The sequence below is a fragment of the Schistocerca piceifrons genome, chromosome X (genome assembly GCF_021461385.2).
Source record: "Schistocerca piceifrons isolate TAMUIC-IGC-003096 chromosome X, iqSchPice1.1, whole genome shotgun sequence".
Classification (NCBI taxonomy): Eukaryota; Metazoa; Arthropoda; class Insecta; order Orthoptera; family Acrididae; genus Schistocerca; species Schistocerca piceifrons.
Window position 1 is genome coordinate 542461485 of NC_060149.1, and position 72089 is coordinate 542533573.

Here is a 72089-nt window from a genome sequence, read left to right on the forward strand (position 1 = left end):
GCGCAGCCGTCCATGGCACAAGAGTCGGCTTGGCTGCACATCCCTGTCGGTACCTTCCAGAACCTCACAGACTCTTCCTGAATTTCTCGCAGCGGTCTGTGCTGCAAAACTTGGTTATCCAGGTTTTTGACAGGAGGACCCCATTAATATGATAGTGTAGTTTCCCATATTAGAACATGGAAGATAAACACAACTTACATATAATGTAATTTCTTCATCATCATATGTTGTCTTTGTGATGAAGAAGTGCCTGTTGCAATTGGTCAGATTGTGGAAAATGACTGCCACTGTGTAATGACGCCTTTAGTTCACACTGCAACAAGGACGAGCTGCATGTCGGTATGCACCAATGAAATGGTTGTGATCTCTCTGTTTTACATCATCTTCCTCAAATGCTTCGCTGAAAATATGGTAGACCTCTGCCGAGTAAAATACCAACTCTTACTCTCCTTCCGGGATTATTTCCATCTTTTTATTTTGCAATAAAATGTCATCGACATTATCTGCATTTGTATAGAGTGATTCGGTGCCACATTCCACGCAGTCGATACCTCGGTACAATTTGACCTCGGACTATCCCTGACCATGTCCATCGTGTATGCAATAGGCGCCGGCATTTAGTGGCCGAGCGGTTCTAGGCGCTACAGTCCGGAACCGCGCAACCGCTACGGTCGCAGGTTCGAATCCTGCCTCGGGCGTGGATGTGTGTGATGTCCTTAGGTTAGTTAGGTTTAAGTAGTTCTAAGTTCTAGGGGACTGATGACCTCAGAAGGTAGGTCCCATAGTGCTCAGAGCCATTTGAAGCGTTTTGCAATAGGCAATATTAAATAGTTTCTGCAAATATACCTAATCGGAGTATGAGCCAGACTCAGTGCTATGACTGCAGCTAGCAAATGATTTCAACATACATTCTGTATCAGCATAAATTACAAAACGTGAAATAAATTTATTGTTGAATTTTGTAAATTTTACAAAGCCGGTTTCGCCACAAGGCAAGGCAAAGGCTGACCGGTTTAAACTGTGTACAGCAAAAGAAATATGTACGGAATTTTTATGGGAATAAAAATAACACAGGTAGCGTTCACACACCATAAATGAATACTGACAGGCAGTATTATCACTCTGTGGTGATTTCGACAAGTTTTTTTTATGTATTATCAACCTGCAACATTCATATTCTTACATGTTTCTCTGAATGGTAATATGCAGTGGCATAATTCAAAATTTTTCGTTCTCTGTCTTGTCTTTTGTCTCAGTCAATTCATATTCAGAATTTTGGAAACTATAGGCGTTTACAGAATAATCTTCATTTTGTTTCCAGTAAATGTGAATATGTTTCAGCTTTGCGAGGAACAGTGTGTAGCCAATAGCGACTTTCTCTGCATATGGAAAGTAGTTAAGCACATGTCCTGTATGCTTATTTACAGGTCAGAAATCTACCTGAATTGGGCTCTTAAGACAAGCATTGTTTTATGACTGACGTTTTCTACTGTGTAGTTATTTGCAGTTTCACGTATTCGGTTGCATAAAATTTCTTATTTACATTTACATAAACATCTAGTTGAACTGTTTCTTTCAATTCCCAGCAAGAATCTCTTCTTGAAATTGACTTAAGATTCCTTAACAGCTTATCACTGCATTATTCAAGCACCAATCATTACTAAATTTACACAGGATTAAATTCATTTTCTTTGTATTGAGGTATTTCTGTTTTCCTTACATGACTGGAACAAGACAAACTACTAGTGAAGCAATTTTAACAGACTGGTTAATTACTCTGACATTATTGTTCATCCAGCATCTAACGGTTCCCAAGATTATGGGATGGCTTCAATAAATCTGGTTTTGGCGGAAAACTTGGACTATTAGGTCGTCTCAGTGAATGGGGGCTTGTCTGTACCTTAGGCGTTATTTGATTTCTGACCACGACGAGTTGCATGTGAATGTTATGGAGAAGTAAGGTCGTCCATATTTTCTCATATAGGTCATGGTCTCTTGAGTGTATTCGTGGATGTATCTCGCATTTCCTATGGATGATGTGGGTAAGACCACCGTTGTTCTAATGTCGTAAATGTTTCAGTCATTTATGACTGCGTTTCGCCGTGTACGTATTTTTCTGTACGTAGCTTCTTCTGATTCAATCTTAAGTTTAGCATCCGTAAAGGATCCGTTCGGATTATGTTTTTGCACAGACATCTACGAGGAATTGTAGGAATAATCGGAGAGTGTTGAGAATGTGATACACTAGACTCTCGCTAATCCACACTCAGCAGTCAGGTCTCTCAGTAATCCGGCGCACACCCAAAAACACGAGCACAATGAATTATCGTGCGCAACAATGCTTAATTAAACAATGCTTTATATACTGTACTTGAAATTGTAGATTTCTTTACAGTTCTGAAACATGTCTTCTAAAAGGAAACACGTTACGCTAGACCTCAAGAGAAAACTCGAAACTTTAGGTAAGTTAAATCGAGGTTCTTCGCAGAAAGTCATTGCTGCTGAGTTCAGTGTTGGACGAGTGACTATTTGTGTCATCAAAAAGAAAGAAGATGTTATTCAACAGTACTCAACACAAATGGATAGTGAGTTGGTAAAACGGAAGATTATGCGAAATAATGAGAATGAAGAATTGGACGTAGCTGTTTATAGATGGTTCATACAACAACGTACTTAAGGAAGTCCAGTCAGTGGCCCGATTATAAAGGAAAAAGCAGTTGCATTTAACAAACAACTTGGCGGTAGTAACTTGTTTGCAGCGACCGAATTTTGGCTATCAAAGTGGAAAATCGACATGGCATTCGACAGCTGACAGTCACCGGGGAAAGTCGCTCAGCTAACGATTAGGATTCTGATGAGTTTGTAGGGAAGATACGGAAGTGCCGCATCACGACGTGGCATGGACTCGACTAATGTCTGAAGTAGTGCTGGAGGGAATTGACACCATGAATCCTGCAGGGCTGTCCATAAATCCGTAAGAGTACGACGGGTGGAGATCTCTTTTGAACAGCACGTTACAAGGCATCCAAGATAAGCTCAATAATTTTCAAGTCTCGGGAGTTTGGTGGCCAGTGGAAAAGTTTGAACTCAGAAGAGTGTTCCTGGAGCCATTCGGTAGTAATTTTGGACGTGTGTGGTGTCGCATTGTTCTGCTGAAATTTTCCAAGTCCGTCGGAATGCACAATGGACATTTCACCCGGCAGAGTCGTATCTAGACGTCTCATGAGTCCCATATCACTCCAACTGCACACGCCCCTCACCATTACAGAGCCTCCACCAGCTTGAACAGTCCCCTGCTATCATGCAGGTTCCACTGATTCATGAGGTTGTCTCCGCACCCGTGCATGTCCATCCGCTCGATAGAGTTTCAAACGAGACTCGTCCGACAAGGCAACATGTTTCCAGTCATCAACAGACCAATGTCGGTGGTGTAAGTTGAATTTAATCTGTATTAGTACAGTGAATATTTTAATTGTGTTTCCCATTAGTTTATTGAACACAACAGTAATCATCAAAGAGAAATTAATCAGCAACAGTATATTCTTTCACAGTATCTAAACATTCTGACAACGCTAAAGTAATTTACAAATTCTACGCCTGTAGAAAGCTACAGGTTCTAACGATGTCATTAATGCGGTGTAATTTGATGAACATTTTCGTCTAGAAATGAATTGCCTTGACGGTTGATCGATCAAGACTGGGAAAGGTAAAATTTTACGAGTATACGAGCAGATGGACAAGTGGCCGAGAGATGACATCCCCATCAATCTACTGAATAGTTTTGTTTCCCATGTCAGTAGAGTGCGTTATCATGCAGTATCACACTTGATGTAGTTTTGCGGGCGATTTGCTTGCACCGCGACCGAAAGGTGCCTAAATTGTTGGCAATAAATTCCAGTTGTAATAGTCACACCCTTGTGGAAGAATTCCTAGTGAAAAACACACTTTTGGCGTTATCAGATGGAAAATATTATGTTCACACTACTCTTTGCTCGAGTTTACGTCTTTTGATAGGACTCAGCCTTTCATTTCTTCTTAGGAAGTTAGCGATAATGGCATCATAACTCATCACCAGTAACACTATTGTATAGGAATGCTCAATGAGCGACCTGATGACGTTAAACAAAAACTGCAATAACAGTCACTCAATTGTTTTTTGTTGTTTCGAATTAGAGGATGAAGTACTCCTACACCAGACCTCTGAACCTAGCCCGTTCAATGAAAATGTCACATGATGGTTAAATGGTAATCCATCACTTATATCAGTAGTCGATGCTTCCCTAATGTGGAAAATCATACATGCTAGAAAGATCTTTGGTGAAACAAGAATATCTTATTTTTCCCAAAAGCACTCACTCCACACAGTTCAAATCTTTCGAACTGCCTACTCTCCATTCACCCCTCTATTATACCAAAAGTAAATACAGTGTTACCGAGCGAGATGGCGCAGTGGCTAGCACTCTGGACTCGTATTCGGGAGGACGGCGGTTCAATCCCGCGTCCGGCCATCCTGATTTAGGTTTCTCGTCATTTCCCTAAATGGCTCCAGAAAAATGCAGGGATGGTTCCTTTGAAAAGGCACCGCTGACTTCCTTCCCTAATCCGATGAGATCGTTGACCTTAGTGTCTGGTCTCCTCCCCCAAACAACCCAAATACAGTGTTGCAGATGTTACATCTTTTTCCACTTACGTCCCCAATTTTACAACGCTTAACCGTAGTTCATGATTTTCAAGTATTGAAAAGCCAGTGCTTAACTGCAGGATAATAACTAGAACTTAAAATTTGAAAATGACAGTTGATGCATACACTGGCAGCTCAAAAAAATTATGCATTAAGGTACTTGCTTCGTAGATTGGTGTGGCTTGTATTGTTCTCCTGTTGTAGGCAAGTGTTCACTTCCCAAATCATCTACGGTAATTTATATTTAAGATTCGGTATCTTTCACTCTAAATATCTGTATAAAACGCGACAAGCACTCATTCTTGCACTAAGGCCTCGATGTGCTTCAAAAATTTCAGCTACTTTTCAACACCACTGCTATTTATTAATTCATATTCGCGTTGATAAAACAATAAGATATGTATCCCTAATTTTTCCATTGTGGACAACTGTGGCGGCAGAATTCTGGAGTTCAGCTTTCGTTCTGTTATTGTTATTTCTGTTTCTGTGTCATCACCGTGAGTTTTAGCACTAGTTTTTATACCACTGATAACTCTGTCCCCCGACCAAAATTTAGAGTGGTTTGGGCTATATTAGTTTTTATGATTGTGCTATAATATCAATTGAAGACCAACACTTTGCTATGATTGACGTTGCACCTAATCTGAAGCAGGTGTGTATCGTTTGATATTTACTGCTGTTTTAGGTATACTAAAGTGATCTTACCATGGTTCAAAATTCTGCTTGATAAATGTTCATGTTGCCCTTTATTAAGTGTGTCCGTCCATCTGAGCAATATTTCGATTTTATTGCCACTATCCCATTAAATAATCAGAACTCTTCCTTGAGAGACGACCCAACTTGCTATATCATTCAGCAGTTGAATAAAATTTTTTCGTGTTTGTGTTACTCTTTGACGTGTTGTGATATCTATAGATACTTTTACACGACGATCCCTCATGCCAACTATCAAGTGGAGCAGGTCGGATATCAGGTACTGCAGAGTTCGTGAAATTTTCCACGTGCATTAAAGTGGATGGTGTACGGTAGCGGTGGGATGTCATGACCAGGTGGCGGGGGTATACCGGCCGCTAACAATATCGCGACGCTGGTACAAATTGGTGGACGAGGTTCGTTCGCATACCGGCCTCATTAGGGCCGTGGAGTGGGCGAAAGCTAACCAGGGCCTAATGAGGAAAATTTCATATCAGCAGCGGCAGCATTCCGTAACCACAGCCACGTCCACGCTGCACGTGCGTGCATGTCGCCCACGTCAAAAATGCGATCGGCCCTCGACTGTGACAAACATCGTCAACTATTCGAAGTGTCACTTCCTGCTTTTGATGTGATACTTGAACGAAGAACTGAATCACCCACTAAATACTCACTTACCACGAGTATTCAGTGAACACGATCGTTTGTGAAATCTGAGCGCTGATTAGGATAACTGTGACTGAAATTTATGGTGTACCAAGGACGTGATATATCGAAATACATCTCGTGAATAAATACAGATGTTGTTAGTTAACTATTTTTCCGATAGAATTTGTTACGATTACACGAGGAGATTAATGTATGTAAGTAAGAAAGAAAGATCTTGCAGAATTTTTTACCGCTGCTGTAACGGTCTAAATAAAACATGTAAAATGTCTTACGAATGTTTGTAAATTACGTTAAAATACAGTCATAATTATATTTGAAGTACTTTAATTTTTTTACAACAAGGGGAAAGCAACTATCTTTGATGTTATGATTCAGTCATAATATGTAAATTATTTGATAATCAGTTGTTAATGTGTGTTGTAATACGAGTAAACTGCCGGTCATAAAAATTCCAACAGTGAAGAGGATAGCAAATAACGAAATTTTATTTATGGTGTATATACAGTGTAGTAGGATGAACACGCGTTTAAATTTGTAGCTAATGTGGGAGTATACAGGGCGTAAAATTTATTACAGCCACATTTGGTAGCAACTGTGGCTCTAAACTGAGCTTGGATCACAGATACGGGCATGTCATTCCATGGTCTTTCAACTGCATTTCAGATTGTCGGCATCGTAGTGGCTGGCACTGATGCCGCTCAAGTCTCTCGGCGACCTATGGGTAGATGTTTTCCGCGGTTTGCAGATTTGAACATGTAGGCCTGCGAAATAGTAGAACATCCTCTGCATCAAGCAGGACAAGACATGGCTACCAGAATGCGATTCTGTGTTAACTTGTTGAAAAATAATGTCAGGTTAAAGTGAAAATATGGCACAGCTATCGGCTGTAATGCGTCACCATTACGACGGCTGCTGTATAAATAACAGGCTATGCAAAACAGAAGTGTTAGTGTCGTGAATGCCAGGAGCTGCGCGCATATGACAATGAGAAATGCAGTTTGTGTCACCAGAACCTCCACACAGATGCATCCATTGTGATGCTGTATGCAGAACCGGGACACTTCTAAAACACGACATGATATGACTCTTGTGTCCAGTGTGGTCGTTGTGCGTAGTACTGTCCGTGTCCTACAATCTGCTGCCTCTAACAAGGGAAGTCGCATTAAATGGTCAGCCTGCAGGCATCCATGTTGCTCCACACGTTGTCGCTCTGTCCGTGTGGAGGCACGTCTTGCTGCAAACAAGCCCACTTTCTGGCATAACGTACATGACGTGGCTGTACTGCACGGCCGAGTGAAAAACATGTCTCCTCTCTTGAGTGCTAATTGCCTGGGACTCTTAAGATACAGCATAGCGTTAGGTATGACTCTCATGAACACATCGATTCTATGGTCATATGACAATTGTTAGATTCTGAGCAACACTCACAGCAATGTTACGAAACAGTAAACTACAGTTCTGGTAGGTCACAATCCTGTCGCTATCGAATTCCGACCGATGCTTGTAGATGTTTTTACTTCTCATCTGAGGCATAAATCGTTCTTCTCTGAAACAACTATTATTTAGCTGATATTTTTTAATGAAAAATCAATTCCATAATCTTTCCTTATATACGGCACTGGTATGGCATTACTCCTACCTACTTTGCCGCTTTGCTCTGAAATTCTCATCGCTTGCATAATCGACCATGTAATAGTATAGTTAATTTGTCGTTTGTTGCCTGCCTTCTCCATGTTGTTGTAGTTTCCATGGTCAACAGTTTAATTAGTAAAAGTATTTTGCTGATTTAAATTTTTGGCCTGAAGTGAGACAGGATTGAGAGTAGATTGTGTCGTCATGATTAGTCCACTGCTGTTCCTTAACTATATAGACCATTTAGGAGACAATCTGACCAGCCGTCTCAGGTTGTTTGCAACTGATGCTGTCGTTTATCGGCTAGTAAACTCTTCAGAAGATCAAAACAATGTACAAAAAAAGTTAGGAAAGATTTCTAACTGGAGCGAAAATTGGCAATTGACCCTAAATAACAAAAAGTCTGAGGTCATCCTCATAAGTACTAAAACGAATCCGTTAAACCTCGATTTCACGATAAATCAGTGTAATCTTAAGACCGTAAATTCAACTAAATACCTAGGAATTGCAATTACGAACAATTTAAATAGGAAAGAAGACGTAGAAAATATTCTGGGAAAGGCAAACCAAAGACTGCGTTTCATAGGCAGAGTCGGCCGCGGTGGTCGAGCGGTTCTCGGCACTCAGTCCAGAATCTCGCTGCTGCTACGGTCTCAGGTTGGAATCCTGCCTCGGGCATCGATGTGCGTGATATCCTTAGGTGAGTTGGGTTTAAGTAGTTTTAAGTCTAGGGGACTGATGACCTCAGCTGTTAAGTCCAATAGTGCTCAGAGGCATTTGAACCATAATTGGCGGAACACTCAGAAAATGTAACAGAACAACTAAAGAGACTGCCTACACTACGCTCGTCCGTCCTCTTTTGGAGTGCTGCTGCGCGATCTGGGACTCTTTTCGGATAGGATTACTGGATTACATCGAGAAAGTTTAAAGAAGAGCAGCAGAATTTGTATTATCGCTAAACAGGGGAAAGTGTGCCACGTACATGATACAGGATTGGGGATGGACACCATTAATACAAAGGCGTTTTTCGTTGCGTAAGAATCTTCTCACGAAATTTCCAACACCAACTCTCTTCACCAGATGAGAAAGTATTTTATTGACGCTGACCTACGTAGGGAGAAACGATTATCATAATAAAATAAGGGAAATCAGAGCTTTCACGGAAATATATATGTGTTCGTATTTTCCGCACGCTGTTCGAGAGTGGAATATTAGAGTATTATTGTAAAGGTGGCTCGATGATCCCTCTGCCTGGCACTTAAAAGTTATTTGTAGAGTAACCATGTAAACGTAGATGTAGAGGTTCGGCCACACACTGTTGCTATGAGCCCTTATAGAAGCATAGATCTGTCATAAGAGACATTAAATTAGCAAAGAGCAATCGATGCAGTTGTAACAATACGAGTTAATTAATGGGTTAATAACATAAAAGAGATGTTAAAAGTATGATCACTTAGGAAAATGAAGTAGCCTAGAACCATGGCATAAATGTTCGTTATTAGTTTATTCAACTCAGACACAAAGTTCCTCCGTGTAGTGGCACCATGCGCGCTGTTCCCATTGTTATCTACTGTTTCCACACAGTAAAGAAACAAGAAATGAAATGATCAACTGAGCAGGGCAAGCAGAGCGTTCTCTGGCATTAACGAAATGTGAATCAAAAGCAGTGAACTGTGCACCAAATCACATGACCTGAATTAAATCCCTAAAGTTCAGTAGTTCACTCAAGACTATATATAATAAAAATTAACATTCGCAAAAGATCCGTCATTCATAGGTATACTAGCACGCAGAGTCCCACTGGTTCACACCCAATTAAGTGCGCATCGAAATAATTCTAACGTTCACACCTTACGATCCAGTCTTTGCAACAAAGACACATACATCCAAAACACTATGTACTCTGGTCTGCACGCCTATTTGAAACTTGTTCATATGAGGGACTGCTAGATTCAGTGGAGCAGCGTACAACTAGACAACCGTTCTCACGATTATACATATGTACATTACACATACACTATGTGATCAAAAGTATCCGGAGACCTGGCTGAAAATGACTTACAAATTCGTGGCGCCCTCCATCAGAAATGCTGGAATTCAGTATGGTGTTGGCCCATCCTTAGCCTCGACGACAGCTTCCATCCTCGCAGCCATACGTTCAATCAGGTACTGGAAGGTTTCTTGGGGAATGGCAGCCCATTCTCTACGGAGTACTGCGCTGAGGAGAGGTATCAATGTCGGTCGGTGAGGCCTGGGACGAAGTCGGCGTTGCAAAACATCCCAAAGGTATTCTGTAGGATTAAGGTCAGGACTCTGTGCATGCCAGTCCACTAGGGGGGGTGTTACTGTCGTGTAACCTCTCCGCCACTGGCCGTGCATTATAACAGGTGCTCGATTTTGTTGAAAGATGCTGTCACCTTCCCCGAATTGCTCTTCAACAGTGGGAAGCAAGAAGGTGCTTAAAACATCAAGGTAGGCCTGTGCAGTGGTGGTGCCACGCAAAGTAACAAGGGGTGCAAGCCCCTTCCAGGAAAAACACGACCACACCGTAACATCAACGCCTCCGAATTTTACTGATGGCACTACATATGCTGGCAGATGACGTTCACCGGGCATTCGCCATACCAGCACCCTGCCATCGGATCGCCACATTATGTACCGTGATTCGTCACTCCACACAACGTTTTATCACTGTACAATCGTCCACTGCTTACGGTCTTTACACCAAGCTGGGCGTCGTTTGACATTTACCGACGTGATGTGTGGCTTATGAGCAGCCACTCGACCATGAAATGCAAGTTTTCTCACCTCCCGCCTAACTGTCATAGTACTAGCAGTGGATCCAGATGCAGTTTCGATTTCCTGTCTGATGGTCTGGATAGATGTCTGCCTATTACACATTACGACCTTCTTCAACTGTTGGCGGTCTCTGTCAGTCAGCAGACGAGGCGAGCCTGTACGCTTTCGTGCTGTACGTGTCCCTTCGCGTTTCCACTTCACTGTCACATTAGAAACAGTGGACCTAGAGATGTTTAGGAGTCTGGAAATCTCGATTAAAGACGTATGACACAAGTGACACCCAATCACGTGACCACATTAGAAGTTCGTGAATTCCGCGGAGCGTCTCATTCTGCTCACGATGTGTAAGGACTACTGAGGTGGCTTCCATGGAGTACCTGGCAGTAGATGGCAGCAGAATGCACCTAATACGAAAAACGTACGTTTTTTGGGGTTTCCGGCTACCTTCGATCACAAAGTGTACTTTTATATAGTTAGGAATCTCATACGACATTATTAAATGCTGAATGTTCAATATTTGTTTAGATTTTGTGCGCTGTAAACGGAACACTGAAAAGCAAGTGAAGTTCATTTCTTTATTTATTTTGCTACTACAGGACCACGTTATGCATTAGATGATACTACAAATATTAACTCAGTAAATTTCATTAAATAAGCAAAAAAATTTGTTAATGTGACAAATTAATCATGCTGACACTAATTGTCAGTACACATGTTGAGAAATCTTGTCTTTGACAGCATTTCACGAAATTATCAGTAAATCATTTATACGAATTATGTTCTTGTTCAACAACAATAAAACCACGATCATTCTTTAGCTAGCACCAAGCCATATCCAATGTGTACCATAAGCATTTTTTACTTTCAGGGTATCATATATTATTCATTTTATGAACAACTTTCAGTCGTAATGTTAATAACTTCGTTTATAATTACTTTATGTACAAGCCTGTAAGTTGAGTTAGTTCGTCTTTTTATCGCAATATCAGGGCTGTCTTTTGCTTTTATGTTGCCTGTCTGGAACTCGTTTTCATGTTTTCAGTGAATATTCGAAACTTCCATTTTACCACAGTCAGAAACTAGCCAGTTCAGTTTGGGTCCATAAGCAGGAGACGCCATCGCTTACCGAACCGCCACGGTGTTTCCAAGTGGCAAGCGCATTGCCGCCAGCCGGACAGCTACCTCACCTCCTTTCACAGCTCACGGCAGTGACTCGGAACGCTGCTCAGCGCCCACTCACTTACCTTAGCCACCCACCAGAAGGGAACTTGCCAACCACAGGTCGCTCAAACAAACAATGTTTTGTACACAGTTGCATAGCAGAGCCACCGCTAGTACCCGCACAACGGAACGAATGTGGTTGTACAATATGTAAACATCATACTCTGATAAACTAAGTGATGTGCGAATATCTTTCTAAGTGCACATCTGAAGTTAGAATAACAGTTAATGAGAGACTGAATGAGTTTTGTGAGATAATGGATTTTGGTTATTTTGATACAATACAAGCAACGCTGTAAGCGTTATTATTATCTTCAGAGTAACTGCTATGTATCATAATTTCATTCTTGAATGAGAATGAGAATCAGAGGAGTCATGCAAAAGGTAGTGTCTTACGAGGATCTTCCGAAACATGTTATTTGTTGTTAATAGTTTTTTTCACTTTAAAGTTGATGACAATCGTAGATTTCAGCCAAGTTAATATACTTCATTTGTTGCCAAGTAGATTGGGAAACAATAATTGAGTTACAATTCCATGTAAATTTTTTGTACTGTTAGTATATTACAGGCCTACAAAGCTTAAGTGCTAGAAGCAGTGACGTGACCATGTGGTGTCTGTAGCCTAGCCTCGATCGCCTTTAATTTCAGTCTCCACAGCCATTAATGGATTTACTACTAATAACTCGATTAACACTGATTCCACAGTAATAATTAATTCAAGTGGATTTGCACCAATTGATAATTATTTAAATAAGTTCAGTTTTAAGTAATTTGATGGAAGCCAATTTTGGTTACTTTTATAATTAAGACTGGTAGTAAATGAAAATTTCATTAGTGTACTGATAGAATACGGTAGCTTTACGAATCGCAGAGACGCAAATGCTTAGAACTGAGCATAATGTGAGCCACTAAACGTTGCAGTCGGACCCTGGTAACGTCCTGGAGAATCTGAGTTGCATTTTAGGAAATTCTCTCTAAATGGTTTACATGGAAGCTCACAAACCGTTAATCTGAGCAGCTGGAGGGTAGTGAAGAATACCTTGCAATCAACTACATAGAAGATAGCGAAGGTCCGGCGTTTTCCACACGATCTTCGGGGTTGATTTGTACACACACCGCCATTTCAATGACGTGGCTATGTTCTTCGGACTGCCTTCAACACGACGGATCCAAGTTGCTGAGATTCCTCAAATCAAGCCCGAGCGGTTCTAGGCGCTTCAGTCTGGAGCCGCGCGACCGCTACGGTCGCAGGTTCTATTCCTGTCTCGGACATAGATGTGTATGATGTCCTTAGGTTAGTTAGGTTTACGTAGTTCTAAGTTCTAGGGGACTGATGACCTCAGATGTTAAGTCCCATAGTGCTCAGAGCCATTTGAACCATACCCAAATCAACATCCTTGGTGGTTGAGATTATGCAGAGTGGGACCTAAATAAATATGCAGTAGTTTCTCTAGGATTCGAAATAACTTTATATTGTCACACAAAATGCGAACTACAACCCCACTTTTCTGTTCCCGTTTGCAGCGGTTGTTGTATCGGAACAGTGCAGGCCAACATAATGGCGTTTTTCATCTTATCCATTCATCTTTTTCAGCACGGCTCTTTAACCTGCCACTGTGCCTAAATGTGAAATGCTTTGTACCGGTACTGTTACCAGTCACTTTCTAACGGCAGTTTTAATTTCTCTTCCTCTATTAGATGGTTTTCAGCCTCTACAGGTTCACCGCCACACAGCGAGTGTTCAACATCCCCACGTTCCCATAAACTGTCTGCATCTGGTATAAAATACTCTATGAAGCGCCTGTGAACATCCGCCGCCTGGTAATAAGCCTGCTGCGACTCGAAAGCTGGCTAATAGAAAAGTGAAAGTGTCTCTAACAAAATTGTCATCTAGTGATTGGTCACAGGAACAATATGAAGAATCCGCTACGACGATGACATAAAGGACCCCAGTCTGGGATGCAGGAGACGGGGTCGAATTGTTAAAGCTGTGCGTTCCATTACGGACTTATGAACTAACCTGAGGTCGCCCATATTATTACCACATTGATTGCTGTTGTAACCTCTCATCGCTGCACTCTGCCCTCCTGTATCTACCGCACTTCTGCCGTATCAGAATGTTCTGTAGAATACTTCATATTAATCCTTTCCGAACTGACAGAGAAAAACTGACGCTTACTTTCAAGTTTCGCCTCTATTTCAAGGCTCTTGTAACTCTGAAAAATGGCTCTGAGCACTATGGGACTTAACTTCTGAGGTCATCAGTCCTCTACAACATAGAACTACTTAAACCTAAGTAACCTAAGGACATCACACACCTCCATGCCCAAGGCAGGAATCGAACCTGCGACTGTGGTGGTCGCGCGGTTCCAAACTATAGCGCCTAGAACTGCTCGGCCACTCAGGCCGGCTGCATCTCTGAGTTTGGCTTCATTTTGGCTGTTTTGCCGACAGCAAGAAGCTCAGCGATGGTTACTGGAGTATGGCAATTGTATGAAGGAAATATATGGCTGATATACTGTTCCACACGTCCTAAAATTTTAGTTTCGTTTAGGCCATCCTGTGTGTTGCGATTTTCACTTAACGTTCGTGTAGTTGTCAGCCATACGGCTATGAACGAGGTGCTTCTTGTAGGGGTCATAACAAGCCTCCTGCTGTGGGCAACGATGTCAGAGAAAATAATTGTTACTTCATAACTGGAATGAATATTATAATATATTATGGGTGGTCATAAAGTTTTAATTACCATACCGAAAAACGCCTTACATATATATATATATATATATATATATATATATATATATATATATATATTTTGCTTCTTTCCAGTTACATCACTGCGTTCGTGATACAAATTGAAATTTCCGCGCTACAGTACCGCAGAGTGCCATTACAAGAACGAGAACAAAAAGGCACAGTCCACTGATAAATTGTACGCCTCAGTGGCTGAGTTGAGCTGAGCAACTGACTGCCATGTGGGGGACCCGGGTTCGTTTCCCGCCAGGGACTTTTCCTTTGTGAGAGGACTGGAAGGGAACATGGTGCCAGCTGCGGACCTACTTGACACAACATTAGTGGCGATAGGTCTGATAACCGACATTGGCCAGGAGAGCGGTATACTGACGGCACGTCCCGACATATCACATCTCGATGGAGTCATTGGCTGACGATGACATGGTAGGCGGTGTGGTCTGATTGGTTCGCCTGTGGTTAAAACCCCGAGCCTTTTCATTCCATTCATAAAGTGAACTATCGTGCGGTAGCTCGCTTGCTGCATTTGCAGGGGAACAACGTATCATCATTGCATGGAGATTTGGTGGATGTGTACCTTAAGTATGCACCATTACATGACATGGTGGTTAGGTATCGCAGGCCCTTCCATTTCGGGGAAATAAGTTTCAATAACGAAGAACGAAGTGGTAGATCGGGGATCGCAAGAGATACTGGGGATCTGGTGTTGGAAGACCAGCGTATCACAATCGAGGCGATAAAGGAAGAAGTGAAATTCAGTCAAGAATCAGTTTTCAACGTATTATAAGATATTCTGCATCTGACAAAGGTCGTAGCCCACAGGGTTCCACAACAGTTGTCATATATTCAAAAACCGTGCCGAACTGAGGCACCTTCGGAAATTTTGCAGTTATAACAGACCAATTCAGTTGACGTTTTTGGCTGATTAGTCACCATGGAACAGTCTGAGCGTACCACATGACTCAGAGACAAAGGAGCAATATGAGAAATGGAAGAATATGGACTTATCAATCCTGAACAAGGAAAAGATCCAACCACCATTGAGAAAAATGATTCTGAGTCTTTACTCGGACACCTATGCATTGTTGCTGAGATATTAAGCTTGCAAGGCGCAAACAATCACGGAAGAGTACTATCGAAACCTCCTCACGAGGAGACGGGAGTCTGCAAAGCGGAAGTGTCGCAGCAAGCTGTCCAACTGTTGTTATTGCTCGACGACAACGCCTCATCTCCTTCTCCACAGGACACAGTTACACATCACACATGTGGCTTCTTTGGGCTTTCGCATTCCTCCCCTCCCACCCACCCCTCTTTCCCCTGAGTGACTTCTTCTTCTTTTCTCAGATAAAGTAACCATTTCGTAATAGGCATTTCCAGAACGACAAGGCGATTTTCGAGCTTGAAGGTATTCCAAACAGCCAAATGCTACAAATGTAAGCTGCAACAAGAAAGTGTAAGTAGGCTGTTTAGGTTTTTTTATTGGTAACGCCACCTCTGAATGAAAATCACTGGCTGTGCTGTGTGCAGTCTGTGGCTGCTTTGCATTGTTGTAATAGTCGCCATTGTAGTGTTGGGCAGCGGCAGCTGGATGTGAACAGCGCGTAGCGTTGCGCAGTTGGAGGTGAGCCGCCAGCAGTGGTGGATGTGGGGAGAGAGATGGTGGAGATTTGTAATTTGTCATGAACTGCTATATTTATATATGATGATATCAAGGTAAATACATTGTTTGTTCTCTACTAATATCTTTCATTTGCTAACTATCCCTATCAGTAGTTAGTGCCTTCAGTAGTTTGAATCTTTTATTTAGCTGGCAATAGTGGCGCTCGCTGTATTGCAGTAGCTTGAGCAGCGAAGATTTTTGTGAGGTAAGTGATTTGTGAAACGTATAGTTTAATGTTAGTCAGGGCCATTCTTTTGTAGGGAATTCTGAAAGTCAGATTGCGTTGCGCTAACAAAATATTGTGTGTCAGGTTAAGTACAGTCATGTATAATTTTTTGAAAGGGGACGTTTCATATGTCGACCCTTAGCCTAGGATACCTCACTGGAATCTTCTGATTTTTTCTTGTAGTTTGTGTATTTAGTGTAGCTTTTGTTTATTGGTAGCGCGTAATTGTAGAGAGAATCTCCTTTGTAGTTGTAGCCTTTCATTGTTGTACAGTAAAACAGTTGTGGCATGCATGTAGATTTGCACCAAGTATTTCGCAGCTACGCTTGCAATTAACTAGATATTATTTTCAGTGCTATGTTAATGTGTTCTCTTATTTTTGATCTTCAAATTGTGTTTTTCTGTGTTGTCGTGTGAAATACTGTGACAATAATGGCGTGTGAAAAACGTAATACTAGGCTCCAAAGTAAACTGAGAAATGACAGTGAAAATGAAAGCAGTGTGTTAGCGCCACCGAGTAATGAATTAACTGATGTTCAAAGTAGTAATTTGGTAATTGTGCATAGGGAAATGGAGCGGGCGGCAAACAATGGCGTGGACAGTGAAACAATTAGTGAAGAGGGAAGCATCATCGATCGATCGGTCGGCAACAGCTCGCCTCAGGAATCCGAAATGACAGGACACAATTTTGCAAATACTGTAGATTCAGGTTTTGCTTCCTCACCGTTTTCTCAAATGAGTCAAGACACATTTTCCGCTTGTCAAAATGTGAATGTTGCCGGTGCAAATTCACTGCCGAAAAGCAGTGAGGAACATGTTTCAGACACCAGTGCATTGTTATTACAATTAATGCAACAAATGGGACAAAAGCTTGAAAAGTTAGACACAATGGAACAAAATCTTCAAAAGTTAGACACAATGGAACAACACCAGAGACAAACACAGCAACAGTTAGACGCAATGGGACAAAATCTTCAAAAGTTAGACACCACTACTTCTGTGTGCATTCTCTTTTACTAATGAGACTTTGTAAAAAAAACTGTAATTACTATTATGATGAATGATCAGGACTGTCTTTATGGACTGTGAGAAAATTTGAGCTTTTGACCAACATTGTATCAATAAGTGTGTGCATTTGATTTCTTTGTTATTGTAATTATGAAAAATTTTTTTTTCAAATCTGTATTGGCCTCTGCCCAATCCAATTTGTAAAAAATTTTTGTGGGGAGCATGGGGGCTATGTATGTAGGCTGTTTAGGTTTTTTTATTGGTAACGCCACCTCTGAATGAAAATCACTGGCTGTGCTGTGTGCAGTCTGTGGCTGCTTTGCATTGTTGTAATAGTCGCCATTGTAGTGTTGGGCAGCGGCAGCTGGATGTGAACAGCGCGTAGCGTTGCGCAGTTGGAGGTGAGCCGCCAGCAGTGGTGGATGTGGGGAGAGAGATGGCGGAGATTTGTAATTTGTCATGAACTGCTATATTTATATATGATGATATCAAGGTAAATACATTGTTTGTTCTCTACTAATATCTTTCATTTGCTAACTATCCCTATCAGTAGTTAGTGCCTTCAGTAGTTTGAATCTTTTATTTAGCTGGCAATAGTGGCGCTCGCTGTATTGCAGTAGCTTGAGCAGCGAAGATTTTTGTGAGGTAAGTGATTTGTGAAACGTATAGTTTAATGTTAGTCAGGGCCATTCTTTTGTAGGGAATTTTGAAAGTCAGATTGCGTTGCGCTAACAAAATATTGTGTGTCAGGTTAAGTACAGTCATGTATAATTTTTTGAAAGGGGACGTTTCATATGTCGACCCTTAGCCTAGGATACCTCACTGGAATCTTCTGATTTTTTCTTGTAGTTTGTGTATTTAGTGTAGCTTTTGTTTATTGGTAGCGCGTAATTGTAGAGAGAATCTCCTTTGTAGTTGTAGCCTTTCATTGTTGTACAGTAAAACAGTTGTGGCATGCATGTAGATTTGCACCAAGTATTTCGCAGCTACGCTTGCAATTAACTAGATATTATTTTCAGTGCTATGTTAATGTGTTCTCTTATTTTTGATCTTCAAATTGTGTTTTTCTGTGTTGTCGTGTGAAATACTGTGACAATAATGGCGTGTGAAAAACGTAATACTAGGCTCCAAAGTAAACTGAGAAATGACAGTGAAAATGAAAGCAGTGTGTTAGCGCCACCGAGTAATGAATTAACTGATGTTCAAAGTAGTAATTTGGTAATTGTGCATAGGGAAATGGAGCGGGCGGCAAACAATGGCGTGGACAGTGAAACAATTAGTGAAGAGGGAAGCATTATCGATCGATCGGTCGGCAACAGCTCGCCTCAGGAATCCGAAATGACAGGACACAATTTTGCAAATACTGTAGATTCAGGTTTTGCGTCCTCACCGTTTTCTCAAATGAGTCAAGACACATTTTCCGCTTGTCAAAATGTGAATGTTGCCGGTGCAAATTCACTGCCGAAAAGCACTGAGGAACATGTTTCAGACACCAGTGCATTGTTATTACAATTAATGCAACAAATGGGACAAAAGCTTGAAAAGTTAGACACAATGGAACAAAATCTTCAAAAGTTAGACACAATGGAACAACACCAGAGACAAACACAGCAACAGTTAGACGCAATGGGACAAAATCTTCAAAAGTTAGACACCACTACTTCTGTGTGCATTCTCTTTTACTAATGAGACTTTGTAAAAAAAAAACTGTAATTACTATTATGATGAATGATCAGGACTGTCTTTATGGACTGTGAGAAAATTTGAGCTTTTGACCAACATTGTATCAATAAGTGTGTGCATTTGATTTCTTTGTTATTGTAATTATGAAAATTTTTTTTTTCAAATCTGTATTGGCCACTGCCCAATCCAATTTGTAAAAAATTTTTGTGGGGAGCATGGGGGCTATGTAAGTAGGCTGTTTAGGTTTTTTTATTGGTAACGCCACCTCTGAATGAAAATCGCTGGCTGTGCTGTGTGCAGTCTGTGGCTGCTTTGCATTGTTGTAATAGTCGCCATTGTAGTGTTGGGCAGCGGCAGCTGGATGTGAACAGCGCGTAGCGTTGCGCAGTTGGAGGTGAGCCGCCAGCAGTGGTGGATGTGGGGAGAGAGATGGCGGAGATTTGTAATTTGTCATGAACTGCTATATTTATATATGATGATATCAAGGTAAATACATTGTTTGTTCTCTACTAATATCTTTCATTTGCTAACTATCCCTATCAGTAGTTAGTGCCTTCAGTAGTTTGAATCTTTTATTTAGCTGGCAATAGTGGCGCTCGCTGTATTGCAGTAGCTTGAGCAGCGAAGATTTTTGTGAGGTAAGTGATTTGTGAAACGTATAGTTTAATGTTAGTCAGGGCCATTCTTTTGTAGGGAATTTTGAAAGTCAGATTGCGTTGCGCTAACAAAATATTGTGTGTCAGTTTAAGCACAGTCATGTATAATTGTTCAAAGGGGACGTTTCAAAAGTTGTCCGTCAAGACATCCATTGTAGGGAAAAATGTATCACGTTGTAGGGTGAGTATGTAGACTAGGTCTAACACTATCACCAATTTTATTCTTTTGAGTGGATAATTCGAATGTTACCCCTTGTTCGCCACAGGGATGCACAAGAGTAATAAACGGAAATCTGCCTTTCTAATGAAGAATATTTATTTAACACTATACTTAAAGCACTAACATCTGTGAAGCAAAACTACTAGAAAGCTCAGTACTCCGAAATTTGATTCAAGAAATAGTAGCGAAATCCGTAAAATGTGCGGGTTGACTGACATCTACCAATGACACTGAATTTTCTTTGAAAGAAGATCATAAAACACAGTTTCGTTACGTATTGATGAATGATTTTTGCTTGGTTGAGCTATCTAAAAAGGCTTAATGGATCGAGCCTGACTTTGTATTTTTGAATACCGTTCCACCACTTCGCTAATTTCCACACCAATGGAGGTGGCACAGTTGTTAACCCACACTGCAAAAAGAAGGAAATTGTCTGCCTCAATACGTGTATATGCTAAACCCATATGTTGTTCCCTACTTCAATTTCTACGTGAACTACTACCGTAGATAAACTGCGAGAGTAAATCCTAACAGTCAGCACTCGGTGGTTCACTGTTTGTGGGAAGAGAGGTATATTTCTCTCATGTATTCTAAAGATGCAACATGGTCTCCACTGGAATTTTCTCTCCGTAGGTCACAGCTTCTAACATCGCTATTTTCAACAGAAAAAGTTAGCGCGGGCGCGGGAATTGCTGCTACTGTCACTAAAAGAATGCTCACAATGTTTTGATTTAAGGACATGGGTCCCAGATTATTTATTTGTCAGTTGTGTTAATTAAGGAAAACGCGTCTAGCTAGAAGATAAAATCAATAACACTAGAGCCAGTGAAAGTCTATATGTCAATATTACGTACGTGATATGTTATCATAATCCCGAGCGCAGTTTTTTTTTAACTGATGTAACTGTCTTTTTTTATTGAAAATCACTTGATATCGCATCTAATATTACCAAAAGCCCTTTTAACATATTTGTTGCTCTTAACTTCAAAACTGTGACGTTACTGACACATTTAGCTATGCGATATTAATTAATTTTCTGCGGCTACTTTGCGGTTATTTTAGTATGGATACTGGAACAGTGTGTTTTGGAAAGGCGGCCTTGCGCTCACCCTGCCGGCGTGGCATGACACTGCAAACAACTCTATGGTGCTTTTTGTAGGCAGAAGGCGGTCTGTGAATTTCATTAGGTCAAGAGGGCCTCCTCGGGGGATACAGGTAGTTTTCCAGAAGTCAAGAAGCGATCCGCTCCACGGCTATTGAATTCCAGGCACGCGCCTGTACCCCTTGTGGTCAGTGAGTGCCGCAGCCATCCCACAGGTCCCAGTGAATAGTCGAGCATGACATTTTCGCCTTTCTGCATGTACTTCAAACATCCAGACGATGCAGCACCGTCGGACGAGCATGGGAGAGTCATTTGCGTTCGTTCTACAATGGTATTCCGTCGCTCTGGTCAGCGTTCTTGGCATGTAAGGTTGACAGATTATGAAGACACTGCTTCAGCCCAGTACCAACTTAGTGTTAAAAATGAGCGTGCTGTACGCCAAAGTAGGGTACTTACGTATGCTTTCCCTCGTGTTTTCATGAGTTTAGCAGCAGTTCTATCCCTTCGTGTTGGCAACAGCATGAAGTTGTCCCTTGCACGTCGAGAGTACTGAAAGTAGCGAGATGAGTTCTGTGAACTTGGTTTCCGGGCATTTCTGCTCCAGACCGTCGCAGACAGGACGTTATCTCCGGCAACCGCTTGATGTTGACTGGCGCACACTAGCTGTTTAGGGGAATGTAAGTGCCACAACTGAGGTAGCACGATCCATGCTCTCCGCATCTCTTTACTTGCTTACTTTGCCATGACACTTGCGTCCGTTACTTTGATTAAATCTGTAGCTTCTTTGTATAACGTGAACTTTGATATCATGGGCTGCTCTGATAAATATATTTTGCTGTGCTTACTTCATGCAGCCTTCCACACTTTTTGGTACCACTTCACTGAGTAAGCATAATTTACTAATTTGATTTGAGTTGGATCGATCTTTCCTCTCGGTTAATTTCATTTTGGCTTATGTCAATCATCATAGCAAATAAATAACTGTTAACATCAGTCTTGAGTTAGATTTCATGATCCTTTAACTCGTCGTAAAACTTGTCCTGCTGAAGTGACCTATTATAAATAAATGTACCTTGCTGTATGCGCAATTGGTTAACTTCACTGTGTCAGAAAATGGTTCCAATGGCTCTGAGCACTATGGGACTCAACTGCTGAGGTCATTAGTCCCCTAGAACTTAGAACTAGTTAAACCTAACTAACCTAAGGACATCACAAACATCCATGCCCGAGGCAGGATTCGAACCTGCGACCGTAGCGGCCTTGCGGTTCCAGACTGCAGCGCCTTTAACCGCACGGCCACTTCGGCCGGCCTCACTGTGTCAGCATTTTCCTTGTGGACACTAGACAAATACAAATATAAATAACTCATTATTTTGAGAAAGCCACGAGCATTGCACTGGCTCTTCTTGTATCAGTACTATTTAATGTTACTTGTTTTCCCGTGTCAAGAAGACCCTTGCACTTAGTCGTTTGGTTTATTAATCAGGGACAAAACTATATGTTATTCATTCGATAGCAACTTACATATTAAAATCATCAAAGACTGAGATAAACTGCTGAATGAGTACTCCCGATAGTTTCTTGCTTGCACACGCAGAGTGCAGTCTGTTACACACAGGTCATCCCCACCAACATTCGTTGACTTACATGTATTCATTTGTTAACCTTAATAGGGCATTTTTAGTAAATAATGTTGTGGAAATGACACGTCAGTATGAGTAAGGAGCCGACCGATGTGGCCGAGCGGTTCCATTCGCTTCAGTCTGGAACCGCGCGACCGCTACGGTCGCAGGTTCGAATCCTGCCTTGGGCATGGGTGTGTATGACGTCCTTAGGTTAGTTAGGTTTAAGTAGTTCTAAGTTCTAGGGGACTGATGACCTCAGCTGTTAAGTCCCATAGTGCTCAGAGCCATTTGAACCATATGAGTAAGGACTGCAGTATGAGCTTGACTTTGTTATTGGTTATTAATTAATTATTATCATTTGGACCTATGTATATTATCGCAAGGTTCATACAAAAAATTTCTACGGTATGCCTAAGCGCAAGGACAAGATCTCCTATCGATGGAAACTCTCCCACACTCTGTGTCCAGGAGTCTTGAGCATCTCTCGTAGTAGGATGGGTAATCTGCCTGTATTGTATGCCACGTGAAGCTACAGGAGTGAATGCAACTCCGTATTGTAGTGAAATTATGACTCACTATGTAACATAATTGCCAACATCTCCTGATCCAAATGTTTCCTGATATTTCCTAGTTTCAATCAAAAATCGAAAACTGAAAACGTATAATGGTGACCATGCCAGTCGCCTCGCCACTTGCGTCACCACAGCATAGACCCGTGGCCGTTTGTGTTGCCGTACTCCTAGCATCATAATACGAAGCCAGCCACATGTGGTCGAACATACTGTGTGCTGACTAATATTGGAGGACCACATCAGCAACCCACCGATATGTGTAAGAGTACACAGCAGCACGTCACACTCCATACATCCCAAATTCCAGCTGGCTCTAGTAGAGACATTGACATCAGCCATCAGCACTACACACTTCCAAAAGCGGTGGTGCGAGCATGTCACGATCGTGCGTCCGCAAGTCACGTATCATTTCATGGAAATCCTTGCGCCCGATTGTTAAAGATGCTACGTGACCATTAGCCGACAGCATTCTCTTACGCTCCAGGCATGACATGCCACCCCCCCCCCCCCCCCAAGCAGCCCATCTGTCGGTAGCGTTCATCAGCAGCAGTTCCACTGCCACCCAGAATTGCAACTGGACATCAACTCAGTCAGTCCAAGGACTCGATTCCAGCCTTAACACCACCCGGTCATCGCCTTGGACGTCGTCACCTGGCCGAGCCCATCATAACCTTCCATTCGCCGCAGCAGCAAATTATTTGAGCACTTGTCTCTAATCCACTGCCGGCGCTCTGCCTACGTCCCATCGGCTAACCTGCACGTCGACCAGACGCCGACCAAGCACCTCGAACGGGACTAAAGCTGCGAGACTTTCTCACTGTAAGCGTATTGGAAATTTGTGGTAAGGTCTTATGGGACCAAACTGCTGAGGTCATCGGGCCCTAAGCCTAGACATTACTTAATCTAACTTAAACTAACATACGCTAAGGACAATACACACACCCATGCCCAAGGGACGACTGGAACCTCCGATGGGGAGCCGCACGGTCCGTGACAAGGCGCTGCAGACTGTGCGACTAAGCATATTCCCTATTATTTTCTATTTTCTATTTTACGTGAAAAATGTGAACTGTTCGTTCATATGTTTATCAATAAACGTGTTTCTTTAGTTGTACCCTAAGAGCCGACTTAACTGCGTGCTGTCCATGTTGCTACGTAAGGATGGTAGATGTAAGATATACAGTATAACTGACAATCGTACTGGATGTCTACCCATACTAGAGCAATCTTATGTTTTATTATTCTTGTCTGAATGAATTTCGAAATGCCATTTAGTAACATACAGCTGCTTGTAAACAGTGAGACACCAGTATTGAGAAATGTGATCACAATGAAATTTATTCCAACGATTACAGACAAGACAATGCACAGATTATCAGCATTACAGACCTGTACATGCACTGCGACTGTGGAAATTCAGTACGGAGTAGTGACACCACATGCTCCAATCAGAGCCACGAGAAGTTGTGGCATAGCATCAAAAAGCACCTGAATACGTTACTCGGGAGGAGTAGGGCAATGTCCGTTGTGGCGCATTTTGTTAGTGTGGGTTGCCTACGTCAGGGCAGGTATGCACTCAGTGGGAAACCTATTGATCTCCTTTTATTGACAGGTACTTAACCTATTGTTCTCCTTTGATTGACAGGTACTTAACCAATTGTTCTGTTAAAAGGATCCTTCCTTTTGATTGACAGGCACTTATCCTATTGTTCCTCCACCCCCTCCCCCTCGCACCCCCCCCCCTCAGGAGACCTCAAACTTACCCCCTCCCCCTCACGGCTACAAGCACACTTTCAGATATGAGTTATTGGAATAATCCCTCTCATTCTTATCAGTTTGATTGACTACTTAATTAAATTGATCAATTAATTAACCTCTCATCCTCTGGTAACCCCCCCTCCTCTCCCAACCTCCCTCCCAGAAATTGGCGGAAAAAAGACTCACTTAATCAGTCACTTGGAGGGAAATCGTCGCTGTGTATGGAATATTGTTTAAACAATTTGGACAATGTGTGGAATGTTTTTTATGTCAACAATTCAGGGGATTCAAGGCAGTGTATGGAATATATGGAAATTGATGGAGAGGAAGAATCTCATAACAGGAAATTGAAGAGTATATTCCTTATTTATAAAAAATTCAGTTTGTGGGGGCTGGATTTCTCTTCCACATCATTCTCTGCTGTTTGGAAACATGTAGGTCTTGTAAGAAGTAATTACATGGGGCAAACACGTTGCATAACCTAATGTTCAGCACTTTACTATGGGTGTCGTAACCTAATGTTTGGCCCTTTGTCAGCACTTATCCGATTGTTCTGTTAAGTGGTTTTCCATGTCACACTCATTTCCTTAAACTATTGTACAGCTGTTGATACCAAATTAAGTAATTATTTATGTACTTCCACCATTTTCTGCTACACTTTTCGAATTTCACATGCTTTTGAACGCCATTTGTGGGGCATTCTTCTTTCTCACCCATCCCCTTAAAGTATTATACTGCGTTTTACATAAAAATTATGCAACTTAACCTATTGGTCTGCATTTAACCTGTTGTTCTGCTCCTTGTCACCCACTCAGACACACCCTCCCACTAACAACATGTTGATATATAAATTTATGCAAATTAATTAAATAGTTATTCTTCACATGTATGGAGTAGTTATTTATTTTTTACTTTGCAGCATCCTGTTGGTCGGTGAAATCGATGGAATAAAGTTTAAACGAAAGATCGATAGTATAAAACACATCCCTCCACTCGACGCCCAACGCCGACGTCTTGTTACAGCAAGAATTATAGAGCGGCTAGACCTCCTAGACCGGCACCTGGGGCTATTTGCCTACTGCGGGAGCAGTCTCTGGCACCCAGTGAGACAGTAGAGCAGTTATGAAAGTGGAAAAAAGGAATTGTTTGTGTCTGTAGTATAGAGGGTTTCTCTTCTTCTTCTTTAAGAAATCTATCTTTCGTTCTAGACAGTGTCGATGAAATATTCACGCCGTGGACCCAAATAATCAGCAACCTTACTGTCCTTGCAGTAGCAGCAGCAAGCAGTAACTAGAACAGTGTACTTAATTTTTTTTCGTCATTCTACAGTGGATGCGTCAGGGGGCAATACGCGCAATACGGCGTGGCTCGCGTACTAGTGTCGGCGAAGCCTATTACATCGACATGTGGTCCTGCGCAGCGTGCTTCGCCAGCAAGGGTGCCGCTAGTCGCCGCGCAGGAAGCCGCCGCCGCCCCCGCCCCCACCCTCGCCCTCACCCCTGCCACAGCCGCCACAGCACCGCGTCTCTGGGTCGAGGAAGGAGCTACCATCTCTCGGCAGGAGGGTACCGCGACCCTGTCGTGTTTCTAAGGGCGTGCCATCCTGTCCTGGAAACGGTGCTCCTCAAAGTAGTAGTAGCAAAGCAGTTCGGTGCTCTGCGACGAACTATCGCATCCACCTCCCTCCAAAGTTGCCTTTGGCATTGAAGAGACTAGTCTACAAATCTTCATAACCCTTGGGGAAAGGGGGGGGGGGGAGGGATAGCGTGGCAACTTGGAGCACATCAATCGCTGAGTGGTTTCGTAAATCCACCTTGAGTGCTGTACTGGCCCAGTTTTCGGAGATGGAAGTGACAGGGTCAGCTAAAGCATTTATCCATACACATGTCTATGACCAGGTAAATGGAGGGTCTAGTTACATTAAGCTCCCTAAGGATATAACTTATAAGGGGGCATACATTAACGTCGAAAATAGAAAGTTCAAATGGCTCTGAGCACTATGGGACATAACTTCTGAGGTCATCAGTCCCCTAGAGATTACAACTACTTAAGCCTAATTAACCGAAGGACATCACACACACCCATGCCCGAGGCAGGATTCGAACCTGTGACCGTAGCAGTCGCGTGGTTCCAGACTTTAGCGCCTAGAAAATAGAAAGGATCAGCCTTTTTTTGCATCGTCAATCCTATCTTTGGAGAGAAATTATGATCGAAAGGGTCCGATTACATACCATGTAGGTAATATTTGTGGGTATTATAACTTTGATGATATCTAGTTTCCTGTCAAGATCCAGGGCCTACCTAAATTTGAAACGCAGAATACCAGAATACAGGTTCATGTTTATGGTCTGGAGAAGAAAAGCAAGTCAGGTGAGCAGGACAAGCATATTGTTGTCGACCCCTCCATTTCTGAAAATTTGCAGGTGAAAGTGAGATGCATGTAATCGTGTTACTGTTCTCTGAAGGTGATAATTATCACTATGTTTGGATGAAAAACATGTCCCGACTCCTTTTCGCCAAGCTGAGCAAACGGCATATTTGCTTAAGATTCCTCATTGCCTTTTCCATCAACCGAGCGAGGTGGCGCAGTGGTTAGACACTGGACTCGCATTCGGGAGGACGACGGTTCAATCCCGCGTCCGGCCATCGTGATTTAGGTTTTCCGTGATTTCCCTAAATCGCCCCAGGCGAATGCCGGGATGGTTCCTTTGAAAGGGCACGGCCGACTTCCTTCCCCATCCTTCTCTAATCCGATGAGACCGATGGCCTCGCTGTCTGGTCTCCTTCCCCAAAACCAACCAACCAACCTTTTCCATCGACAAGTTATTGGCGGCACATCTAGTACAGTAGATTGCGCTTCCAAGGAGGCGGTACGTGTTATTATTCCTACTGAGGAAAACAAATTCATCAAGTTTAAAAATGCTCACTACCAGGAGCGATGCCCGTTTGTGGTGTATGCCGACTTTGAGGGCCTCATCGGCCATATTACACGCTCTGAAAGTGAGCCCATGACCTAACCCACCACCTTTACGGGAAAACACGTACCATATGCGGCAGCGAACCAAACTGTATCGTCCTACTATTCGAGTCTCAGCCGCCATATATCTTATGTCGGAGATAGTCCATCAATTTGCCTGCACACTGAGCACGTAAAGCCTTCATGGGAGTTTGATAAGCTTTACACCGACAGTGTTCCCATGGCAAAATCGGAGGAGAATGAATATTTGTAGAATAACGCAGGTAACTGTCATATTTGCGGGCTGCCGTTAGATAGAAAAGCTGAAACTCCTCATACGGACCACTGTCATCTGTCGGGGAAGTTCCGTGGCGCAGCTCACAGTACATGCAATTGGGTGTACAAATATCACACTGGATGTACGTGCAATATCTTAGTTATAAGAATTTACTGAAAGATTAGTGCCTGACGATACGAAACAACCAAAATGTAGCTTACTACTGTTTACATCCTATGTCTTCAATTGTGTTAGTTAAATCGTCTTTGACGTTGATACTATCAGGTTATACATGTTATCGACTGAAATTTTGGGGAAACGTTTCCAAACCGCAATTTTTATTGCTCATGTCTACCTACAACTCCTACCGTTGCAAACTGTCTTTACAGAACACGAGGGACCACTTGTAAGGATGGTGTCACTAAAAAAGCAAATAGGAAATTGGAAAGATCATAGCCTGCGAACCGAAACATACCTGGTTCCGGTTCCAATCGCACGTTAAGTTTCACTTTGCCAGGAGGTTTCAAAAGAGCATCCAGAGGAATGAAAACTCGTTCTGGATGCAATCCCTTAGGGTGCAGTAAAGCTAATCCGACAAGGTACGCATGAGAAACTCTGTGAAATTAGGAAAGTAGGAGAGAGGTACTGGAAAAAGCAGTGCTGCGAGACCGAATCGTAAGTGGTGTCCGGATAGCTCAGTCGGTATGTAAAACGCAATGCTCCAGCTTCGACAGCCAGGCGGAAACACATTTTAATGAGCCATGATGTTTCAAAACAGCACACACTTTTCTTCATATTGAGAGGTTCATTCATTTTTAGTCAATGTTGACTACAAGGCACTATGTAATTCTGAATGTAGCTCGTATAAAATAGAGGAAGTGAAAGATTGTCTACAACTTGTCCAGAAACCAAACTGCATTTGCTGAAATTGATGGACATGAAATGGAGGCAGTACTTCAGTAGAGAGCGAGAAAGGATTGTAGTCTATCCTGAATAAATCAGTACATCGAGAAAGCAGTAAAGGGAACGGTAGAGACTACTAATGTTGATAAAAATTGAAGTTCAAGTTGAGCAACAAAATCTTTCATACTTACACTGTAAGGTGGCTATAATTTCGCACCTTACAAGCACTCGTCTACATACTTTGCCGTTATTTACAACCAGAATTGGTTATCATATGATAGGTTGTACATCATATATATGAATATTTAAAGAAGACTGACACTGTGACGTACACCTTGTAAATAGTTATAAACGCTTATTGCATGAAAGGGGACGGAGTGTCTTTATTATCAAAATGGCGTAATGAGTGATTGCCTGTACTAGTAGAGGTAGGAACGCCAGGGGAAACGAAATGGTGTAACTCAAGCCCTGGGTAGAAAAGCGCGCACAGGTGTGCTGGTCCTTTTGACACAAGAAGTAGCCAAGACGGACGGTCGGGGCACCTGAATGCTGAAACACAATACAGCGGCGGCCGGCCGGTTTGTAGCGGGGCTGGAAGAATAACCAGATAATACTTCCGAAACTCTGAAAATCTTGGACAGAGCAGAGAGTAACGAGGAAGCATTACCTCGGAAATCACGCAGGCAGGGTTATTTCAGAGGATTTTTACTCTGAGAAGCACACCATTGTATGGATTCATAATTAACGGGTATAGATATTTCTTCGCAAACTTTCCGCGCTCGACGACAAAAGACTAAAATATGATTGGTCAGCGTTCGGAAAAATCTGTAGAGAGGGAGAATATTCCGTGGTTTCGAGAATATGATTCGCTTCCTGCATTTCCGAGGGAGGGGAGCCTAGCCTTGCTGGGAAGTCAGTGGTGGATAGAAATAGTCTTCCGATTTGAGCTCCCGTGTTTGATGGTCGTTCAGTATCAGCTTTTGTTGGTGCAGACGGACTTACTGTCTTTGCTCTCAGGAGATTTTATAGTTAGAACGGTCAGGCACTGTACTGTTGCGAACTTATACGATTCTGGACTTCGTCTCTGGGTAGGGAGTCGTTGCTGAGTACGGAGCGTTCAGTGACTAAGAGCACTTCTTCTGTCTGTATTCACGCAGAGACGTTTTCTGAATTCCGTCCTTGTGGCTGGAAGTTCGCGTTTCTTGTCTGTAGAACAAAGAGAGGAGAATAGAGTATTAGATTATACTAGTCAGAGGACCACCTTCTGCTGTCCTAGTGTTTGAAAGAGATTCTATTTGTGGCTGGAGTTCTCCCATAGTCGCAGACGTGTATGAGAACCATCACTCCGACGCACCAGACGCAGTAAATCCGGTAAAATTGCTAATTACTTTGGCATATTAGGGTTATAAAGCTGAACAGCAGTGATCACGTAACTTTTATTTGCACTGAGGTGGCACACCACTGTAGATCACCTTTGAAAGTAGTGTCTTCTAGTGTTTGGTACGTAGATTACGTCGGTCATTTCGCGTTATTTACATTAGATCGCATAGCCATAAAAAGGGGTAGATTCGGGCAACTGATCAGTAATATTAGTTAGGAAATAAAAAAAATTTGAAATATATATAAGTGGTTTTTTAATCTACAATGAATGTATAATCAGAAACAACGATGATCATTTAGTAGTTACTAGTCCCCTCAATCATTCATTTATGTTTAGGTTGTAATGTATACGTTAAAGAGCAAGAAGGAGGAAGTAATATCACAACTAAGTGATCCTATGATCTGCTTTAGGGGGCAGTCAAACAGGGTCAAATCTTGATTTTAGCGTTCAGTATTTTCCGTTGTGCACATTCATTTTACACTCACCTGGAGTAGCATCTTGGTACATGTAACACTGCAATTCGGACGGGGACGACAAAGGACCTAGAAGATAAATTGAATCTAATGGACATCTTCTTGAAAAGATGTTATAAAATGAATACAAGAAACTAAAACAAATCTGATGGAATATACGTAATTAAATAAAATGATGCTGAAGGAATCAGATTAGCAAATGAGACACTAAAGACAGTAGACGAATTTTGCCATTTCGGGAGAAAAATACCTGGTGATGGTAAATTTAAAGGTAATATAATACATATGCATGCGCTATCAAGGAGAATTTTCTGAAACAGAGAGATCTGTTAATAAAAGTCATTAATCTTAATTTACTAGTCAGATAGTCTTATCTGAAAATATTTGTCTGTAGTGTAGACAGACAATAAATTTGTATGTGGACGATAAACACTGTAGACATGAAGAAAGTAGAAACTTTGGAATTGTAGTGCTGCAGAAGAACTATGAAGGTTAAATAGGCAGATAGGATAATTATGTACTAAATCTCAACGGAGTGAAAAGAAATTTCTTTCAAAATCTGACGAAAAGAAGTGAGGGCAGAACTGAGCTAGACGTATTAAATTCGTAATCGATGGATGTGAGGGGATTTAAGCTATTGAGAGAGAACAAGACATCTACACAGGTAACGCATTCATGTGGATGAAGGTTTCAGAGGTGAAGTTTAGCGCCTAGTATGGAATGCTGCATCAGACCACAACATCAGTTGGTTAAAGATTTTATGGTGGTGTCACATGCTCACACACACACACACATACACACACACACACACACACACACACAACAGGCTGTTAAGACGCAGCATTTCTCTTCCCCACTGAAACTAAAACTGAGCCAGAATGACATAGTTCACTAGTTGGGATGCCAGGTGGGTCCCATCAGAGGGAAGTAAGGGCAAAATTTTATTGGTGTGTAAATAATCTGAAGTTTGAATGTGCAGTGAATAATAGTGTCACATAGGGAAGTGACTGTAAGAGACGAGAACGATCACCTTATGAGTTCAATGTGTTTGCCTGGGAGCCTCATTCGCCATTATGAAGAGGCTGCCCTGGCAGTCAATGGGGGAACGGTGTGTAACGAGTTGCAGATTGCAGCATACGTTGTAATTAACGATGCCCGCCATCTGGGCTCCTAGGTCGTCCATCTACTGGTAGAGAAGGTTCAGAAGACCAGCCTTGCTCATAGAATTTCAACGAAGTTGACAATGTACAACAGGATCTCGAGGTCTTATCGAGACACCTCAGCCCCGAAGTAATGTCGCGTTTTCGTATTTAGTTGTATTTGTTTACCAGTCGCGCCGGAACTAGCACATGTATGCCACTTGTAAACCAGTATGGGTATACTTAAAAGTAGAAGGGACCGTTCACTGTATCTACTTGCTCTGTGTAATCGATTTACGTTAGAATTTTGTTTCATGATTTGATTGTTTCGTTTATCATGTGTGCGACTACTCGCCATTATGTGCAATGTGTCAGTAGGAGCAGAATAAGACTAATTTTCTTTTTGAAAACAACATCTTGGTTATTTATATAACTGAAGTTGTGGTTCTAATCTTAACCTACAACAAAATATGGTAAACGTAATCCAATCACGTACATACTACCTACCTACTCTGGTACTTGTCTACACAGTAAGAGTTGTTACGTACAGATGACAGATTAATTTTAAAACTTTCGTTACCGGCCAACACATTTCATTTACAAGGGAGTTTAATTTTAAAACTTTCAGTACCAGCCAACACATTTCATTTACAAAGGAGGGTCGAAATTATTTTTATGGCTGCATACTTCGTTTTTGTGCAAGATTGTGGTTCAGTCATGGTTAGTGGAGGCTATTTTTGTTCATAGTGCCATACTTACGGACGCTACTATTATCTACAATTTATGCCTTATTCTTCAGAACGAAGTACATGTGAGATTATATATATTGTGAGACCGTTGATAGTATGCCTAATTTTATAAACAATTTCCCACAAGAAGGTCCTGTATGCACAACAGATATCGTAGTCACCACACCCAATAATTTCTATGTATCTGCGGAATTGTCGTAGGAAAATTATTCCATACCCCATCAGAAAGTGGTGTTTCACAAGAAAGCTAATTTTCTTGTGTTCTCGTAGCCAAAACCATTAATTACACATAGAACAAATATTTTTGCATCGTTTGTGAAAGCCTATGTTCTTTCCAATTAATGCTGCATTCAGTATACACACCCTAGAATTTTGAACGGTTAAGTTTTAGTCACTTCCTTTTCCCCACGTTGAATGTTTATTGTTGGTAACATGTCTAACCTCATATGAAATTGAATGAATTGTACGGCACAATAGCTCAGTCACAGACTATTCACAAAGAATCAGTTAGTTAAACTTCTGAATGTTTCATTTGTTGCTTGTTGTGATATTGTAGCTCTGTTGGTGTTGATCATAATGCCTGCATGATCCGCAATGAGTGCTATTTCATTTTTATCGGAGTGAGGTGGGAGGTCATTCACACGTAGGAAGAATAGGAGTGATTCTAGAAATAACACTGTGGAACACGAACGTTAATTTGTTCCATTTCTGAAGAAGAGTCACAAAGACAGCTGCATGAGTTGCTCAGTATAGCTCAAAAGCCATTAACTTAATGTTTCTCCAAAAGAATGTATTGCTTTGCAATGTTAAATGCCTTAGGCAGATCACAAAATCAACTCATTGGTGAAATCATGCAGTTCAGATATTTTAATAAATGGTCGGTGAAGCGGTTGATGGCACTTCAGTGAAGAATCCCTCCTGGAATCTAAACTGCAACTGACTCAGAGTCTTTTATTTGCAGATATGCACGTTAACTTTTTAAAAACGTTTAAGGAGCTAGTTAATTATGAAAAACGTATGTAGTTAAAAATATACGTCCGACTATCGTTCTTAAAGGAGGGGGTAACGATGGCGTACTTTAATCTGTTTTGAAAGATACCTTATGAATGTGATGCCTGAAATACAGTATATGGGTGAGTACAGCGGCTGTACCAAGGAAAAAAAAGGTTCAAATGACTCTGAGCACTATGGGACTTAACATCTGAGGTTATCAGTCCCCTAGAACTTAGAACTACTTAAACCTAACTAACCTAAGGACATCACACAAATCCATGCCCGAGGTAGGATTCGAACCTGCGACCGTAGTGGTCGCGCGGTTCCAGACTGAAGCGCCTAGATCTGCTCGGCCACACCGGCCGGCCCTGTACCAAGGAAACATGCTTTTGATACCTTACATGAAAAGTGACGAATCCTTTAAAAATTAATGGTTTTGTGAGAGTTAATTATTCTTCTACTCTCACTTGAAGTAGATGGAGAGACCGTGAACTGATTGTGTACTTCTGTCACAGACCGTCACATATGCTGAAATGGATTTTCTTCGGTGCTGACTATGCCAGCGCATTGTGTAAGTGGTTGTTAAACAGAATTGCTGCATATTTGGCGTCACGGATCATTTTCTCTTTATCTTTAAGTACTAGATCATCTTCTTTCCTGGTAGACCCTCCCACTTCCCTTGTAAAAGTACTGCACTTTTATCTTTTGCAGAAATAGTAATTTCTGACATGGCACGGAATTTTTTAATTTTTAAATATTTCAAATGAAGGAAAATGCCATCTATAACACGAAATCAGTTGTTCATTTGTGTTTATCCTAACAATTGTCTATAGAATGAGATTTTCACTCTGTAGCGGAGTGTGCGCTGATATGAAACTTCCTGGCAGATTAAAACTGTGTGCCCGACCGAGACTCGAACTCGGGACCCTTGCCTTTCGCGGGCAAGTGCTCTACAATCTGAGCTACCGAAGCACGACTCACGCCCGGTACTCACAGCTTTACTTCTGCCAGTTCCTCGTCTCCTACCTTCCAAACTTTACAGAAGCTCTCCTGCGAACCTTGCAGAACTAGCACTCCTGAAAGAAGGGATATTGCGGAGACATGACTTAGCCACAGCCTGGGGGATGTTTCCAGAACAAAATTTTCACTCTGCAGCGGAATGTGCGCTGATATGAAACTTCCTGGCAGATTAAAAACCTTTGCCTTTCGCGGGCAAGTGCTCTACCATCTGAGCTACCGAAGCACGACTCACGCCCGGTACTCACTGCTTTACTTCTGCCAGTACCTCGTCTCCTACCTTCCAAACTCTACAGAAGCTCTCCTGCGAACCTTGCAGAACTAGCACTCCTGAAAGAAAGGATATTGCGGAGACGTGGCTTAGCCACAGCCTGGGGGATGTTTCCAGAATGAGATTTTCACTCAGCAGCGGAGTGTGGGCTGATATGAAACTTCCTGGCAGATTAAAACTGTGTGTCCGACCGAGACTCGAACTCGGGACCTTTGCCTTTCGCGGGCAAGTGCTCTACCATCTGAGCTACCGAAGCACGACTCACGCCCGGTACTCACAGTTTTAATCTGCCAGGAAGTTTCAATTGTCTATAGTTTTTCCTGTCTACATCACGATGGTTTGAGGCCTTTCATTGTACACGGTTTCTTTGATACAATGCTGGTGCTATAGATTAGTGTTTTTGTTGTGGAAATAGCTGCAAATACGGGAAAACGTACATACAAAAGAATGAAATTTAGAGCTTATAGCAAATGCCTCATGTACCTCGTTCCAACAGAAGCGTTGCAGGTTCCTTCTAAGGCTGTCTATTGAGAGTCCATGATATAATATTATGGCCTTTCTTGTTAATACATTATTTAGAATAGCCATGTTGCCATTTGGGGATTTCGTTATCATGGTCTGATAATCTATTTCAAACTGGACGAATATTCACTTTGTTGAATATGTCCTGACTTACAAAAATTAATAAAGTTATTAGTTTTTTGTAATTTCAGAAAATTTTTGAATGAGATTTATAAAATTTAGTGATTATAAAGTTTCTGTTAGGAAGTATGACTTCATATGCACATTGTTCTATGTGTTACTCTGCGTCGTAACTAATTCTTACGGTAGTATTGAGTTTGTGATTATGTTTTACATACATAACAACACCTCGTTCTCTAGGTCGCTTTTGCGATAGAAAATTGCCAATTTATAGTCTTCAACATGCAGCATTTTTGTTCCTGCATGTGGTGCCCAGACAAGCAAAGTACAGCAGCTAGATTTCCGCTATTAGTTCATTTAGACACACTGTAAGATTATGAGTTTTGTTTTTCAAGCCTTTATATTTTGTTGCACGATAACAAATGTACTCTCCAATTTCCACGCTCTTTTACAGTACTTGGAATTTTACTTTCTTTAATTTCTTTCAGAACTGCCTGTCGAGATGGAGAGGTTAACTTGTAAAAGAAGTCCCTCCCACACCAATAATTACAGAATTTTTTTCATCTGTAAATGTGTCCGCCTACTTATTCTATTAGCTGACAAATCTGATATCAAGTTCTTCGTATTCCTATTTCCACAGAGGTCATGTTCTGTCTTTTCTCGCCTCCTGATGCAGCGCCTTGTTAAGTCAAGGCACACCATGCTGTAGAAGTGTGTTAGCAAATACTCCATTTAATAATAAACTTAAACCGTTGGGCATTAATATGAGCAGATACTCCAGATAAAAGATAGAGGAGCTGTACGTGGGACTACATTCCAAGTGTCGACTTCTGCAGTGAAACAACAGGTGTGGAAAGCTATAGTACGAAAGTGGCAGGAAGGCAGTTTTATGTGAACGTCTTGGACGGGCGTCCGATTGTCAACTTAATTTTTACAACCAAATGCAGCAATATACCATTGACCAGTAATACTTTTGGTCTGAACGAGCCACTTGTTGCAAAGCAAGGAAATAATTCAGCCATTTGTTGCCTAATGCTTTCATCCTGCAAAAGTATATTGTGTGGTGGAATAGTTTGCTACGTATTTTACTGCGATTTTTAATGTGTTGACACTCTGTGACACAAAGATTTTCAGCGATTAAAGTCAACTCTCTCCAACTCACTTCACAGACTCAGTATACGGTAACGCTTCTTGTTTTCATGAGTCTATGGCCTTCGAGTGTTTACTCACAATAAATTCCTGATGGTAACGGTATTCGTGAATGCATATCATTAAGACAATTTTCCTTTTAGTCCATGAACACATTTAACCATACGCAAAATACTTGTGTGTAATTATGTTGAGAGAGACAAAGAGGTAACAACTGCCATTTTCAGACATATAAAAGGCGGCTCTTCAAGTCAAAGATCGATAATTACATTTACAGCTTCTCTCGTTTGCAGTTTTAAACAGTTCAATCAGTTAATGGATTTGCTTCTAATTCAACATCGGTATAATTCATGATTTACTTACCCTTTAAATACAAATGTCATGCTTTTTTCACTTTTTTATTGCTGGGTAAAGAATTAAATCGCAGGATGTATTATTATTTTCCATGTAGGTAACCATAATACTTTTAATTTATTAAAGTGACTGAAATATTACTTACAAGATTTGCGTTCAGCATCGTTTGAAGTTTAGTGAGTTGCTGAGGAAAGTGTTTTTTCGCATGGATTGGGTGTAGCGACACTGTGTCTGTCTACCTCTAACTAAACAAGTAGACAGATTTACATTTATAAGGTATATAAAGAAGCGGTAGAGTCATATGACAAAGAGGAACTCGAATCATTGAACAAGCGTGTATGAACTGTGCCACACGTTTAGCAGAATAATTGACCAATCACTGTATAGATGCGTACCAAGCAAGGCATAGGGCATAAGGTACAGAGGCGCTAAATTAAATTCGTTTAGCTGTGTAGTGCCTGAAGAATTCTACGATTAAAGTAGCAGAATAATATCGAGCGGCATCTCACGAAACCCATAGAAATTCTGATCATATGTATTACTTAATTTGGCACCAACGTTAGTATACAGTCTCAAGAGTAACACAAGAACCAAACCTGACACTAACCAAGGAAACAAAGCAGCAAGGAACTGCGTCTTAAAGTGGTCTTTCATGAAGGAAGATCCACAATTACTGCTTTACTGTAGTTCTGGTGCCGTTGGAACGATGAGTGGTACAGATAAAGTTACAGTGTCGTTAACAACGAACTGAAATTACTATTGCTGCACAGAGTTGTAGGACTAACTAAATGCCGGCCGCGGTGGCCGTGCGGTTCTAGGCGCTCCAGTCCGGAGCCGCGCTGCTGCTACGGTCGCAGGTTCGAATCCTGCCTCGGGCATGGGTGTGTGTGATGTCCTTAGGTTAGTTAGGTTTAAGTAGTTCTAAGTTCCAGGGGACTGATGACCACAGCAGTTGAGTCCCATAGTGCTCAGAGCCATTTGAACCATTTTTTTGACTAACTAAATCCATTTCTGGTTCTATATAAAATTTTCAGTTGAGTGAATCACTCTTAATCACGATACATCGCAGATGCCTTGAACACGAAATCTGTGTCCCACTGTTAGGGAGAAAACACAGATCACAATTGTCTGCATAATTGGTAGCAAAAGCGACCTGTAGAACTGCCGTTTAGTGAAATTTAAATCTATCTGTTCCAGAGTCTTAGAACTTTTCTGAGTACAATCCTTAAGAAGTATCTCGAACAGAAAGGTCTTCCCCATGCCAGCCAGCATGAATTCCACAAACACCATTTATGTGAAACTAAACTCACACTGCTGTCAAATGACTCCTTGCATGACACTGATAAAAGGCAGTGGGCTGGATATAATATTTGTTGACTACCGAAAATCATTTGACTCTGTACCACACCAGCTACAGATATCTCATGATACAGCTAAATTAAAACAATTTATTTACTATCTGTTTCAGTACAAGACCATCGTCTGGTGACTGTCCCAACGTTAAGAAGATAAAAATGACTACCTAACTTTAAAATTCAAATCATCATACAGACAAAAACAATATAGAAAAAGTACTTACCGAAAATTGGCCAATAAAAATCACGTAACACACACGTAGAAACGTAAAGTCACATTAACTATCAAGATCTTGAACAACAGAAAAGGTAGACAACGATTTTTCGCACCATCAGTTATTGTCATGTACAAAAACAAATAACTGAACAGATATAGACAAGACATAACCGAATTATTTGGAAGCTCAAAGAAGAAACCAGAAAGATATCTACTGGATAAGAGCAGTAGCACACAAAGGTAATTTTAAGGTAAAACAACCACAATAACAAGCATTAGAGTAAAGTCACAAGTAACGCCGATACTGTGTCAGAATAATAAGGTACCAAACTAATTGCAGTTACCGTAAAAACGTAGTATTAGTATAAAAATCGTGTCATATTATTATATACAATTTTTGAGCGCAGTATATCATACAATTCAGTGTATCACATGTCCCAATGGACAAAGATCCTGAAACAAGGCACATCTGAGTAAATGAGTAAAACTGAGTTTCCAAACATAAATGTATGACCACAGATACAAGAAAAACGCAACAGGCCTAACAGTAAAAGGTACACAGTATAAAAATACTAGATGACTTTCTGTAGAAATGCAGAAATGCAGGATATGTGAGTATTTCACATTATTTGTGAAACTTAGAGTAATGTAGTATACAATCCAATCTTACAGTGAATAGGAATAATAGTTAATTCATTTCCAAAAGGTTCAGTAAAATCAGCCATAAAGGTCAATTTGGATACATCACACTAACTAATAGTGGGCTTCTTATAGTCATTCGAAAACAAGGAGAGGACAGGGTAATCTGGCTAAGACAAATTAGCACAGTAATAAATGGACATAAAACAATCAACAAATTAATGAAATAATAAAGAAGCAGATTTAGGAAAGTAACTGTAAATGAGGCAAATAAAACAAGGTTATTGGCGATTGTCATTCATAAATAAACTTAAGTAAAATATTCATTAGACTAGTAACGTGCAGTATGGATGGAGAACACCATCGAAGCAGAAACACAGATTTACTCAACTCTGACGAGCCATACAACCATCACGAGATGTAATCCTATTAAATATTATAGCACTGAACCTCATATTTTACAGGGGAACCAGAAGAGGTAATGCGGCTTATCACTTAAAAAACACGTACATATATGGAACATTGAAATAAGAATCCAGAAAATACGTAAAGGAAGGTATACATTACGAATGAAAACACACGCAACACTAGTGTAATATTCTACAATATTTATTATTTATTTCACAAACCAGTTTTCGGCTGTTACGCCATCATCAGGTACAAAGACAAGTATGCGTTGCAGTGAAATTTTGTTGTATCAAGGGTCTTAAAATATTCATTTCCAAAGATGAAAAATTTTAATGTTAGCTTTAGGAATAAAACAAGAGCCCTTATTTCAGTGTAAATGCGATGTAATGCTACCTAACTAAGGTAAAATATGTTACACATACACTAATGAACTATATACAAATTACAACAGCTGTTCATAGAAAAAAATAAGTTGAACAGTAAACTTTGATGACATGTTCTAAGGATCTGGCTGAACAAAATAACCTTCTCTTTAACGGGACTAAAATTAAAAAAAACACATAAGATATACTAGCGACATAAAGGAGATAAGTGAAGCATCTGTGAGTATACAAAGTAATTATTTTAAAACAACAAGACAAATTACAGTAACTGAAATAAAGGAAAATGGGGCATGCTAGTGAGAGGGGTAATTGACAACATGGCCACAATGAGATTACGAGTAGTAATTGCAGTTGGAAATGGCGAGTAAGGTAACTGTGTCTGGTCCTTCAGTACTAAGCTTGGGCTGATGGACATATGTTTAACAATTTCCATTATTTCAAGGTAGTACATCTTCCTTCCATTATGGATGTGATGTAACACTTCATGTTTCACCTTACCAATACAGAGTTTGCCACATTTACAAGAAACTGAATATATATTACACTCTTTTCCAAAGCTAGAGTGCTGACTTTACCATTGGGAAAAAAGTGTCCAACAATGCGGTGCACATAAAATGATGTTTTTACGTTACGAGTTTAAGCTTCCTTTCTACATACAGTGATACTTTCCCTAAATAAAGAATTGTGTACCACCTCAAGAACAAAATAAATGCTGCCATTGACATGTATCTGACACGAATTTTTCATAAAAAATGCTATTTTGTAACTGTGATGATTTTGATATCTTATTATTCTCCTTCTGTACAAACGATACTTATGATTATATTGTAGCCGTTGTCATAAATGTTGTTTTATCTTGAAATTAAGCTTGTGTGCTACTACTCTTATCGACTAGACATATATGTGGTTTCACCTTTGAGTTTACATAAACTTCGGTTTCTCACTTTATGTCCTGACTACATACGTTCATTGATTTGATTTTTTGTATGATTATAATTGCCGATGCGGGAAAATCATTGTTTAGCATGCTATTGTTGATAAGTTTGATAGTAATAGGATTTTATACTTCTACACTAGTATCATGTGAATTTTATTGGCCAATGTTTCGTAAATTATGCTTTTATATTGTTGTTCTCTCGACATTTTTTATTTTGAGATTCTATAGTCATTTTCATCTTCTTAACTTTGATACAGGCATCAGACAATCGTGAAACGGGTAGTAAATAAATAGTTCTCATTCAGATCTGCCTAATGAGTTTCCTAAAACATATATCCACTCCTGATAATAGCATGAAGAAAATAATTGAATTTTTTGGTAGGGAAAGCTTCTGATAAATGCAATGCGCTTTTAATCGTGTGCAAAGGGAGTTACTTGTGTCTCTTACTGTTCATACTGTATATATTAAGAAAAGGACGCTCAATACGGACAGCAAATTCAAAATTTGGTAGTTCATACTGTTATCTATAATGCAAAAAATTTAAAAATAACTCCACAAGCATTCGGTAAAATCTTGATAAATATTTAAGGAATTTGCTATAATGGGTAAATTGGTTTGAATGTTCGGAAATGTAAAATTGTGCGTTTTGCTAAACGCCGAACGTAGTATCTTCAAACTTTAATATCAGTGAGTCACTGTTAGAATCGATCAACTCATACAAAAACATGTGTATAATAATTCGTGGAGATGTGACACTGAGTGTTCACATAGTATGCATAGCAGTTAATACAAGTGTCAGACTTTATTTCGTTGGTAGGACAACGAGGAAAGGCAGCAGATTAGCAATGAGACCTCTTACAAAACACTCATGGGGCACATCCTAGAATATTGCACAAGTATATGAGAAAGCGTCGCAGGTAAGTTCGAATAGTGGACGAAAAGAACGTAAATGTGGAAAAATATGAATTTCCAGATGTTTGAATTGTAAAAGGAGGCGGGTAATTGTAACTGTCGACGTAGCGTGCCAGTAGGTGGTATAGCGTGGACAGCAGTCGGCTCCTGACGGCAGATACAAAGCATTTATTTCAGTAGCAAGTCGTTACAATTTCTGAATGGCCCTTGGGATGAATTTTCATCTCCTCGTATTACTCCGGCGGTGCCGGTGGAGTCGGAGGCTAGCGGCCAGTACCTGGTACGGTGCCAGTGAGAAACGCAGCAGCGTGGAGATGGCGTCGGCCTTCGGCAGACGCTGACTTAGTCTGAGCGCGACGTGGCTGTCGCGCCCGGCGCGGTCCGGTGAGTCGTGACGTCAACGGCAGTGAACGGATCTTCGTTCCGCCCCGTAGACCAGCTCCGTGACTAGAGGTCTGCGCGGATGCGGGTATCCGCGGATATATCCGCGGATATGCGCGGTATTTGTTACTTGGCGGATAAAATCGCGATCGGCGCGGATATCCGCGTGTCATCCGCGGATAATGAACAAGGCACCTGCCCAGTACGTATGTTGCAATGTTAGTTGAAAACTTCAAGTCTGTTGACAGTCTTGGAATCTTGCAGGGCCCGGGTAGAGCGGATGTCGGTTGTCCTCAGCGCCTGGCTACGACCGACGTAGCTGTACCCAAGAGACCAGCGCCTAATCCGTTTCCGTGACCGTGTCTCTTGTGTGGCCTGTGAAGTGCTCTCTAGGTGGCAAACCTGCCCACTGTCTACCAGACAGGTGCCCGTTGCAATTTTCTGCTGCCTTCAGTTAGCGCTTTGTAGTGACCGAGTGACAACGCGCATCGTAGCAAATATCAGTGAGAGTTCTTTCTTCAAATGAACACCATATCGATGGATACAATTTCGTGTAAGGTGAAAAAAAGGTGATTTTACATTAGTGAAGGAAAACAAATTGAAATCGGCAATTTGGAAAAAATTCGGATACGTATTTGATGGCAACGAAAAGATAAAAGATATAGTGGTTTGTTTTGCATGTAAAAAAGTATATTCCTACACTGGACACAAAAGTGGAACTTCAAATTTGCTAAAACATTCTGCTGAGGTTGGACAAAGTAGCATAATTACTTATTTAAATACCAAGAGAGACGTGAAAGTTCCTGTAGTTCCGCCAAATTTGAAGACAGCCGCGACAGAAAAACTTACCAGTCTTGTCAGCAAAGACATTTTACCATTCGAAGTTGCGTGTGGATCTGGGTTTCTCGAGACGGCACAGTTTCTTATTGATGTGGGGGCCAAGTACGGTGCAGTGAGTGCTAAGGTACTGCTACCTCATCCAACCACCATATCCAGAATTTTGAAGGACACGGCCCATGGTCTGCGTGAAACTGTCTCCGCAGAAGTGAAGAATATATTCAGAGATACAGGTGGAGCACTAACTGTCGATTTATGGACTGATTCGTACTGTAAAATAAACTGTATGGGAGTGACTGCACATTATGTTAATTATGAAGAAGTGAAACTTGAGGATCGAGTGTTGTGCACCAGAAATTTTGAGTGTGAGATTAAAAAAACAGGAGAAAACATTAAACTTGAATTAATTAAGATACTACGGTCGTTAGATTTATTCAGTGCTGTGAATAACATCGTGTTCGTTACGGATAGAGGTCCAAATACTGTGGCAGCACTTCGCCAATACAAGAGGCTCTCGTGCTCATCACATATTCTTAATACCGTGCTGGAGCACACGACTCGAGGAGACGTGAATGATGAGAAGAATGACGTGCTGCGACTAATAAATTCCTGTCGAGCTATCACAACTTTCTTTAAAAGATCTGGTCTTCAGAATCGCCTTCAGAAGTCATTGGAAGGAGATAGAGGCACACGATGGAACAGTAGATTGGATATGTTTGAGTCTATTAATTCACAATGGTTTGAAGTTCTGTCAATTTTGTCAGAGAAAAATCAAGATAATTTGATTGGTTCTATAGACAAGAGGATGTTGGAAGATATAATAACCTTTCTGACACCATTTAAAATAGCTTCTTGTAATCCCGAATCCTCCAAAACCCCTACGCTTTATTTATGTGTGTTGTGGAAGTTAAATCTTCTCTCCTTCCTTGAAGAAAATGATGACGACAGCCTATTTCTGATAGATTTATGGGTTACTGTTATGTCCCATTTGCTGATTAAAATAGATTTGGCTCTTTAGAGTACAGCCAAATCTATTTTAATGAGCAAATGGGACATAACAGTAACCCATAAACTTGCAACGTTTTTGAATCCAAAATATAAAAACCTAAAATTTCTTAGCAGTGTCGAAAAAGATGAAGTTGTAAAGGAAGCGAAAAATTATGTTGCGAGCAATTGTCCACAGTTAAAAGATAAGGAGGAAACAACATCTGGAATTCCTGCGAAGAAACAGAAGTCTGACATACTTTTTAATGAATTTGAAGATTCCTCAGAAGATGAATCGACGAGAGATCTTGACTTTGCGTCAGATGAAATTCTCAGATATACGAATGATAAAGTCCAATTTTCGGAAGGCATCGATCTGATAGCTTGGTGGGACGGACGTGAAAACGTCTGTCCGCGTCTTTCCAAACTCGCATAGTTCGTGCTCTGCATTCCAGTGTCCAGCACGCCGTCTGAGAGAAGCTTCTCTACTGCGGGACATATAATGCAGGACCGACGCACGTCTTTGAAGCCACAGACGATTGATGACATCATGTTCCTGCATAGTAATCTTCCAAAGTAAAAAGGTACTTGTACAGTTTCTCTTACTTCACTGTATTTTTCGGGCTTATCTGAATTAGTTACAATTTTTTTTCATCTGATTCTTTCTTTTACAGAATTTGAATCAGAAGCAAGCAGAAGATGGAAATATTTAATCTTAAGCCCGTGAGTTTTTATTGTACTACTTATAGAAAAGAATTTCCTACACATATTGTTGGTATTTCTACTATTCCCAAAAAGAACATTTAAGTAACATTAGGTAAAAGAAGGAAATATTTAACAAGCAATTTGTTTTGTTGTAATTTTCATATTAAAGAGCTCAATTTTAAGTTTTTACTCTTCGCAACAAGAACATTCAACAGCTAACACGTTAATATTATTAAACTAGGTAATCATGATCTCATAAGTGCCTACCTAAACTTTAGCGCGCATTACAGTAACATTTGCAGCCGCCGAGCATTGTCGCTCTTTGTGAACAGTGAAACAGCCCGGCCGGAGCGGTGGCACGGCGGGCCTTGTAATTAATTACAATCGGGACTTCAAACTACGGCTCACGACCACCAACAAGCTGTGACTGCGATAGCTCGTGAAAGATTATTCTGTCACATTGAAAACTTACAAAATATTCAAATCATCCAAAATAATAATGTGTCTTTTAATTTACCAGCCAATTAGTAAAGATAGGGGCTGAAATTCGTAACAAAACTGAACATTTTAGTTGTACCTCGGTATTGCTTAACAGGAAACAGTGCCCAACTTTTGAAGTTATCGGACAGTGGTTTTTATATAGACATCTTGAAATCGTTTGCAGTTTCATTAAACTCTAAATAAAGTAATTTATTAACATTGAAAGTATTAACTGCGAAATCTACTGCAAATTTTGTCTTAGTAATTTAGACCGATATTGAGGATGTTTTAAAGTGTGAAAAGCTTTGTTTAGTTGAGAATGAAACAGACATTTCATCTATCGCTAGGTCTTAATTCGATAAATCAGCCAAAAGGTGAGGTTCGAGATTTCAATCCTATTTTTAGCTAAAGCAAAATGGACTCCTAATTTCTATAACCACTGATTTTGTTGTCACTCTTCGGAAGACGAGTTATTTCTTCCAGACAACGTCAATTATTGCTGGCAGTTTAACTTTTTCACAGGTGCGCCAGCGTTTTGCAGTGTAGGCCTATTACTGTAAATATTTTCACCTGGAAATGACGAGGACTGAACGCGTAAGCTATAATATAATCATCAGCTGACATGAATGGCTTCAAAATTTGACACAACCAAGTAGTGAGTAAAAAAAAAAACTGTCGGTAAATGATGCACTGTGCTAGTAATAGTTTAAAACCATCGTCAGTATCAGCTGCCTTGGCACAAGAGCAGAGAAATATAATTATTTCTATACACGTATTTTCATCATTTAATACTATTACATTGAAATTTATTTTTTTAAATAGCGTATCCAATCCCACGAGATCCGAGCCGCTACTGTGTGTGCTCCGGAGCGCCAATGCTTTCCCCGTTGGAATGGCCTGCTTTAGAGTAGGTATAGAGCATTTCCTGTGATTTAAGAAGTCAAAAGTAGTTAAGTAGTCGCAGAAATTGCACCCTAACAATAACTATGTCATTACATACCATAATTCTAGGTACTTCTGTCTACTACTATTAATTACCCATTCAAAACTTAAATATATGCGGGTGCGGATTAGGCCCTTGCAGATGCGGTACTGATGCGGATTGCACTTTTCTTATCCGCGCAGACCTCTATCCGCGACGGTAGCTTCCTGGTGGGCGGGCAGGCCATAATCTGGAGCTCGAGGCTCGATCACGATGTCCTTTGTGGTGGTGGCGCCGGGTGGCACAGGTGGAACGTCACCCGATCACCCGATGATGACTGACTGGCCTGTGGTCGTTAAGTGTGCTCCTCCCCGCTAAGGTCTGCCGTTTTACCCTGGTCAATAGGACGATGGAAGTTTCCAGCTGACGTAATCTGGGCACGGTTACTCCACCCCCTGTCGTTATTTCGGTGTGGAGCGCACTGTAACCCACCTGTTGTCGTCCTCGTTTCGCCATTCTGTTGTCTGACTCCGATGGTCAGCGATCCTCTTACGATACGCCCTCGTTCTTTTGAGCTGCTAACCGAAGTCACAGTACGTCTTCATAACTTCTTAATGCTTTAACCAGTTTAATCACTTTCCTTCTTCACTTCGCCCTGCACGGAAGAATGCGCACCCGAATTCTACTATCACCCGAAGCACTATCTCTACAACCTTTATCTAAAATTGCTAGGGTATTCACTTTTCTGGTCCATGTGTTATGGTACTGTTTTCTTCACAACTATATTCACGAATAATAGTTCTATTTACGCTTTGTACATAATGGCTGCGAGTGCCCTGTGATTGTATACAGTCTGAAACTTGGCTCTTCCATGTATGCTGTGCTCATTGTTTTCATTGCCTCTTCTACATGTCCGAATCGGTAGGCTGAAGGCCGGCAGAGGCGGGATTTGGCACCTTTTCTCTTGAATAAATGTTACACAGTTCCTCTGATAACACAAACTATACACATCAAAAAAACTTTTGTAAAACCTCGGTTTCTAGAATTTCGGAACCTGTATAGAAAATTGCAATAGAGATCAACATAAACATCATTTCCGTCATTTTTATTTCTCATGAAAACCACACATAGCATGTTGTACCACTATACAGCTAGACCTTCAGAAGTGGTGGTCCAGATTGCTGTACACACCGGTACCTCTAATAGTCAGTAGCATGTCCTCTTGCATTCATGCATGCCTGTATTGGTCGTGACAAACTATCCACTAGTTCATCAAGGCACTGTTAGTCCATATCGTCCCACTCCTCAACGGCGATTCGGCATGGATCCCTCAGAGTAATTGGTGGGTCACGTCGTCCACAAACAGCCCTTTTCAATCCATCGCAAGCATTTACGGTAGGGTTCATGTTTGGACAACATGCTGGCCACTCTAGTCGAACGGTGGCGTTATCCTGAAGTATGTCATTCAAAAGATGTGCACGATGGGGCGTGAATTGTTGTCCATGAAGACGACTGCCTCGAAAGTATGTGCCTTTATGGTTGCACTGTCGGTAGGAGGATGACATTCACGTATCGTACTGCCGTTACGGCGCCTTCCATGACCATCAGCGGCGTAAGTCGGCCCCACATACTGCAACCCCAAAAAAGCAGGGAACCTCCACATAGCTGCACTCGCTGGGCAGTGTGTCTAAGGCGTTCAGCCTGACCGAGTTGCCTTCTAACACGTCTCCGACGATTGTTTGGTTGAAGGCATATGCCACTCTCATTGGTGAAGAGAACGTGATGCCAATCTTGAGCGGTCCATTCGGCATGTTGTTGGGACCATCTGTACCGCGCTGCATAGTGTCGTGGTTAAAAAGATGGAACTCGCCATGGACGTCGGGAGTGACTTGCGCAATATGCAGCCTATTGCGCACAGTTTGAGTCGTAACACGATGTCCATTGGCTGCACGAAAAGCATTATTCAACATGCTGGCATTGCTGTCAGGGTTCTTCCGAACCATAATCCGTAGGTAGCGGTCATCCACTGTAGTAGCGGCCCTTGGGCGTCCCTGAGCGAGGCATGTCATTAACGGTCCCTGTCACTCTGTATCTCCTCCATGTCCGAACTACATCGATTTGGTTCACTCCGAGACGCCTGGACGCTTCCTTTATTGAGAGCCCTTCCTGGCACAAAGTACTAAATGTGGACGCGATCGAACCGCTGTATTGATCGTCTAGGCATGGTTGAACTACAGACAACACAAGCCGTGTACCTCCTTCCTAGTGGAATGACTGCAACTGATCGGCTGTCGGACACCCTCCGTCTAATAGGCGCTGCTCATGCATGGTCATTGACATCTTTGGGCGGGTTTAGTGACATCTATGAACACTCAAAGGGACTGTGTCTGTGATACATTATCCAGAGCCAACGTCTGTCGTTAGGAGTTCTGGGAACTGGGGTGATACAAGCTTTTTTTGATGTGTGTATATAGGCCGCTGTGGACGAAGACACAGTGACTATTACTCGTTGCTGCTGGTTGCGCTGGTAATTCCTTAGATATTCTAAATGGTGTTCGTTGGTGAGTCGGCCATGCTGCAAGGCAATCATCTGATTCAGAGAGGGGAGTAGGGTCGAGTCCATGGTACTATTTAGGAACGTGAGGTGTTAGATGGTTAGGACTTTGGAACGTTGTTCGGATACGTAGATGGTTCCAGTTATGGTGGTTGGCAATCGAAAAGTGGGTCCAGAGATATCATATAAAGTGCCGTTGATTATCAGTTGTTCTTATAAATCTACGCTTTGAGCGACGCTTTACCGGCTCTGATCATAACAAGGGCAAATTATAACCGTATGTTTTGCTTCTGAATACAATAAATGTTGGTCTACTCGTTGGAAAAACTCCACCTTATTTGTGATTACCTCTTTGGGACATTCTGAGACTGCGTTGTGACAGCGGAATTATGAGAACTCGTGTGATCTGAGGACGGTCAGTACTAATTTTCTACAACAGGTGGTAATCGGTCCAATACGGCACTGAAGAAATTCCTGTGTGGCCAGGAATGTATGGGTATGTCTGTCGCGAGCCGGCAATAGTATTTTATATACTTTCAGCTGCACGAACTTTCGTAGCGCTCCCATGCTACTGGGTATGACTGTAAGGCATAGCACTCAAATTTACAATCCTTAGACGTTAGAGGTATTTGGACGCGAATATAGAGGTGAGTGCCCGTTTTGTTTGCTCGTGATGGTGGCCACATGATAGTAGAGGGACAAAAATGGCTCTAATGTTGCGTGTGCTTCGGCTTGGAACCTCCTCAGTGCCACTCGTAGCTGCTTGTGGGGAGCAATACTGGTGTTACTTGCCCACGTGTGACGTGTAAGTAGGGGTTCCCGTAGTTATGTGGTACCAATAAAGACATCAGTTATACTACTTGCCAGGTCGCGTAGTAATTGTGCTACCATCAACTGCGCATCAATGTTATTCAGGAGGTTTCCGATTATTTGCAGGTCTCAATTAGTTGTCTCTGCTGATGCGTGATTGTGAGATATTAGTGTTCTGGCGAGAGCGCGCAGCTGCCAGTTGTTGATCTCTACGTCGCTTTTTAGACTGACGAGCTGGTCGCGTGCTACTTTCACCTGGCTGCTTTTTACCACCCCCTGTACTTGCTGCAGCGCCTTATTAATATTTTCCATCTCCTCAGCATCGGCCGTTTCGAAGATTGTACTCTCTTCAAAATTCGACAGCCTGTGTCCAACCTCCTCCGTCTTAGTCGTAGGATTAACTGTGTGGATTCATTTTTATATCCCGTTTTCAAGTGCCCAAATGTTACAGTCTGTCCTCAAAGTCCACAGGTGGTCTGACATAATTACCCCCGTTTGTTTAGAGAACATGACACAACCTTGTAGGGGACTATCTTTCTGGCTTTTGTCATCCTTCAACAGCACAGCACGTCGAAACCTACTGCCTCCTTCTTCCTTCTTGTTCCCGCCTCACTGCAGGGTGCTCTGGCTGCTTCCTCATGCGCTGGGTAGGACCGCGTGCCCTGCAGGAATAGAAAATCCTGATGTTCTTTGCTCAAGGTCTAAATGCATAATTATGAGTTATGCCAGCTACAGAGTTATCTTGTTTCCCTTGTCTAACGTTTTCCTTTTTCCTTTTCACTTCGTATCTTCCCTCCACCCTTTCGAAGATCCTGCCGACAAAGAAGGCAGCACTCCAATATTTCCCTTAAATGGCCGAATATGATTCATATGAATTATCGCCGGGTGAATCAGGAACTGTAACTCTACATTATCAGTTGACGTCATTTCAGTCACCTGGAAGGGACGCTGATATCGTGATACAAACTTTTTCGTTTTTCCTTTCGGCACGTAAGGATTGGTCATCATCCACTGACCCACGTGATACTTAGGCAATACTGCTTTACTATTATGAGTCCTACGTTTTCGCTCCAAAGCTTCATCCTCGCCACCTGCCTGGAAATAGTTTTCAACCTTCTGGCAAAGTCCTGTACTGACGAAATGTCGCGCTCCGGTGAGGATTTACAAAATTCAAAGGGTGACGGCATTATCCGATCGAGAATCACGTCGTCTGGCGACAACCCGGTGCTTTGATGGATTTTTGAATTACAAGCGGCCGTGATATAAGCTAGTACGTATCTCCTATTCTTGTTCTGGGAATTAAGATAACAACTTAACATTTTCGCAATCGTTTTGTGAACCCCTTCAGTTCGACCGTTGGCCTGTGGATGCAGAGCGCTCGTTCGCAGTTTCTTAGTATGCGACAACCTACACAACTGTTGCATAAACTCGGACATGAAATTCGATCCTTGGTCGGTTATTATGGTCTCCAGTGTCTCAAACCTGAGTGTCCATTGATTCATCATATCTTGTGCCACTGTTGTTGAAGCTCGAAAAAGGTCTGTTATTGGCCATACATATCGGTGCCCTGATGGTGTTTGTGGTACTGGTCCCAAAATATACAAGCTGATCGTTTGAATTGTTTAATCCCCTTCAGGTGCCTTCGTAACTTGATTTTATGATGGCTGAGTTTGGCGCACATGGAATACAGTTTCTGACATAGTGGTATACATCCAGTCTGTGCGTTATCCACTAATAATTTTATGCTGCCCTCCGCTCACTCGTCCTGCGAACCAGATGTTCTGTCAAAACTGAACCGTGGGCTAGCCTCAACGGCCTGTTGCGTAGTCTCTCCAATACTACCAAGCGTGACCTATTTCTTGCTGTCCTATACAACACTCCATGATTTGTGCAGAACTGTGGCTGCTTGGAAAACCGGTGACAATCCGAGTCAGCGTTTCGCGCTACCCTCCATTCATTCTCGTCTATGCCAGTGTATTCAACCGTCGTACCTTGTGGCTGACTCCATTGGCCATTGGCCATTGTATTACTTCAAAGTTGTACTCAGTCAGGCTTGGAGCCCATCTTGTTAACCTGCCTTTCTGGTCTTTGAGCCCTAATGGCTATTTGAGGGCTTCATGGTCGGTTATTACCCTAAAACGTCGACCGTGCAGGTAATACAGGAAATAAGAGATTCTGATCATTAATGTGAAAATTTCCATCTCTATCGCTGAGTAATTTCTCTCAGCCACCCTTAAGGTGTCGTTGAAGCATAAGCTATGGGTTGTTTCTGGCCGGCTATTTCTTGCCTCAAGACGACACCTAATGCGGAATTGCTTGAGTCACACGAGAACATGAACTGTTTTTGTAAATCTAGAAAAGCAAGAACGGGCTAATGTTAACAAATATCTTAGTTTTTCTAATGCGATTTCGGATTCCGGCGTCCAATGGAACTTCAATCTCTTCCTTAACAATTGCCTAAAGGGCCTTGAAAACTTAGCGAACTTAGGCACATACCGTCGATAAAAAATTGCGAGGTCGAAATACAACTGAAACTCCTTCACTGTAGAGGCTGTTGGAAAAATTTTTATTGCCTCAATCAGCCACGTGTCGGTGAGAACACAATCTAGGCCTATAACGTGGCCCAAACATAACATAACATGTAACATAAAATGACACTCCTTCAGGCTTAGCGTGAATCGTGTAACGTGCAATCTACCGATACCCTCGCGTGACCGTAAAATATGCTCTGCGATATCTCTAGAAAACAGGATTATATCGTCCAGATATACTATGCATAGCTTGAGTTTCAAACCTTGAAACACACCATCTAAAAATGCTGTAAATTAGCAGGGGCATTCTTAAGGATTATAAAATCTAATGTCATAAAATATCGGCACTGACCCAGATTATTTGAGTCGCTGCATGTTTGACATTGGGTATGCGTCCATCACTGCTGTCTGATTCAACAATCAGCAGTCGCAAAAACACTGATATGTCTTACCACCTTATGGTGATCCTTTCCTCACAATGACTACCTGGATATACCACGGACTGTTAATTGTTCCAGTAATCCCATCCCGAAGTTTCTGATTGAAAAAATCCTCCAAAATCGTCTGTAAATAGTGTGGAAACCGATGCTGCTGCTTATAGACCGGGGCCTTCTTCCCACTGGGAATGTGACGTTGTACTAGAGGCGTGGCAGGAATGGACCCCAACTCTACTTACTGTCCCCAAAGCTTCTCCACTGCCTCCCTGTCTTGTCTCTCCAGTCTCTCCAGATGTGCAACCTTACCTTACAGTGGGATCCAGTTAACAGACTCTCCCGGCGCTGTGTAACTAATAGTAAAATCTCTGGCCAACTCATCTAACACTGACAAACTTGATGTCAGGATACCCTGTGATAATTACACTTCTTCGTGGCCGAAATTACCTGCACTAACAGGTACTATTTTGGGACCTTCCATCTCATGAACGTAGGACACGCTACGTCGTACAAAAGATTTGACTAGATCTAATTTTTCATTCTCAGACAATGGTTCGACGGCACACAAGGAATTTAATGGCAGATCAGTACCCACCTCAGCCCAGAATACTTTCCCCGCACTTTTCCGTGTAATATACCGCGCGTTGACCATAACAGACCTTGCAGGTGATTTCCTCAGACTTTAGGGTGAACCTTGCAGCAGCAGTGGTATTCCGGCCGTAGAGCTTAGATGAAACAATGTTCCATATAGTTCCACCGTTAGCCCTTCCAAGTCACACCTGGCGTGACTTGCAACCAGGAAATCACCGTAGCTACTGCCATCTAAGGGCAGAACTTCTCTATTATCTTGAAAGTTAACTTCCCCTACCCGGAAGTTTGACATCCCTGATCCGAATGAGCTCACATGATAGCCACCTACGCCGCTTAGCGCGCAGCGTACTTCTTTAAATTCCTTTTTCCCGAGTATGCACCTGCTCGCCACATATACCTGTAAATCGGTATCAAATAAAAACTGCCGGCCGGAGTGGCCGAGCGGTTCGAGGCGCTATAGTATGGAACCGCGCGACCTCAGAAGTTAAGTCCCATAGTGCTCAGAGCCATTTGAACCATGTTGAAATAAAAACTTGCGCAACCTGTTCCCCTCGTAGCCGGTCAGGAAAAAGTCTGCCACTGATTTCCCACATGTGCTGATTCTTACTGGGAGCGCTGTACAGTCGACATCCAGCTCCTTGTACTGTTTAACTGCTGCGAGTGGAACTGTCATCCATGCCTCTGCCAGTTCGTGTTACCGTAGTTCTCGTCAGAAAACCCCGAAATCTCTCGCACCGCTTGCACTGCTGCTTCCCACATTCCCGATTCATATGCACTTTGAGACCACACCAAAACATTTCACATCCCTACTAAATACCGTCTTTCTTTCGCGCGTTTTGATAACAGAATATACATCCACTAACGGCAACTTGTTTTCGATCTCTTGGTTTAACGACTTTGGAAACTCCATTCACACTCTCCTGGACAATTCAAGCTCCAAGCCACGTACGAATGTATCTAGACAAGTTTCCTCGGCTTCCTGTAAAGTAGCTGAATTGACTCTATCATTTTCCGAGGGTACGTAAGCGTCAATATTAATCTTGCGGATGCAATCCTCAAAATCCTCAACCGACTCCCCACGCCTTGATGCCTTGATACAGCCTATTGAGTTGATTGCGGTAGTGTTCTGCTATGTTCTTTCTCTGATATCTATTTATCAGTCCCAAGGATATCGTCAAACTATTTTCCCTCTCTTAACCCTACGTTGTACGTAACATATGCACTAGCATCCCCTATTAGTTCCAGCCCAGTCACACACTGTAACTGCTGCTTATTCCAATTGCCTGAACTGGCGGCCGTGGTCGGATTATCGAAAAAGAAAACAATCATTCAAACATTCTCCCCCTATTTCCCTAAAAACAGGGTGGCCAAAGTCGCGATGTTGCCATCCAGAGTTAGTGGGTCAGGGCTTGACTGTCCTCTCTTCACTTCTCTAAGTGACTCCAGATCTCTCTCCAACTGGCCTAACTGCTCTATAAGAGCAGCTGAATGGTTTCCTTAACTGAAACTTCCACTATGACTCTGGCCCATCCATTCAAGCAAAAAAAGTACACCCAAAGATAAATAGGTAGTGAAAAATACAGGACAAGAATCACCTAATGTGCTCGGAACAAAACTTCGAATGCGGCACTTATGTCTTCCAATGCATGGAATATCCCTGCTGCTGCAGACCCATGTTGCTCGTTATCATCTTCTGGCTGCTTGTCCCCCACTCATTTCCAGTATTCGTCCTGACACCGTCAATTAACCAGGGAACATCTGCTTCCAAATATATAAAAACCTATATTAAGCGAGGAATCCTGAAGTATATTCGAGCTCCCTACGTATTTTTCATGCAGGGGCTGCTAAGACGAAGTCAGATTAATCGCAGCACTGTTAGTGAACTCTATTCAGTCATTCTTCCCACCCTGCCCATATGAGACTGGAAGGGACATTTTCTGCATCACTAAGCGGCAAAACTACCACCATTCTTATTTTCTTGTTGCCTGTCTAACGGCTTCCATGGGCGAAAAGTTTGATTTTCAGTATTTCATATATCTATTGGCCGAATTTAAAAATTTAAAATGTTGTCATTATCTACTGCAACTTGTTGCAGTCCTGGATTACACCCACTTATTGGTATATTTTCTATGGGATTTGTTGGATAGGCATTACCTATGGGTTAGATATTCATCCATAAACATTGCATACAATTATTGTACATCATGTAGATAGGCTTCAACAGTTAGTAAAAAGGAATTGAAATGATTATTAACTGTGATGGGTGTGGTATAACACCAATTTCCTGTAATTTTGTGCATTTCGAGTCCACGTCAGTGTAACAAATGATGAAAACGAACGTGTACTGAATAATGTGAATCACTGTAAATAATATTTCCGTGCGAACAGCGTGTGAGCCTCATCTCTCCAGGTAGCTGTACCCAGTTGTAGTGTAATTTTTCCTAAGATCGGTTGAACGGTAGATGAATTATGTGATCAAAATTATCCAGATACCTCAAATAACATACTTTTTCATTTTTGGTGCATTGTGCTGCCACCTACTTCCAGGTACTCCATATCAGCGACCTCAGTAGTCTTTAGACATCGTGAGAGAGCAGAATGGGGCACTCCGAGAAGCTCACGGACTTCGAACGTGGTCAGATAATTGGGTGACACTTGTGTCAACCATCTGTTCTCCAAATTTCCACACTCCTAAATATCCCTAGGTCCACCGTTTCTGATGTGATAGTGAAGTGGAAACTTGAAGAGACACGTACAGCACAAAAGCATAAGCGCCAACCTCGTCTGTTGACTGACAGAGACCGCCGACAGTTGAAAAGGGTCACATTGTGTAATAGGCAGACATCTACCCAGACCATCACACAGGAATTCCAACTGCATCAAAAGCCACTGCAAGTACTATGACAGTTAGGCGGGAGGTGAAGAAAATTAGATTTCATGGTCGAGCCGCTGCTCATAAGCCACACATCACACTAGTAAGTAAATTGTCTACGGAGCGTAAACATTGGACGATTGAATAATGGAATAACGTTGTGTGGAGTGTCGAATCACGGTACACAATGTAGCGATCCGATGGCACGGTTTGCGTATGGCGAATGGCTGGTGAATGTCACCTGCCGGTGTATGTAGTGCCAACAGCAAAATTCGGAAGCGGTAGTGTTACGATGTGGTCGTTTTTGACATGGAGGGGGCTTGCACCCCTTCTTGTTTTCCGTGGCACTATCACAGCATAAACTTACATTGATGTTTTGCCGGCCGCTGTGGTCTCGCGGTTCTAGGCACTCAGTCCGGAACCGCACGACTGCTACGGTCGCAGGTTCGAATCCTGCCTCGGGCATGGATGTGTGTGATGTCCTTAGGTTAGTTAGGTTTAAGTAGTTCTAAGTACTAGGGGACTGATGACCACAGATGTTAAGTCCCATAGTGCTCAGAGCCATTTGAACCATTTGAACCATTGATGTTTTAAGCACCTTCTTGCTTCCCACCGCTGAAGAGCCATTCCGTGATGACGACTGCATCTTTCAGCACTATCGAGCACCTCTTCATAATGCACGGCCTGTGGCGGAGTGGTTACACGACAATAACATTCCTGTAATGACCCAGCCTGCACAGAGTCCTGGCCAGAATCCTACAGAAGCCCTATGGGTAGTTTTGGAACGCCGATTTCGTCCTAGGCCTCACCGACCGACATTGACACCTCTCCTTAGCCCAGCGCTCCGTGAAGAATAGGCAGGCATTCCCCAAGAAACCTTCCAGCACGTTATTGAACGTATACTTGCGAGAGTGGGAGCTGTCATCATGGCTATGGGTGGGCCAACAGCATATTGAATTCCAGCATTACCGATGAAAGGCGCCACGAACTTCTAAGGCATTTTCAGCCAGATGTCCCGATACTTGCATAGTGTATATGTTGTAGCCTATATGTCAATTTCTCTAGCGTGTGTCGTATCTTCTCTAGTTCTGTTTAGAACGTTCATTATGTTGTTTGTTGTGGTCTTCAGTCCTGAGACTGGTTTGATGCAGCTCTCCATGCTACTCTATCCTGTGCAAGCTTTTTCATCTCCCAGAACCTACTGCAACCTACATCCTTCTGAATCTGCTTAGTGTATTCATCTCTTGGTCTCCCCCTACGATTTTTACCTTCCACGCTGCCCTCCAATACTAAATTGGTGATCCCTTGATGCCTCAGAACATGTCCTACCAACCGATCCCTTCTTCTGGTCAAGTTGTGCCACAAACTTCTCTTCTCCCCAATCCTATTCAATACTTCCTCATTATTTATGTGATCTACCCATCTAATCTTCAGCATTCTTCTGTAGCACCACATTTCGAAAGCTTCTATTCTCTTCTTGTCCAAAGTATTTATCGTCCATGTTTCACTTCCATACATGGCTACACTCCATACGAATACTTTCAGAAATGACTTCATGACACTTAAATCAATACTGGATGTTAACAAATTTCTCTTCTTCAGAAACGCTTTCCTTGCCATTGCCAGCCTACATTTTATATCCTCTCTACTTCGACCATCATCAGTTATTTTGCTCCCCAAATAGCAAAACTCCTTTACTACTTTAAGTGCCTCATTTCCTAATCTAATTCCCTCAGCATCACCCGACTTAATTAGACTACATTCCATTATCCTTGTTTTGCTCTTGTTGATGTTCATCTTATATACTCCTTTCAAGACACTGTCCATTCCATTCAACTGCTCTTCCAAGTCCTTTGCTGTCTCTGACTGAATTACAATGTCATCGGCGAACCTCAAAGTTTTTATTTCTTCTCCATGAATTTTAATACCTACTCCGAATTTTTCTTTTGTTTCCTTTACTGCTTGCTCAATATACAGATTGAACAACATCGGGGACAGGCTACAACCCTGTCTTACTCCCTTGCCAACCACTGCTTCCCTTTCATGTCCCTCGACTCTTATAACTGCCATCTGGTTTTTGTACAAATTGTAAATAGCCTTTCGCTCCCTGTATTTTACCCCGGCCACCTTTAGAATTTGAAAGAGAGTATTCCAGTCAACATTGTCAAAAGCTTTCTCTAAGTCTACAAATGCTAGAAACGTAGATTTGCCTTTCCTTAATCTTTCTTCTAAGATAAGTCGTAAGGTCAGTATTGCCTCACGTGTTCCAGTGTTTCTACGGAATCCAAACTGATCTTCCCCAAGGTCGGCTTCTACTAGTTTTTCCATTCGTCTGTAAAGAATTCGTGTTAGTATTTTGCAGCTGTGACTTATTAAGCTGATAGTTCGGTAATTTTCACATCTGTCAACACCTGCTTTCTTTGGGATTGGAATTATTATATTCTTCTTGAAGTCGGAGGGTATTTCGCCTGTCTCATACATCTTGCTCACCAGATGGTAGAGTTTTGTCAGGACTGGCTCTCCCAAGGCCGTCAGTAGTTCCAATGGAATATTGTCTACTCCGGGGGCCTTGTTTCGACTCAGGTCTTTCAGTGCTCTGTCAAACTCTTCACGCAGTATCGTATCTCCCATTTCATCTTCATCTACATCCTCTTCCATTTCCATAATATTGTCCTCAAGTACATCGCCCTTGTATAGACCCTCTATATACTCCTTCCACCTTTCTGCTTTCCCTTCTTTGCTTAGAACTGGGTTTCCAGCTGAGCTCTTGATATTCATACAAGTCGTTCTCTTATCTCCAAAGGTCTCTTTAATTTTCCTGTAGGCGGTATCTATCTTACCCCTAGTGAGATAAGCATCTACATCCTTACATTTGTCCTCTAGCCATCCCTGCTTAGCCATTTTGCACTTCCTTTTTGAGACGTTTGTATTCCTTTTTGCCTGTTTCACTTACTGCATTTTTATATTTTCTCCTTTCATCAATTAAATTCAATATTTCTTCTGTTACCCAAGGATTTCTACTAGCCCTCGTCTTTTTACCTACCTGATCCTCTGCTGCCTTCACTACTTCATCCCTCAAAGCTACCCATTCTTCTTCTACTGTATTTATTTCCCCCATTCCTGTCAATTGCTCCCTTATGCTCTCCCTGAATCTCTGTACAACCTCTGGTTCTTTTAGTTTATCCAGGTCCCATCTCCTTAAATTCCCACCATTTTGCAGTTTCTTCAGTTTTAATCTACAGGTCATAACCAATAGATTGTGGTCAGAGTCCACATCTGCCCCTGGAAATGTCTTACAATTTAAAACCTGGTTCCTAAATCTCTGTCTTACCATTATATAATCTATTTGATACCTTTTAGTATCTCCAGGGTTCTTCCATGTAAACAACCTTCTTTCATGATTCTTAAACCAAGCGTTAGTTAAGATTATGTTGTGCTCTGTGCAAAATTCTACCAGGCGGCTTCCTCTTTCATTTCTGTCCCCCAATCCATATTCACCTACTATGTTTTCTTCTCTCCCTTTTCCTACACTCGAATTCCAGTCACCCATGGCTATTAAATTTTCGTCTCCCTTCACAATCTGAATAATTTCTTTTATTTCATCATACATTTCTTCAATTTCTTCGTCATCTGCAGAGCTAGTTGGCATATAAACTTGTACTACTGTAGTAGGTGTGGGCTTCGTATCTATCTTGGCCACAATAATGCGTTCACTATGCTGTTTGTAGTAGCTTACCCGCATTCCTATTTACCTATTCATTATTAAACCTACTCCTGCATTACCCCTATTTGATTTTGTGTTTATAACCCTGTAGTCACCTGACCAGAAGTCTTGTTCCTCCTGCCACCGAACTTCACTAATTCCCACTATATCTACCTTCAACCTATCCATTTCCCTTTTTAAATTTTCTAACCTACCTGCCCGATTAAGGGATCTGACATTCCACGCTCCGATCCGTAGAACGCCAGTTTTCTTTCTCCTGATAACGACATCCTCTTGAGTAGTCCCCGCCCGGAGATCCGAATGGGGGACTATTTGACCTCCGGAATATTTTACCCAAGAGGACGCCATCATCATGTAATCATACAGTAAAGCTGCATGCCCTCGGGAAAAATTACGGCTGTAGTTTCCCCTTGCTTTCAGCCGTTCGCAGTACCAGCACAGCAAGGCCGTTTTGGTTATTGTTTCAAGGCCAGATCAGTCAATCATCCAGACTGTTGCCCTTGCAACTACTGAAAAGGCTGCTGCCCCTCTTCAGGAACCACACGTTTGTCTGGCCTCTCAACATATACCCCTCCGTTGTGGTTGCACCTACGGTACGGCTATCTGTATCGCTGAGGCACGCAAGCCTCCCCACCAACGGCAAGGTCCATGGTTCATGGGGGGGAACGTTCATTACTGGAGTGCAATTCCGATTTTAGCGACTCATTTCAGTTGAAGCTGGCGCTTACAAACGTCAAATTATTAAAAAATATATATATACCTTTATATTTTTGTCTTCGGAAAAGCTTTCATCACACAAAGAGCAGCCTCAGTGTTGCTATGATGCTTTTTGTACAATTTAGCCTGTAGATCTGTCAATTTCTCTAAATAACTTTTAACTTGTTATGCATTTTACAATACAGGACTGTTTCTCGTAACATATAAAATGTAATGTCTATATTTGACTCTGAAACTGACATTTTTTGTTCTGAACCAATGATGCTATTTATAATTATTATTTATATTTATCCTAAAACTGTCAGTTAAAATATTAGTGGCTCCCATCAGTCAATATTTTATATCATGGAAGGTAGATCTACAAAAATGCACGGCAAGTTTAAAAAGTTTGTACATAATACAAACGAACAAACTGGGTGGGAATGCTTAGGAAACGCAGCTTTTAGTCCATAAGAAAACGAAATTTAAATTAAATTACTGTGTACAGTTATTAATTTTACGTTTATATCAAACTACAATAAACAGCATACATACAACGTATTTGGGCTAAAACAATTTGCATAATACCTTGGAATGCGACTTATGTGACCTTATATAAATTCCCTCTATGATACACAAACTTCAAGGTCCAGTAGCATTTAGTATTCTATCGATGCACTTTTCTTTCTTTTCTCTTCTTCTTTATCCTTTTTTTTGGGTGGGGGGGGGGGATGTGTATTGTAACATTCTATTCACTACGTGGTGGTTTGAAGAATATCGATGTTGATGCAGACATGAAGCCTGCATATCAGTACAAGCCTTAACCATAATGGTAATGTGTTTCTGGAATTTCTGGTTGGTTGATTGGTTTGGGGATTCAAGGGACCAAGCTGGAATTTCTGTTCTCATATACAGCTATCGCATCTTCAGTTAATTACGTCCCAAATTAATGATATGTTTTTGATTGAGAATCACTGTTATTTAAGATGTTTGCTTGAATTTTTTGTAGGAACTGTGTGATCAGTGTTCAACATTACTTGGTAAAAACTTAGTAAAAACGTATATGACAAATGTCGTTTATTTTACAATATACCATGATTGCCCAGAAAGTAATGCACCGCATTTTTTATCTTCAACAGTTCCTTATTGAAGATATTGAGAATTACACATACGAAAGCATGGTATTTCATCTACACAACCTATTTTTCTACGTAATCTCCATCCGGTTCTATGGACTCATTCCAGCGCAAAGCGAGGACGTGTATGCCCTGTCGGTACCTGCCCTTGTCCTGGTGACGGAGCCAGTGCTCACTGTGTGAATCGTCTCCTTATCGTACTCAAAATGTCTTTCACAAATGGCATCCTATAATGGCTTCTATCCTCGTGAATGACAACATCAGCTCGCTGCAGCATGTCAGGTGTGACATCCATCTATGGTCTCCCCGTCCGCTGCAAGTCGTGGAGCTCCGCGGAACAGCCTTCTGATGACCTCACCCTCAGTGCCTGGCGACTAACTGTACTTCTGTCGACAGGAAACGCTCCATAGACTTTTCAAAAGCGTTTATGAATATTCCCCACAGTTTCTTTTTATGAAGTGAGAAATTCAATGACGCCACGTTTCTTGTACCGTACGTCAATTACAGGGACCATTTTAAAACTGTCCTGCAGCTACACTACTTTTCGGAAGTGACGGAAACTTGGTGCGCTCACTCAGGAGACTTCAAATAATACATACGTAACGTTTCGCTTTGGTAGCATTGTTTTCGGCTGACAAAAAAATGCGATGCATTACTTTCTGGGCAACTCTCGTATATACATACACGCTGATGAGTCAAAACATTGCGTTCATCTGCTTAATATCTCGTCTCTCCGTCTTTGGAGAACATCTAATTCTGCGTATCAGGGAGCCAACACTTTGATGGTTGGCTTGGAGGTATGTGGTATTAGATGTCTACTCATAGGTAATGTAATTCGCGAACCGCTGATTTGCGTACACAGTGATGACGCCCGAAAGCGACCCGCATGGGTTCCGTAGGATTTGTGTCAGGCCAATAAGGTCGCCGTGACACCATCAACAGTTCACTACAATGCTCCGCAAACCACTGTAGCACGTTTCTGTTTCCGAGACGCGGACCATTATACCGCTGAAAGATGAGGTGCTATCGAGAAAGACTTCAAGCATAAAGGGCTGCAGGTTGTTCGCAGCTGTCAGCGTGTCTTCGATAACTACCACAGGTCTCACGCAAGCGCACCAGAATTCCTTCCATAGCGTAATACTGCTCCCATAAGCCAGCGTCCGTGGCTCGCTGCACTTTTCGAGCCGCCATTCACTCCGATGAAAGCGTTTGTAGAGACGATCATTGACCTAATGTAGCAAAAATTTGATTCACCCAAACAGTCGACACGTTTCCATTGATTGACGGTCGGTCCCCGATTGTTCCGTGACCACTGCAGTCATAATTGACGATGTCGTTGGGTCAACTTGTGAACGCGTAATGGTGGTCTGCGGAGCTCGGTATTCAAGAACGTACTATGAACGCTGTGTTCCGGAACATTTGTGAGTGAGCCAGCTTTGTGCTCGTTCAGCACATATGCCACAGATCACCATCTATCCTTCTTTACAGAGCAGACAAGACCCCGAAACCTACGCTCTGTAAAAATTTGTGGACGTCCAATAACTTAGCACCTAGTGCTAGTTTCACCGTCCTACCTTTTTCCGTAGGTGCTCACGACATGAACATTCAGCTTCACCGTTTTAGAGATATTCGTTCACAGGCTCTGCATAATAATAACCTGCGCTTTCCCCATGTGTAGCCTGTATCTTCGCTTGGGTGATCCCCTATCCGTGTCTGCTCCGCTTACATACTTTTGTTACCTCGTCACGTACCCGCAACGCCACAACGCGGCATTCAACATCGCGGCGGGCAGTGGCCATAATGTTTTGGCTGATTATAGTATATAAACATATAGAAATTATACAGCTAATACTAAAAATTGCACAAAATTTTCCTTATGAGATTCACCAAGTTTGGTACTTGAAGTAGTCGTAACCAAACACAATTTTTAAACTGAAATATTGTCAGGCAAGTTGGCAATCATTGTTTCCTCTACTTTGTTGTCTGTGATTGTTCTGTGTGTGACACTGCTGGATGTGCGTATTATTATATCTTGAGCACATTAACATTACGCTGTTCTCAAACAGGCTTAAATACAAGAAAATGAGATCGAGTTATATTAAATAATGCTAGTAACGAAAGTGAAGACATATTTCGTGCCAAATTCCTGTAATATAATTTCAAACAGTATATTCGCATACTGATGACCATTTACTAGGATTTTATCAGTGAAACTTGTTGCAGTCCTGGATTACACCATCTTATTTGTTTATTTTCTATGGGATTTGTTGGATAGCATTACCTATGGGTTAGATATTCATCCATAAACATTGCACACAATTATTGTACTTTATGTAGATACGCTTCAACAGTTAGTGAAAAGGAATTGAAATGATTATTAACTGTGATGGGTGTGGTTCAACACCAATTTGCTCTAATTTTGTGCATCTAGAGTCCAAGTCAGTGTAACAAACGATGAAAACGAACATGTACTGAATAATGTGAATCACTGTAAATAATATTTCCGGGCGAACAGCGTGTGAGCCTCATCTCTCCAGGTAGCTGTGCCCAGTTTTAGTGTAATTTTATCTGGGATCAGTTGAACGCTAGATGAATTATGTGATCACAATTATCTAGATACCCCAAACATCTTGTGTCAAACATCTGTACTCCAAATTTCCAAACTCCTAAACATCCCTAGGTCCACCGTTTCCGATGTGATAGTGAAGAGACACGTACAGCACAAAAGCAACACGCCAACCTCGTCTGTTGGCTGACAGAGACCGCCGACTGTTCAAAAGGGTCACATTGTGTAATAGGCAGACATCTACCCAGACCATCACACAGGAATTCCAAACTGCATCAAAAGCCACTGCAAGTATTATGACAGTTAGGATGGAGGTGATGAAAATTGGATTTCATGGTCGAGCGGCTGCTAATAAGCGACACATCACACCAGTAAATGCTTTCGCTACGGAGCGTAAACATTGGACGATTGAACAATCTAATAACGTTGTGTGGAGTGTCGAATCACGGTACACAATATAGCGATCCGATGGCACGGTTTGGGTATGGCGAATGGCAGGTGAATGTCATCTGCTGGAGTATGTAGTGCCAACAGCAAAATTCGGAAGCGGTAGTGTTACGATGTGGCCGTTTTTGTCATGGAGGGGGCTTGCACCCCTTCTTGATTTGCGTGGCACTATCACAGCATAAGCCTACATTGATGTTTTAGGCACCTTCTTGCTTCCCAGTGCTGAAGAGCCATTCCGTGATGACGACTGCATCTTTCAGCACTGTCGAGCACCTCTTCATAATGCACGTCCTGTGGCGGAGTGGTTACACGACAATAACATTCCTGTAATGAACCAGCCTGCACAGAGTCCTGACCTGAATCCTACAGAAGCCCTTTGGGATGTTTTGGAACGCCGATTTCGTCCTTGGCCTCACCGACCGACATTGACACCTCTCCTTAGCCCAGCACTCCGTGAAGAATAGGCAGGCATTCCCCAAGAAACCTTCCAGCACGTTATTGAACGTATACTTGCGAGAGTGGGAGCTGTCATCAAGGCTAAGGGTGGGCCAACAGAATATTGAATTCCAGCATTACCGATGAAGGGCGCCACGAACTTGTAAGTCATTTTCAGCCAGATGTCCCGATACTTGCACAATGTATATGTTGTAGCCTATATGTCAATTCCTCGAGCGTGTGTCGTATCTTCTCTTGTTCTCTTTAGAACGTTCATTACTGGAATGCAATTCCGATGTTTAGCGACTCATTTCAGTTGAAGCTGGCGCTTACAAACGTCAAATTATTAAAAATATATGTATATGTCTATATTTTTGTCTTCGGAAAAGCTTTCATTACACGAAGAGCAGCCTCGGTGTTGCTATGATGCTTTTTGTACAATTTAGCCTGTAGATCTGTCAATTTCTCTAAATAACTTTTAACTTGTTATGCATTTTACAATACAGAACTGTTTCTCGTAACATATAAAATGTAATGTCTATATTTGACTCTGAAAGTGACATATTTTGTTCTGAACTAATGGTGCTATTTATAGTTATTATTTATATTTATTCTAAAACTGTTAGTTAAAATATTAGTGGCTCCCATCAATCAATTTGTAGACATTTCTTATATTTTATATCATGGAAGATAGATCTACAAATATGTACGGCAAGTTTAAAAAGATTCTACATAATACAAACGAAGAAACTGGATGGGAATGTTTAGGAAACGCAGTTCTTAGTCCATAAGACAACGAAATTTAAATTAAATTACCATGTATAGTTATTATTTTTACGTTTATATCTAGTTACAATAAACAGCATACATACAATGTATTTGGCCTAAAACAGTTTGCATAACACCTTGGAATGCGACCTATTTGACCTTATATAAATTTCCTCTATGACACACAAACTTCAAGGTCCAGTAGCATTTAGTATTCTATCGATGAACTTTACTTTCTTTTCTTTTCTTCTTTTTCCTTTCGTTTTTTTTGGGGGGGGCGGGGGGGGGGGGGGGTTGGATGTGTATTGTAACATTGCTGTCATTCACTCGGCGTTTTGTAGCCACCATTTTTAATTTTGGAAAGTACGACGAGGATATTGTTTGTAAGGACAAACTAAGTTGTTTACATTGTATGATATTTAGAATTTTTGAGACATTTTCAAGCATTCCACCCACTGTATTCAGACAAGGAATTAAAATACGTGTGTGCTCAATATTTGGAAAAATATGCTTTGATAAAGCGGACGTTCACATAACAGAAGTTCCTATATCATTCATAATGGGGAGTCATCATCCGAAGTGAATTTTTCAAATCGTGTACCATACGGAAGTGTGTCTGAGCAACTGCTCTTCATTATATACAGAGTCTAGGTTTTATGTGCACGCCAAATCAAAAATTCCCCAGATACAGCTGGAAACAGTTTAAAACTTCCATTCTTTTTCTATACAAACTAATATTTATCGAGCTATCGCTATTTTTCTGTAGCTCACAAACGATAAACTGAAAGAACATGAAACTGATGAATTCGTGTTTAAATAGATGGCACTACAATTTTTTCATGTGGCTACTTTATTTAAACAAAATTTGCTGCTATCAGACCGATTCAGTTCTGAAAGACGCGAGAGAAGGTCATAACTTTAGGAACAGGGCGTTTCCTCAGGCTTGGTAGGTAGAGCTATTTGGCGATTAGCACAACCGTTTGTGGGTTTCTCTTGTACCTGTCCGCTATGTACTGCCCATGAGATCATCGGCACCTCCCCTCCTCCTCCTCTCCTGCTCCCCCACTCTTCCACCCCCTCTCTTCCTCCCACTCTCCTCCTCCCTTCCCCTATCCCTCTGGACCAATGAGGACCATGCATCCCCTCCTCATAGTCGTCTTTTATGTGTGGGAGACTTATGTGGGGTGGGCTACTCAGGAGTTGCAGAGCATGGGGAGTAGATATGTCTATTTGTTAATAACAATATCACGTGACACCATCAGAGACCACACACAGGAAGATATGTAAATACTCTCACTTTTACGTATTTCTCTATATTTCTCGTAGGTTCGAATGTTGACGTGTTATTCACCTATTTTCCAAAGCTTCCTATTATCACTGTAGTCACTCTAGAGCATAGAAAAAGGCTACAGGCGGTGCCTATATACTGAAAAAAATTACGCCACTTTAGTTTCATTTGTTAATAACAGTTCAGTATTTCGTTTCATCAGCAGAGACATCATGTAGACAGATATTTAAGTGCTCTGAGTTTTACGTATTTTTCGTATTTTTCTCAATGTTGCCTATCTGTGGCCCACTTTCGAATTTTTACTCGGTTTACCGTAATTTTACGTATTTTGTCTAATTACGCAAGACGCTCCCAGACGTCACGTCGAAGTGATGATGCACGCAGGCAATCACAATGCAGAATTATATATCACTGATACTGAGGCACACCACCACAGCTCTGCCTTTTATAGCTGTGACACTTGGGTGGGATAAGTTACTCTAGAGCTGGACACCACGGGGTTAGGTCGAGTCTGTTTCTTAAAAACAAATTACGGCACTTGAATTCTATTAGTTAATAACATTTTAAAATTTCGAGCACCATCAGACGCCACAGATAAACAATTACTTCGAATTTTTACTTATTTTTTCAGGATTTCCCTCAATTTTTGAGCATTGCCGCAAATTATGCCAGTTATGTGCACGACGATACTTCACGACGTTGCGACGTCTCATCACAGCGTAGCTTTCCGCCATGTCGCATCGCATTGCGTCATTGCCCGACGTGTTGCATCGTGTCGACATCATGAAGTTATCAGCATGGTCCGATTTATGTAATATTGATGGTAGAAATAGTGTCACCATAGATAATTCCAAAAGCATAACTAATATATAGCCAAGGATATCGTATGAGAAATGCCACACTACATCACTAGTTTGTGTGACAACATGGAAAAATTCTATTGCCTCCAACCAAGGATATTACATGTGTAGCACAGCACTACAAAATATACCAGTACTTACAACATCGCCAGCGAAATTATTGTCACCTACTGGAGCGTAGATAGCTCCTCAGGCTCTGACGTGTGGATGGGAATCAGAGAATGTCGATGGTAGCGGGCACAATACCCAGTAGCGATCGATAAATATGCGGTATAGTGCTTGCTGACCTGTTCAGTGATATTGTTGTTATATAGTTCTGGCCGAGGCATCTTCCGCTCTCGGTGATAACGGCAAACAGATCCAATGACGTCCTACTGGTGAAAATACACACCGCTCTCCCCCTGAATTGGCTGAATGATGCTGATACCGTATGGAGATCCTCGTACGATCGCCACCACGAAATCTGGAATAGGTGAGGTCCATATGCCTCTCTAACACTACGCCAGACCAACTCCCCAGGAACGGTAGAGAAATTTAAACAATACCAGTGTCTTACCACCACCGACCTAGCAGCAGGGGCAAATGGCGCTCAGTCACTCGTGCAAGAAGCATTCCTCCACAGCTAAACCTGTTGCAACTTGCGGGCGCCTTTGCAGATAACCGTTGTCGACAGTTTAAGCGTCAAACAAACCCCTCCACATCACCTTAGACCTATCAGATACATACTCCCTCTCCTCCCTGTAACCATCATTGCTGGGTTGTTTGGGGAAGGAGACCAGACAGCGAGGTCATCGGTATCATCGGATTAGGGAACGACGGGGAAGGAAGTCTGCCGTGCCATTTGAAAGGAACCATCCCGGCATTTGCCTGGAGCGATTTAGGGAAATCACGGAGAACCTAAATCAGGATGGCCAGAGGTGGGATTGAACCGTCGTCCTCCCGAATGCGAGTCCGGTGTCTAACCACTGCGCCATCTCGCTCGGTGTGTAACCATCATGCTTTTGTCACTAGTGTGGGGAACTCCTTTTAGCCCCGCAGTCTCTCCCAGTTCGAATAACGACTCGTAACAAGATAGACTCTACAAGTACATGCTACATTACCATAAGCCTTATACATTAACCACTGGAAAAATCGAGTATTATACTTAATTTCGACGGATCCACAGAATTCCAAAAACACGCGCGGGACAGCTTTCACATTGCTGCACTTGCCACGAAAACTTACCTGTGCATTAATAATGAGTATCTTTCAAAAGTGAGGACATAATGTGATCTCAGAGAACGAGCATCGTCTTCCAATAAATCGATTCTATAAAGACCAGTTACCAACGTGATTAAAAATGCAAACAACACATGCATGTTAACCGCTGAAAAAGTGAGTCAGACATACCTGATAACAGTGCAATCTACGTCATACTTGTGCTCTTATTTGCCGGCGCTGCAGACCCAGGGACCACGAGGATCGAGATCACCGCTGGGAGCCTGTAGACAGCCCTTGAAATACTGACTAGACTTCGGCCGTGCAATATGTTTCTATATATGTACCCTCAAGTTTCAGGGAAGAGCCATCTCAAGGGCTCCAAGTACCCACACGAAACGTTTTATTCAAACTGAGAGATGGGTGGTTCACCGACCTATGCGCTAGTCTAAAGGTTAACAACACATGCGAACGCTCTCGCCTGGTAAATCGCACCACCTCGTAAAACGGATGCCCCAGGAATGTTGAAAAAAAAAAAAAAAATCCGAGGATCGCCCACACACTAGATGTGCTGCCGGTAATCTCCAGAGGCTGGCTTGATAAAGTTACCACCATGTCGCCTGTAGAACGTGAAGCATACGATATAAACTATCGGAATGAAAGCGCTCTAATGCTGTTGTTATGACACGGCTGTGAGCTACAGGAGTTAGCCAAATAGTCTTATTAATAAAAAAAAATCATTATTTTGTAGCAAAAACATTTTTTACTTGTACTAGTTACAATGGTAAGAGCAGATGTTGGTCGTTAAGAAATCTACTACGAATCCACCTCTCACATATCGTTAGATCTTAGACAGCACTGCGTCTACGACATGGTCGTCGACGACGAATCCTAGCCGGCCGGAGTGGCCGTGCGGTTCTGGGCGCTACAGTCTGGAGCCGAGCGACCGCTACGGTCGCGGGTTCGAATCCTGCCTCGGGCATGGATGTGTGTGATGCCCTTAGGTTAGTTAGGTTTAATTAGTTTTAAGTTCTAGGCGACTCATGACCTCCGAAGTTAAGTCGCATAGTGCTCAGAGCCATTTGAACCATTTGAACCATTTGACGAATCCAAAATCAGGTAATACCAAAGCCTAATACTTCTGGGAGGAAAGGTAGCAGAGTCTGCCTGCACAACGAAATTTTATTAAGTCGATTGTAGTAGGAAGAGACGTTCAGAGACAAATATGCAGTAACGTGCGTCATGTTTACCGTCGTGAGGGAAGCAATTAAAAAATTCGTTGTATGTAGTGTTAAATTGTGACTGATGTTTCGCAAGACAGCCTCGCACACTGTGTCCTAGGACGAAGGGATAAAAAAGAAAAAAAAAAGAGCTTTAACAACCAATATGTTTTATAAGGTTGCTGTCCAACTTCGTTGCCGTGTCTCTAATTGCTTACAGTGTAAGAGAGAAGAGCGTCCTAATTTCTCTTATGTTACGTTTGCTGCGAATGTCGGTTCACAATAGTGTTTTCGAGTGTGTTGTTGATCCTACCAGTATCAAGTCCAGCATTACGTCACAGATGTTTTGGAGAAATCTCCCGCGTATTAAGGAATGTGTTATATAATTCCCGTAACCAATAAACAATTTACTCCTATGAGTTTGGTCAGCAACTTTATGAAACATTTTGGTTGATCACACCTTCGTTTTCTACTTTGCAAAAAGCATTGTGTGAGCCTGTCTTGTGATGCATCGATTGGTAATTTAGTACTACATCGCTGTCAGAAGGCATTTTAATTATTGCCCTTATGATGGCAACCATGACACAAGCCACTGCACGTATCTATCAGAACATTTCTTTCTGGTACGATCGACTTAAGAAAGTCTGGCGGTGCAAGTAGACTCTGCTACCGTTCCTCCCAGAATTATTAGGCTCCGATATTAATTGATTTGCAATTCGTCATCGACGACCGTGCTGTAGACGGGGTTGCTGTCTCAGCTCTAACGAAGTGTGAGAGGTGGATTCGTAGTAGAATCTTTGCGTCACATACCTGCTGATATTATTGGGACTAATACAAGTATGGAAGGATATTTCTACTAAAAAATGATTTTGTTGTTAATAAATCTAAGTAGCTTAATCATGTAGCTCACTGACGTGTAATAAAAATTATATTAGAACTTTTTTATTCCGAGGGTCTATACTGCCTGCTTTACGTTCGACAGGTGACGCAGTGGTAGCTTTATGAAGCCGGCCTCTGGAGATTACCAGTACCATGTCTAGCATGTGGGCGATCTTCTAATCCTGTTTCTTTTCAATCGTCCTGGAGCATCTGTATTGAGAGTCGTTATGATTTTATCAGGCATTCGCACGTGTTGCTAACCGTTTGACTAGAACAGAGGTTGGCGATTTCCCTCCATCACACAGTGTGCATAAGACTTTCGCTGCGGTTACTTGGAGCCATTGAGATTGCTCTTTCCTGTGACTGGTGAGCAAATGTGCGGAAATGTGTTGCACGGTCGAAATCTGGTCAGTATTTCAAGGGCTATCTGGAGGCTCACAACGATGATGTCGGCTCTCGTGGTCCCTGGTTCTTCAGAGGTGGTAGATTTGAGCATCATCTTGTCATAAATATGGCGTTGATTGCACTGTTACCAGATATGTGCAACTAGCTTTTCCAGCGGTAACTGTGCATGTGTGGTTTGCATTTTTAATCACGTTGATAACTGTTCTATGTAGAATCGTTTTATCGGCATACGATGCTTGGTCTCTCAGATCGTGT